The sequence below is a fragment of the Colletotrichum jinshuiense genome, chromosome 3 (genome assembly GCF_051148585.1).
Source record: "Colletotrichum jinshuiense chromosome 3, complete sequence".
Classification (NCBI taxonomy): Eukaryota; Fungi; Ascomycota; class Sordariomycetes; order Glomerellales; family Glomerellaceae; genus Colletotrichum; species Colletotrichum jinshuiense.
This window is the reverse complement of record NC_139310.1, coordinates 3937630-3994007: the sequence shown is the minus strand read 5'-3', so window position 1 is coordinate 3994007 and position 56378 is coordinate 3937630. Positions and strand designations below refer to the sequence as shown.

General features: G+C 54.6%; 12 protein-coding genes across 12 annotated transcripts; 6 read left to right on the top strand and 6 right to left on the bottom strand.

Moving 5' to 3' along the window:
* Nucleotides 1-1081: 1081 nt before the first annotated feature.
* On the top strand, nt 1082-3626 carry EsH8_III_001068 (uncharacterized protein; the record flags this gene model as incomplete). The annotated part of the gene is made up of 2 exons (XM_083262793.1): nt 1082-2899; nt 2958-3626. The coding sequence occupies 2 exons, from the start codon at nt 1082-1084 to the stop codon at nt 3624-3626; spliced, it is 2487 nt and encodes an 828-aa protein (XP_083123280.1).
* Nucleotides 3627-3819: 193 nt separating this feature from the next.
* On the bottom strand, nt 3820-4679 carry EsH8_III_001067 (H(+)-transporting V1 sector ATPase subunit E; the record flags this gene model as incomplete). Its single annotated transcript, XM_083262792.1, has 3 exons — nt 3820-3970; nt 4037-4545; nt 4650-4679. 3 exons carry the CDS (start codon nt 4677-4679, stop codon nt 3820-3822), a joined length of 690 nt encoding a protein of 229 aa, XP_083123279.1.
* Nucleotides 4680-5902: 1223 nt separating this feature from the next.
* EsH8_III_001066 (uncharacterized protein) lies at nt 5903-7706 on the top strand (the record flags this gene model as incomplete). Its single annotated transcript, XM_083262791.1, has 2 exons — nt 5903-5944; nt 6021-7706. 2 exons carry the CDS (start codon nt 5903-5905, stop codon nt 7704-7706), a joined length of 1728 nt encoding a protein of 575 aa, XP_083123278.1.
* A 2547-nt stretch (nt 7707-10253) lies between these two features.
* On the bottom strand, nt 10254-11070 carry EsH8_III_001065 (uncharacterized protein; the record flags this gene model as incomplete). Its single annotated transcript, XM_083262790.1, has 3 exons — nt 10254-10526; nt 10587-10819; nt 10902-11070. 3 exons carry the CDS (start codon nt 11068-11070, stop codon nt 10254-10256), a joined length of 675 nt encoding a protein of 224 aa, XP_083123277.1.
* A 3310-nt stretch (nt 11071-14380) lies between these two features.
* EsH8_III_001064 (FAS1 domain-containing protein) lies at nt 14381-15174 on the bottom strand (the record flags this gene model as incomplete). Its single annotated transcript, XM_083262789.1, has 3 exons — nt 14381-14506; nt 14570-14883; nt 14964-15174. The coding sequence occupies 3 exons, from the start codon at nt 15172-15174 to the stop codon at nt 14381-14383; spliced, it is 651 nt and encodes a 216-aa protein (XP_083123276.1).
* A 463-nt stretch (nt 15175-15637) lies between these two features.
* Nucleotides 15638-17079, top strand: EsH8_III_001063 (glycoside hydrolase superfamily; the record flags this gene model as incomplete). Its single annotated transcript, XM_083262788.1, has 3 exons — nt 15638-15731; nt 15792-16038; nt 16146-17079. The coding sequence occupies 3 exons, from the start codon at nt 15638-15640 to the stop codon at nt 17077-17079; spliced, it is 1275 nt and encodes a 424-aa protein (XP_083123275.1).
* A 1199-nt stretch (nt 17080-18278) lies between these two features.
* On the top strand, nt 18279-19849 carry EsH8_III_001062 (Six-hairpin glycosidase-like protein; the record flags this gene model as incomplete). The annotated part of the gene is made up of 4 exons (XM_083262787.1): nt 18279-18421; nt 18477-18683; nt 18746-19010; nt 19070-19849. 4 exons carry the CDS (start codon nt 18279-18281, stop codon nt 19847-19849), a joined length of 1395 nt encoding a protein of 464 aa, XP_083123274.1.
* A 165-nt stretch (nt 19850-20014) lies between these two features.
* On the bottom strand, nt 20015-22743 carry EsH8_III_001061 (uncharacterized protein; the record flags this gene model as incomplete). Its single annotated transcript, XM_083262786.1, has 7 exons — nt 20015-20963; nt 21015-21541; nt 21592-21621; nt 21677-22281; nt 22345-22425; nt 22480-22550; nt 22613-22743. The coding sequence occupies 7 exons, from the start codon at nt 22741-22743 to the stop codon at nt 20015-20017; spliced, it is 2394 nt and encodes a 797-aa protein (XP_083123273.1).
* A 1097-nt stretch (nt 22744-23840) lies between these two features.
* EsH8_III_001060 (major facilitator superfamily domain-containing protein) lies at nt 23841-25844 on the top strand (the record flags this gene model as incomplete). Its single annotated transcript, XM_083262785.1, has 8 exons — nt 23841-23903; nt 23990-24186; nt 24247-24468; nt 24531-24543; nt 24607-24672; nt 24732-25205; nt 25265-25275; nt 25331-25844. 8 exons carry the CDS (start codon nt 23841-23843, stop codon nt 25842-25844), a joined length of 1560 nt encoding a protein of 519 aa, XP_083123272.1.
* A 10566-nt stretch (nt 25845-36410) lies between these two features.
* EsH8_III_001059 (transcription factor MCM1) lies at nt 36411-37262 on the top strand (the record flags this gene model as incomplete). The annotated part of the gene is made up of 3 exons (XM_083262784.1): nt 36411-36656; nt 36774-36908; nt 36975-37262. The coding sequence occupies 3 exons, from the start codon at nt 36411-36413 to the stop codon at nt 37260-37262; spliced, it is 669 nt and encodes a 222-aa protein (XP_083123271.1).
* Nucleotides 37263-42321: 5059 nt separating this feature from the next.
* EsH8_III_001058 (Ctr copper transporter family-domain-containing protein) lies at nt 42322-43026 on the bottom strand (the record flags this gene model as incomplete). Its single annotated transcript, XM_083262783.1, has 2 exons — nt 42322-42430; nt 42485-43026. The coding sequence occupies 2 exons, from the start codon at nt 43024-43026 to the stop codon at nt 42322-42324; spliced, it is 651 nt and encodes a 216-aa protein (XP_083123270.1).
* Nucleotides 43027-51634: 8608 nt separating this feature from the next.
* EsH8_III_001057 (C2H2-type zinc finger protein) lies at nt 51635-53054 on the bottom strand (the record flags this gene model as incomplete). Its single annotated transcript, XM_083262782.1, has 3 exons — nt 51635-51751; nt 51822-52777; nt 52958-53054. 3 exons carry the CDS (start codon nt 53052-53054, stop codon nt 51635-51637), a joined length of 1170 nt encoding a protein of 389 aa, XP_083123269.1.
* Nucleotides 53055-56378: the final 3324 nt, after the last annotated feature.

Below are 56378 nucleotides of genomic sequence, written 5' to 3'. Positions count from 1 at the left end.
GCCATTCTTTCTGTCTCGATGTACGCAAAGAGAGGAGAAGAGTGGAGATGAGAGATGGGAACATTGCAAACTCCCAGGCAATCCATACCTTCCTTTCTAGTGTTGCCCAAGAAATTCTAAACCACGCTGTCATGCAACGCAATTATTGACCACGATGGCCCCTATTTCGGACACCTGTTCGGCCCCTGAAACCGAAGATTTTTTTTTTCTTCCTTCACCTAGAGTGAGAGACTCGGCCTCCAACGGTTCGCGGCCACTAGCGATGCTCGGGGTTTCCCTTGGCCGGTCTTTTAGGAGGCCGGGGTTGTGGACAGTTCAGCAGCCCGCTGGCCGTGTCTCTTTGCGCTGATGATCAATCCGTATTTGTCGCACCTCCGGAATCCTCCCACCGATTCCCGCAGCTCCCGTCGCTTTCCAAGTTATCTCCGCCGCCGCGGGTGCCGAACTTCTGTTCGTCCGACACTATCCCGAGCCAAGTCGTCTCCAGATCTTGCATGCAAGACAAACAAACGTATTTATGGTGTTTGTTGGATTAAGTAACAAACAGCCTTGTGAGCGTTTTGATGCCTTTTGGCAGGTGTCAGAAATGATTGCTGTTCAGTCGAGACCATTGCAATTGTCGTTTAACCTCACGTTGCGGCCTATATATGTGTTTGCATCTCGCTCTCATTGAACGCATCAAATATAAATGCCCCAAATATGCGTCTTGGTCTGGGAGATGCAAAGGATTCCCCTCACCATTCGCTCATTGTGTCCCGAGTGCAAAGTGATCATGGAATATTCAAGGCGAAGGACAATGAGCCCGATGACATAAGCAATGATAAGATAAAAGAATGCACACTTGAGCTTAAGTGGTTCCCCACTAAAACTCCCTCGTCATTTCGACGACCAACGCGAAACGGCGCCTTCTACGCGTCGGATCTTTGACGTCCCATTCCTAACTGCGGCGGGTCTATCCGTATTGACCATGTGACGAGGCCCAACCTCACGCCCTCCTTCATACGCTGTCTTGCTGCGGCCTGCGAGACTCTTAGTGCTGCGGTAACGGCGAGGCCATCTTTGTGCAAAGCTGCTCGCCGACATGGCTCGCAAACCAGACAACACCGCCAAGGCTGCAAGCGGAAATGGAAACCGGGATATTAGGAGTTTCTTCGCGGCTGGCCAGGCGGCAAAAGCTACTGAATCCACCTTACCATCCTCGCAAGCTTCTGAGGACTTCAATACCGAGAATTCCACATCGCCGTCGTCGACTCCAGGCCTGGAGCTCCCAAATGGTGCGCGTGCTCGCACACGCTCCCAGGATGTGAAGGTGCAAAGGCAAACAGGGAGCAAGGACGCCCATTCAAGAAAGGCGCAAGATGAGAGGTCGTATAAGAGTACCGAGAGTCAGGGAGGAATTCGTGGAACTCAGGCGGAACTCCAACCCAACTCTGCGCTGCGACGCCTGCTATATACCCCAGAACGAAAAAGATCACGATCACGACGATCACGATCACGGACACCCATGAAGAACTCTGCGACACCAAAACTAATACCCTCGGGGGCAGCTACTGGTTCATCACGCAAGGTGCGGTTTTCGTCTCTGCCCTTGTCGGCTAGGCAGTCCCCTGAGCCTGAGGAGGAGGCTACGACACCGAGACGACTGCTCTTTGAACGCACTCCGCCGGCTCATAAGGCAGCTACCGAGAGCCCACCGGGGTCACCTTCTGCTAATGCATTGCCTGAACTGCCCCCGTTGCTCAAGAACAAGCCGCTTGGCACGCCTAAGCGCATTATTTCGAGTGGTCCAACCGTCCACGGAACTCCTGATAGCTTGCCATCACTTCCAAGTCTGCCTAGCTCCCCAAGTATGCTACCATCACCGTCGACAACGAAGACGCGCCCTACCCTCACCAGAGATGCAGTCATCAAAGGATCCGATGATGAGGATGACGAGGACGACTCCTTCTCCGATTGCTCTCTCCCAGATCTAGATATGCTGATTCCAAGCAAGCCGAGAATAGACGGGACTCCAAAGGCCAAGAGACGGGCAAAAATGGTCCACAAATCACCCCTCACCATCCAGCCGAAGCACAAATTCGACTTCAAGACGCTGGATGCACACTCTAGAAGGCATGATGCACTGTTTGACAGCCCTAAGCGGCCGGCGCAGGTTGAGCTCAAAGACGAAGTGATGAACGACGCCGAGACAAGTCCTAGCAAAGCTCGTCAAAAGCTGATTGAGATCGCTGGCGTCAAGACTGAAGAAGATACGGATAAGGCGCTCAAGGCCATGGAGCGAACTGACGCAGGAGCCTCGAAAACCAAATGGTATTTCTTCAAGAAGGATGGCGGTGCTACGAACCAACCAGCCCCTTTTCCGAAGAAGTGTGCGAAGGGGCCTTGGTCGTTTCTGGGAAAGGCCGGGACAAGAGATCAACACATCCTGTCTGGGATGCCCACCAATCTGGCTGCATCTGTTAGCCTTCCAGACGACCTGTACCTCTGGATTTTGGACATGGTGTACATCGAAAAGGTCGGCATACTTCGCGAGGAATATCGCAAGCTGGCATCCGCCAATGCAAAGCAAATCAAGCGTCTTGTCACGCCTCGGCAACTCGAGGAGAGCCTTCGCAGATTGGGCGCCTCGGACCACATCGGAGACGAGACGCTGAAGCCGGTACGAGAAGTTCGAGATATTTACGCTGATCGAGACTGGAAGCCTCTCCAATCATTCCTAGAGTGGTTGTATTGCGTGGCCGACCACCTCAGCTACGAATCAGTTGTCTACGGCATCAAATTGCTTTTGCGCATGGCAACAGACAAGATCGTCCTCGAGAATCCGGACATCCTCGTGGTTTATCAGCATGCCCTGGCGGCCTTGGTGAATACTGTGGAGTACTCTGCATGGAATGATTTTGTGAGTCGAGAATCTTGCAACATGAATTAGCCATCGTGCTGACCTCGACTTCCTACAGTGCTCCGAGACCTGCGCGTCTCTCTACCACGGCTTTGATAAGAGCTCGTTGAGAGTGCTAACGCTCGTCTGCATGCCAGTCACCTCCCAAAAGCTCCATGAGTTGCGGAGACGCCTCGCGGTTGCATTCTTTCTCCGGGACTCAGCCTTGGCCAGTATGCATCCTGACGATGTAGTGTCTCTTCGCCTTATCATTGCGCGGGTCAAGGACAGTGACTTTCAGATCAATAACAGGACCGACTACACCGACCTGAAGGCTTTGGTGCAGCTTCTGGATATGGCAGTGGATGACGGCTCATTTATGCCTCTTAAAGATGACCGGGAACACGAGAAGGAGTTCAATGAAGAGATTGATGAGCTCGCTAAGCGTCTCAAGGCCATCTGGCGTAGCATAAATGACACCGGAGCTGCAAATCTGTCACGTACAGAGGCGAAGAGCGTCCTCGAATGGGTTGGGGAACGTCTGAGTTATTCAGTCCGGACCAAGCGTCCACCGACACAAAGCATATTTGGGGACCAGGGACCATCTTCAACCAAGAAGAAGCGGCAGCAAGACTTTATGCAAAAGTTCGTCCATTCAAGGAAGAACAAGCAGGCTCACGACACGATAGTCGTCCATGTCGACTCCTCGTCAGGCGAGGACGACACGTTTGTTTCGGCAATCGGTTAATGATAATGGACTTGTAGTATAACGATAACTACCTAATACGCCAAGGGTTGGCCACGATCATACAGCATCTAAGATACACCACAGGAAGGGTTCAAATAGGATGGCGCCGGGAGTCCTTCATGCAGCATTGGTATGTCCCAGCCCAGGGAAAGGAGGGCTATATAGGTTGCAGGGCGCGCTTGAGGAGGGTGGTTTAGTCGGTGAATCTGCGGTTGGGGTTCTTTCCAAACAGAGTCGCTCGGACAGCCGGCAGGGCGGTCTCCTGAAGGAGGTTTAGTCGCTCTTCAAATGTGTTGTTGATTTCAATCTTTCCCTTTCCGCCAACGATAAACACACCTCCGGCGCTGTCTCGTTGTTAGCTTGGCCGATGCGTGCATACAAACGTCCCCATCTAGTGCACAAATACATACCTCTCCGCGGGCAGGGGGTCCGACTCGTCAACCTTGGCCGTGCTCTCCTTGCCAATCTCCTTCTTGTACTCCTTGGAAGCCTCCTCGATGGCCTTCTTGACGACATCAAAGTCGGCTTTCCGCGCGCGGATGACAACCTCGGGCTCGCTGAGGGCGTACAGACCCTCCAGAATCAGGTTCTTGAGAGTGGTCTGATACTTGCCCTTATCCTTTGTGGCACCGGCGAGCTTCTTGTTGGCCTCCTCGAAGATGCCGTCGAGGAGCTCCTGGCGAGCGCCGAGGACCTTGAGTCGCGTCTTGTTGGAGACGGTAGAACGGGTGATTTGCTGCGACATCTGGGCCTGCTTGAACTTCTTCTCGTACTGGCTATCGATGGAGTCGGTCTCCTGGCGGACAAGCTTGGATTTTTCGATTGCGAACTCCTCGTTGGCCTTGATCTCGATCTCGCGGGCCTTTTCCATCGCCTCCTGCTTGATGAACGCCGTCATCTTGCGGAGCTCCTGACCGACCTGTTCCCCAACGAGAGTTACTTGTTAGCGCATGGTCTAAGCATATCGGGTTTCGGGTTCGTCGTGGATGGGTAGCTGGGACGGAGCGATGCGGGGAGGCTTACTTGGTCGTCGGTCAACGGTTGGTGCGACATGATGGCGGTTTGGGGGGTCGTGAGCGACTTTCTTCGATTCAATTAAGCTTATCGGGGACGAAGAGGATGGCGGGCGACGATGGACCGCGTAGGTTTTGGAGGGAAGCTGGTAGCCCGTCGGGGGTTGAGGAGGGCGCGATGGGGGCGGGTTGTGCGGTTGAATGAAGCTGTTGTTTGACGAGACTCTCTAAGCCGCAGCAGCAAGCATCACTGGACGTTCGGCCCAGCTTCAGGAACCACCACGGCGTACCCATCAGCCACACAGCTGGGCGGACGCCAGATGCAGACCCACTTGGACACTGTGCTGTGCCACAGATGACCCGTGCGTCCAGTTCCACCATATCAGGACACGCACGTCCGTCATTCTCCAGCCACGTCGCCCTCTGAACTAGTGACATCACGCAAGCATGAGCGCCGAACCCCCAAAGGAGGGAGCGATAAGATAATCCGGCATCCGGCTGGCTGTCGGTCGAGTGACACCAGCCTGCGACATAGCCGCACCGCCACACATGGTACTGAATAATGCGGTGCAGGATGATCTGAAGAGTGGAGAGTCCCTTGCTGCGTGCCTTGGATACTGGGGGTGTGGGCCGCTACCTCAGTCTCAGTCGGTGTGTTCCCCCTTGGCTGTTCCGCCAGGCCAGACCCTCTGACCGACGGGACAGCGGGCGGCCATTGCGTCGTGCATAGTGAACGTACGTCTGTCTGGTGTTTCGAGCTGAGCCATGATCTAACAGAGTGTTCACCGACTCCGGCGATGTGGAAACTCCGGAATTTATAACTTGCATTAAATTGTTTTACGCAAGCAACAACGGGGGACGACTTTTCTCTCTTTGATTGCCCTTCTCGTATCGATCGACAGTAGACGCGCCCGAACTTGAAACCTTGCCGAAAGCTCTCTCTTGGCGGCTATTGTAGGAAGCGCACCTTTCCCAGAGTGTGTCGGCATTTGGGCAACTTTCCCTAAACCTCTTTCCAACGTCGAAGCAATTCCCCAACGCCCATTTACCGACCGTATCCCACCGAAGCGTCTGATCCCGCCGGAGTCGATTTCGTCTGGTCCTTTCCGAAGAAAACACACACACACCCACACAAGAACGCTAAGATAGAGGGGAAATACGGTTGCGCGGACAAGGGACGACACGACGATAATCGATGAGACCGACGGCCGCTGCTTCAACTACGACCGCCACCAGATGACCGACAGCTAACCCGCGCGCGCAATGGGGTCCCTTGGCGGCATCTCCCCTGGGGGAACAATCGCCGTATGCATCACCCGTCCTTGCGCCCGATTGTTTGGATGGACATCCGCATCGCTAACACTTGCACGTCGCACCACAGATCGGAATCATCGTCGGTCTACTATCCACGAGCGTCCAGAGCCTGGGCCTCACTCTCCAACGCAAGTCCCATATCCTCGAAGACGAAAAGGGCCCGCACGAAATACGCCGTCCGCCGTACCGGAGGGGCAAATGGCAGCTGGGGATGGGCATGTTCATCGCCGCCAACCTGCTCGGTAGCTCCGTCCAGATCTCGACGCTCCCTCTCCCTGTTCTCTCGACCTTGCAGGCCTCGGGTCTCGTCTTCAACTCGATATGCGCCACCCTTATACTCAACGAACCCTTTACAAGATGGTCTCTATGGGGCACGCTGCTGGTCTGCGCCGGCGCCGTGCTGATTGCCATATTCGGCGCCATCCCCGCGCCAGCCCACAACCTACACGAACTGCTCGAGCTGCTCGGCCGGAAACCCTTCGTTGTGTGGATGATCATGCAGGCCCTGCTGGTCCTCTCCATTGCCATCTCCGTCGATTGCCTCGACCATTTCACAAGCATGTCGCTCAACTCGAAGTTCCGCTTCGCCCGCGGCCTTGCGTATGGCTGCATCAGCGGTATCCTCTCGGCGCATTCGCTGCTGGTTGCCAAGTCAGCCGTCGAGCTGATCATTAAGACGATTGTGGACAGCGACAACCAGTTCGTTCACTGGCAGGCGTGGATCCTCGTGCTGGCGCTGGTCACCCTGGCTCTGAGCCAGCTCTACTACCTACACCGCGGTCTGAAGCTCGTCTCGACGTCGGTCCTGTACCCCTTGGTATTCTGCATCTACAACATCATTGCTATCCTGGACGGCTTGATATACTTCAAGCAGACCGACATGATTAACCCTCTTCGCGCGTGCCTCATTGCCCTGGGAACTGTTATTCTGTTGTGCGGCGTGCTCGCATTATCATGGCGCCTCAGCGACGAACAACATACACCCGGCGTTGGCCAGTCATCTCTGGCCCCCGGTCTCGGTCTCGTGGAGGACACGGAGGACGAGGAAGAGTCTCTCCTCGGCGGCGACGATCTCTACAGTCTCGACGAAGAGGACGACCCTCTACCCGCGACGACCTACTCTACATTCAACGTGGCAAGCGGAGAAACAACACCGATGACGCCCAACCGCAAGAAGACTGGCAGGAGATGGCAGGAACGCGCCGAGATCTGGGGTGAGCTCGAGGACCGCGACAGGTCCAGCCCGCCCATATCGCGCAGGCGCTCCAGCACGATGCCCGACTTCAACGAATCCTCCTCCCTGTTGCCTCATCGCCGCGGAGTAAGCAACGGCAGCGGCAGCCTGCTCCCCCCTCCCCCTTCTTCCTCGTCGGAAGCAGGGCCCAGCAGCGAGTCCGCCTCACAACGCCGGCCATCAGGCCGCAGGAGACGTAAATCCACGGGCTTTCCTGGCTTCACGGCCCGCCGCCGACGCAAGAGTCAGAGCAGCCAGCCCACGCTGCAGGACGCGCTGGGCGGTATCTGGAAGCTGAAGTGGTGGCGGACCGACAAGGACAAGGGGGTGGCCACCGGGGCGGCGGACGAGGGCGGCAGCAACCCGCCGGGCAGTAGCGGGAGCGGCAGCGCGTGGCCCGTATTCCGAGACGACCCTCCACCGCCGGCGGGGCAAGGGGAAGGAGGAGGCGGCGGCGGTGCTGACGGGCTCCAAGATAGGGGGCGGGGCGGCCGGCCGAATGACGATTCGCTTGTATGAGTATTGGACCTTGTCATGTCTTTATTCCCTTTTTTTACACTTCGTTTATTGAGTCCCCCACACTTTTTTTCTTTCTTCTATGTATGTGTGTAATCGTTCATGGGACGGGAAAGCATTGGGATCACTAGCGTCATCTAGATATATATGTGGTTTGGCATTGGATAGGTAGACCCGTCTTGGGGTTTCCGCCTGCGGAAAGAGTCAAAATGCCAGGACTGTTGAAGAAAAACAAGGCGTGACTCCCGTCCCTAATTCGCATTGCCTTTGACACTGGGAGGGTTTTTGAGATATGCTGAGACGGGTTGCCGAAGCAAAGGGATCTCGGTGGCCAATCTCCTCAACGACGGATTACCGTGGCTGCAGGTTTACTGCAGGTTTACTGCGTGCCTTGCGTCTCTTTGACTGCGGTGGGACACCAACGCGTACACTAGTGTCCAACCATGGTCGATGGCTCGAGAATTCCCCAATTCTTTTATTCAAGAAAAAGGGAGAAGGGAACGTAATAACTTGGGGAAAAATTATTATTATTTAAAAAAAAATTGTGTTGGTTTCTTTTCCTTTCTATTTTCTGCTAAATGCGGATCACTATACTCACCACGCGGGAAGAGCGGGAGAGCAGCAGCGCAGAAAAACCTTGCCCTGCGTCTCTGACTAAGTCATGGACACCGTAGGGGGGTCGGGAGAAGGAGACTAGTTCCTCGAGTAAGGAAGGGGGCTTTAGTGTACACTGCATGTGTGGCTGACTCGTTGGGGGGACCCCGTCAGGCAGCCGACAACTCATGCGAACGAAGGGGGCACGTCAGCATACGAAACCACTAGGCCCATCCTCCGAACGGCAGCTGCGAGGGACATAGTATTGTAATTTCGGATGGTTACTACAGGCGCCTGGCGGTTCGAAAAGGCAAGAGGAGGGGTCTGGTTCCAAAGCCTCTGCTGGGATCTACATCCCCTCCCCTCCAGGAGCATTCTATTCGGTCTGCAAGAGTTTGAACGACACCGCACATTCACCGACGAATCGCCAACTACCTAGATTCCGTGGCTTGCTTGAACAATGATATCGAGTGGAGAGTAACCCGCTCTTCCCCGTTCAACTCGAAGTACTTCATGCACCGGCGCGGAAGGTACGGGAGGTGTGGAAGGTACGGAAAACCTGCATGATCTTGAGCCCCCTCCCTCCACCAGCACGCCTTCTTAAACCATCAGCTAGTCTAGTAGATACGTGTCTGGCAGATATTAGTTGGCCTTTGGTGCTTGTCTGGACCTTTGTATGCTTGGAACCCCCCTTTTTTTTCTTCTTTTTTTTTGGAGAGGGAGGAAGGGGGGAGGTTCTTTTTGGTTTTCCTTGCCCCCCGCGGTGATCCGGGTAGATTGCCTAGCTTGTCTATCTCGTTCTGTTTCTATGCGGGGAGCGGGGACACGTCAAGGCTGTCGGTGCCGCAAATACAGCACAATCAAATCAAACTGTCAAGACCAGACCGGCGTCTTTTGATTTCTCTCTCTCTCTCTTTCCCGGCTCGATTCGTCATCCATGGGGGCTCGATGGATGAATGGCCCAGGTCGTGCTAGGGTTTACTTGGCTTGTTTATCCCAGACGCCTGTCCACTCTATCCCAAGCCCTTTGATAGCCAGCGTACACGTGTGAAATGTTGGTGGCTAGGTCCCCGTGAACCTCCCTCTGAGATCGATTTACTTGGATCGCCGAGGTGTCATTGGGGGCCATTGGCAAGTAGATTGCCCCGGCCTTGGCTGCTCTGCGTCGTTCACGTCATGGTCGTCACAAATAGATCTGGCGCATAGCAGTATGCGCACACTAAGCTGACAACCGAGATTGTATATATATGCGCATCTTCCTCCTGGACTAGCCCACCCGACTAGACGGATCAGGAGATATGCCTCCCCTATCATCTACATTGTGACGCCTTCACAGCGTCAGGGTCTTACGGTACCAAGAACTCACGTACACACACACTAGCACTTACACTCATGCTCTCACGTGTACACGCACACAAACACACACACACACCATCGAGCAGAAGAAAGACGAGTTTAAGAAACAGGTTTGCTTTCAGGGCAAGTTCCCCCCTTTTTTACAGAACAGAGATAATCGACACTAAAATCTATATATGAGTCCGCACAACAAGAAAAGGGGGTTCGTTGAGAGGTAGAGGAGGGCGATGAAAGAGAGAAGAGACAATATGGCCGTCACACACAAAGACTTTCGCTCGAATATCTCCGTCCGAAATTTCATTCCATGCGTCAAGATTCGTGCCCTTCCCCTGCGGTCAGGGAGGGCTCTGCGGATACAAAAAAGGGGGTAAGATATTGATTTTGCCTGTCCACTTGTCTAACAAAGATTAAGGCCAATCAATGGCCATTGCGGAGGTGAGGCGTTTTCATTCTTCCCTTCCGGAAGTAAATAGGAGGCGCAAGTTGCTTGCTCGCTCCATTGCCATATCGAAAGAAGAAAGTTTCCGAGAAGGAGAGACAAGAAGATGTGCCCAGTTCGTCGGCCTGCGGCTTGCCCAAAAAAAGAATTAGGCCAGTGGCTTAGAAGCCGCGGTAGCCGGCCTTCTCGTCAATGTGGCGGTAGCGTTCGCGCTCCTTGCGATCCTTGAGCAGCATGGCGGTGCAGACAACGAAGAGGGCGTCGATACCGACCATGCCGAAGACGGCGGTAAAGATGTTGTCGACAAAAATGTTGGCAAAGCTCGTGATGGGGGTTGCGCAACCACGCTGGAGGGCGGCGGCGGCGGGACTCGGGCACTGCGCATCGGTGATGAAGGCGGGAGACGTGCTGTTGAAGTATCCGCAGCATTTGAACTGACGTAAGATATTAGCCAACGGAGGTAGTCATGAACCGTCAAGGGGAAAGCCACTTACCGCAGTCTGCATGAGCTCCTGAACCCTAGGGTCTTGGGCATTCCACGTCTTGCCAAAGTCGTTCTTGGTGGTGAGGGTGAGAACCCAAAGGTAGACACCGAGAATCAGACTGAACAGGCCGCAAAAAGTGGTGAAGTAGCCCGAGATCTTCAGCCAGCCGCGGGTCGGCGTGATCATACCGGGGATGGTGATGAGGAAAGTGACGAAAACGAAGACGGCGTTGACGGTACCGGCTGCTTAAAGTCAGTACCCGTGCCACTGTAGATGTGCCCTACGGGATGGCGACGGAGAGCTGCATCCTCCAATCCTACGCACCTGTCAATGGGAAATTGGCCGTGAGCAGGCGCATGACAGCCTGCGTTCCTTCTGTCGGGGCCTCAGTGATGAGGTTCTGGTTGATGAGAGTGAAGCCGAGAAGAATGGCTCCGGTGATGACGAAGAGGATGTCGGCGGCCACGAAGGCCATCAGCACTTTGTTCGCCATGGCGATTGCTGTCAAAATTCGAGCAGCCTAGAGACCCGAGAACCAAGATGTCGCCCCGAGAGACCTGGCTGCCCCTTCTCCTTTTGTCGGAACAGAAATCCTCCTCTTGAAAATAGTTTTTAGATTTTTTTGGTTTAGAAATTGGTGACGACCGGCGTCTTGCAGATGTTGTTGGTAAGGAATTCGGGTTTGGTGTGTCGTCGATGTCGGTGTCGGCGTCGGTGACTGGGTAGGGACTGTCTTCGACCAGCAAAAAATATAGGAACCTCCACGACCCAGCGGGGGACGAACACGACAGAGCTAATGGGGGGAAAGAGGGAATTCGACGAAGTCGTCGCGAGAACGAAAAATAGGTGGGTTTGAACGATAGTACAGAAGAACGTGAAGATGACAAAGTCTCCCTCCGAAAGGAACCCGGCTGCACGGAGTGGGAGAAGAGAAGAGGAGGTGCAAGGCGAGTCTGAGAATGAATGGGACGTGGGACGTGGACCGGGAGAGCTGCGGGTTATCCACACTCCTGTCTCGGACGAGAGCACCGCGGGCAAGGGAGACCCCAGAGAGAATCGCCAGATTCAATCAACTACGAGAGGGGCGCCGCATCGAGAAGGGGGAGAGAAGACGGTGGGTGGCAGAGGGCCCTGGTTCTGGTTCAAGGCGGACCTCTGTGTGGGCTGTTCTTGCGCGGGTGGGTTACGTAGGTATTGGCGGCAGGGGCCCCTCCTCGCAGCTCGCACGACGATGAGAAACGCACCAGAAACAGCTTGGGGACCTGCCCACGGGCTGCACACTGTGCCTGGGACGGAGGGCGCGGCGAAGGCAGGTGTGGCGAGGGCCTGCTGCGGCAACCAACGAACGGTGCGAGGAGTCCGGAAGCGTGGGCGGGGGAGGACTGTGGGAAGGTGAAGAGGGCTGAGGGAGGCCATGATGAATCCGATTCCCTGACGATGCGCGTTTCAGGACCGAGGGGCGACCTCATGCAGGCGGGAAGGCACGCGCTAACCCAAGAGCCGTGCAGGAGCCGGCGCCCAAGCTGTCGCCCAATCACGGTCCGGCATATGTCCAAGAGTCGCCTGATTGGGGTGGTCGTCCGTTTTGGCCTGGCCAGGGCTACCGTTGGCTGGCTGCCTTGGCCCTGCCGGAGCTCACCGCTGACCTAAACCCCGTTGAAGTACGTTGCTGCGCACCAGTCACCAGCCATAGTCATTGCTCGAGTGAGTCCCCGTAGTGCACATTGATGTCTTTCGCCGTCCCTCCCTCGTTCGGTGAGGCAGAGCAAGGGTTATGCCTGCCGCAATGAGGCTCACTCCAGTGCTTGATATTTGGTGGTTGTTACATTAGGAATGAGAGACACACCCAAGCCTCCTTGACTTACATCATCATTGTCTTGGTCACACAAAATAAGGGGCACAGGAGTCGAACGAACAAATTGCCCAGAGGGAGGACGCGACATCACGAGACATGTCACAAACTTGACAGGATACCACTCTACGCGCGTCCGTCGTTGGGCCCTCGTCCACCTCTGCTTTTCCTGAATCCTTCGCATCGCCAATGACCGACCGGGTCAGCCCTTCACTTGTTTTGTACTAAAGTCCCCGGAGCACTTTACGAATCCGGGCTTGGGCCTGTGGATGACAGGCCCCTCATCGCACGATCTAGCCCGACCCTCTCGCCTTTCTCGACTGCGGTGGCACGACCTTACCGCCTTCACGTCCAATTTCCAACCTCTTGGCTCCCCTAGGAGGACCATGTCGTCCTTCCCCACTACCTTACTCTGATAAGGTAATTCGGAGATACGCGACTAGAATAGAGGTTCTCTCGGGAACGTCGCCAGGGATTAAGACACTAGCGCTAACTGTGTCTCCCCCTTCCCTTTTATTTTTATTTTTATTTTTTTCCCTTCCTCGCTCTGTACGGGTTTTTCTTCTTTTCTGGCAGCTGGGTTCCCACTCATCAAATGAGGCTCTGTCCCGCTCAATCCCAGGATGCCATAATGCGCATGGAAGTCTCTTTGACCCTTTTCCCCTTCAGAATCCCAGCCGCTGGTTTGGACGCCCAGACCTGTCAAGTAATCCTCTCACGATTCCCTATGCAAGGCCGATGGAGGTTGTTGGCCCAATCTACTCTACTGGTCGTGTCTGCCCCACGCCGCCCATTGAGCGAGAAAACGCAGTAGCAGACTGGGACGAAGAAAGCACAGTCGTTCAATACCTAAAGAGCCCCGCCTCTGTTTCGTGCTTCCTGCATTCCCGTTCCCGTTCCGTGCCGTCTGGTAATGTCGATTCATGGGATCATGAGAAACGAGGCGCGAGCCTCTGGAACAGCTTAAACCCGGCAATCCAGAGCCGAGCCAGCCTGGCTTGCATCTTCACTCCTCATCGACTCAGATCTGTTGTGTTTTACTCCAACTTTTCTAGCACCAAGGGTTGCAACCCTGCGATCGGCTGCCCGGCGATTTTTAGGAAACATTGAACTCGTCTGGAATCGCCTTTGTTGTTGTCCGATTAGAGATGGCCGTACCCGGCCAATGTGAGTAAGTCTTGCTGCAAGTAATCTCGCTGCGGTAAGTACCAAACTTGGGGAAATAATCCCGAAGGATTATTACTCACAGCTCCCAAAGTCCAGGCGCCCCTAACTACAAAGTTGCCGCTTAAACGACTCACTCGGTCAACAAACGGAGCTAGGCGCATACTATTTGCCAAGAAACCCAATTGGACATGTTGCGACCTTGGCCTAGCTACTTACCAGTGCCGATTGTGCAGTGCAACGCAGTGATCGTCGTAATGGGTGGGTTTCAAAATACAATAAAAATAGAAGGGGTAACGGAATCTTTCCATGAGCAGGAAAAAGAGAAGGGCCCTAACCAGGGATCGAACCTGGGACCTCTCCCAGACTGAATTGTTATACACAACCCTAAGGGAGAATCATACCGCTAGACCATCAGGGCTGATTATTCCAGGTGATATCCTGGGATGGACGAGGTGAGCGAAAATTCTGTTCATGTCGGTATGGTGTGGGGGTTGTGGAACCTCGACAACGTACGACTAAGTAATGAGACAGGGATGTGACGAGAAACGGGCACCAGCGCAAGGATTGAGATATTCCAACATATTTTATACTTCAATCATCGCCAATTGCTAACAATCATGTTATAATTGTGCCCACCTCTGCCGCGTAAGTAATACTTGAACAGTGTCGCCTACTCAATCTCGAGTATCACGGTCATGGAAATGGAAATGGAAACGGCCTCGATGACCCCATCTCCTCAGGTTTCTCGCGACGCTGGGTGGACCTCCCTGCTTGCCGAACCGCCTCAGCAGTATGGCAAGGACGTGTCAGAGCAACTCCCGGCAATGAACTTCTGCCCTGCCTTGAGCCTGTCCGGCTCGAAAAGCTGCGCCGAGGGATCTAGGATACGGTCGATGATGTGAACAACCCCCTGGCATACATCCATCAGCCCACATTCTCGCCTTCTGTTGTTCACTGTGATAGAAAACATTACCTTGGTGACTCTCAAATTGCCCTCTGTGACCGTCGCCACGTCGTTGAGCCACAGCTTCCCGTCCTTGACCTGCGTCGCGACATACAGATACGACCCCGTCTGGATCCGCGTCGGTGTCTCGTTGAAGACGCTCGTGGTAAGCTGCGAGTTGGGGACGTAGTGGTGCTGCACAAGGTTGCCGAGCCACCACTTGCCCTTGGGTGTCGGGGTATACGTGTTAAAGTACTGGCCGGTGTTTCTCTCAAAGGCGGTGTTGGACGGGGCGAAGAAGGTGAAGTCCCAAGTCGGGGGTGTGCCAAATGCCTCCGGGAAGCCTGCAGTAATATGTTCAGCTGGGCTGCAATTTTTTAATTTTTTTTGCCTCTCGGGGTGAACATTGGAGCACTCGACGTACCTGCCGATTCGTTCAACACCTTGGCGAGCGTGGTGAGGTCACTTCTGGATTTGACGAAGTCCAGGAGAGTTGTCACATTTGGGGATGTGGGGAGGACGTATGTGCCGTCGGGCTTGGGCGCATACGAAAGCAGCCTCCTGTCCGAGGCGTCTACCACCGAAATCGCTCCGAGACTGAGAATGCAGACGATAGTGGGTATCTTCATCATCATCATGGAACAGGGCAATATCTGAGTGGCTACCAGCAGAACAATACAGGCGCATACAATAGAGTAATGGCGGAATGTCCGTCATGCAAACCGGCATGGGGCTCTTAGTGAGTATATGGAGGTGATATTCATTTCATCTATCACCAAGCTTGCGCCAAGCAATTTCTAGTCCCTAGTGGTGCACTCGTCGTACATAGAACGCCATCTCCCGGGCCGGGGCCGAGCCCCGACAGTCGTCCCGGAGTGCGGGGTATAGAGATAGCCGATAACACCCTCGCAGATCACCCTCCGATCGGGGTAGCTGCATCGGAAGATGCCCCGGAAATTTCTCTGGCAGACCAAGATCTTGTGGTTGTGTCTTTTATGCTGTCTGCATTGGTTCTGGCGGTCATGGCTTACAAGTAGGCATGTCCGCGGCCCGGGCCTGTTGGCACAACACTGTTCCTCTACCAGTAGACCCGGCACCATGTACGCCTACAGCGCGCTCTACCTCGTCCTTTCCGCCGTGCTCCCCGTGCTGGGGGCCGGCAATTCTAACAGGGCCTTGAAGCCGCAGATGGGTAATGTTCCAACAGTTACGGTGGGAATGGAGACATTGTACTCACACCAATCCTGAACAGGCTGGAACTCTTGGAACACGTTCAAGCAGAATATCAACCAGACCATAATTGAGAAGACGGCGACAGCAATAGTCGAAAAGGGCCTCGCCAAAGCGGGCTACACCTACGTCGTCATGGACGAGGGCTGGCAGGCCCTTGAGCGCGACGCAGAGGGCCAACAGCAAACCAACAACACGCGCTTCCCATCCGGTATACCGGCGCTCGTCGACCATGTTCACGGCTTGGGTCTCAAGATTGGGCTTTACAGGTAACCCCCCACCTCCCCCTTCCTTTCTCTAGTCTCTCTCTTCCCCCCTTTCTCTCTCTTTCTCTCATCTTCCCCCTCGTGATCAATATCTCACCAGTCATTTCCAGCGACTCTGGTATTTTCGGCTGCGGCTTCACCCCGGGAAGCTGGGGCTACGAGGAGCTCGACGCCCAGACCTACGCCGACTGGGGCATCGACTACCTCAAATACGACAACTGCGGCGGCTTCCACGCGGGGACGCACACCCAGCAAGAGCGCTTCCAGACCATGTCCAGCGCGCTGCGAAAAACCGGTCGCGACATCCTCTATTCGCTGTGCCAGTGGGGCCACCAGTTCCCCTGGTTCTGGGCCGACCAGGTCGGCGCGCACTCCTACCGGATGTCGGGGGACATCCATGCACGGTTCGCCGAGGACAAGGCCAGCATCTGCAAGACGGCGTACTGCCTGAACACGGGGTACGCGGGCGTCAGCGTCTTGACGATGATACGGAAGATGAGGGAGATCTCGCCGTTCCAGGGCAAGGCGAGGGGGTCGTGGGCGGACATGGACATGCTGGAGGTCGGCGTCGGGTACAGCGTCGGCGGTGAGGTGGTGATGATGTCGGAGGCCGAGGAGCAGACGCACTTCTCGTTCTGGGCCGCTCTCAAGTCGCCGCTGATCATCGGCGCTGACGTCACGAGGATTCGGGAGTCGTCTTTGCGGGTTCTGCTCAACAAGGACATCATTGCCATTTCGCAAGACGAGAGGGGCGAGGCGGTCCGGTACCTGCCGGGGCTGTCGACCGAGGATGAGGTGCAGATTTGGGCTGGCCCGATCGATGCGGGGTCGTTTCGTCACGTCATTCTTGCGCTCAACTATGGGAAGAACACGACGAGCATCGAGGTGCCGTGGGAGGGCGTGCAGGCTTTGGAGGAGTGTCCCGGTGGGGGGGTTAAGGTGAGGGATGTGTGGACGGAGAAGGATCTAGGGACTGTCAAGGATAAGATCGTTTTGGATAATGTGGAAGTTGGGCAGACTAAAGTTCTCTTGCTGTCTTGCTAGCTGTTGAAGGAGTCATCAGGATTGGGATAGGCAGTGCTATGGTATGGTATGTGAAAGTATTTGGTATTTAGCTCAGATTAAGTCATTCACCAGGTATCTTGCCCACAGAGCAGATACAGTGGAAAAATTTTGAACTTATTACAGAGGGTTTATTCCTCGATCATGGCATCGTGTGAGAAAGACGAACCTCATTGTCCAGAACCGGGCAGAGAACCATAGTAGCTTGATCTTGCTCATCCAGAATGGAATCTGCAACACACTTACATAGCTAAGAATGACAGCCGTGATCAACAAAAACTAGCAAACGAAGTAACGAAATCAACGCACATCCTCAGAAATCGGGCAGCCATTCTTTGAGAGAGGTTACTGAAATGGGGGCTATCAACGCCTTTCGCCAAGCCGCTTCGACCTTGCGACACCACCGGCGCTCGTTGACAGAGAACAACATATGATCCCGACCCGGGTAAAAAGCTCCCCTATAATCCCCAACTAAGACATAAACAATCCTACAACCCCGAGAACTGTCGCTCATTTCAGGCCGGGACTCTACTTTCCTCGCGGCGGGTGGGTGTTGTGCGGCAACCCCTGGCCGGACGGAGCCGGAGTAAGTGCCGGGCAACACTCCGGCAACGCCCATGCACCCAAATCAACCAACGCTGTAACGCAGACAACGTAATTTCCACAGGCTAGACGGCCCGAAAGCTCTGCCGCCGAGGTTTACGGATTGTCAGCCAACTTCCTTCCCGATGGAATCAGGCAGAGAGGTCTCCTCATGGGGTTTCTCATGACTAAGGGTTCCGCCCATGTAATACAGATCGCCACGGCCGAGAGATTACTTGAACAGCGTGCCCCAAATCCTAGTAATCTTGGTTTGTCCATAGAAACCTTCAGACACTTTGCTTGTGGAACGGGTGCCAAGTGCTCTTGGAGGCTTTGCTCCATCATTCAATTTCTGTGCGACTAGAATCAGCCGAAGCCTCCCGATCAAAATCGATAATATGGCACCTGAAGCGGTTAAAGTCGAGATAGAGTCGGCCACCAACGACCTAAAGAGAGCCGCTGACGGGCTTAACCCCAAGGTCAACGGGAGCCCTTGTGTAAGGAGATCTCTCCCTACGAAAATCATAAAGTTAAGAGTCCAGACGTTTTCTAACCTCAACAAACAAATATATAGAAACGCAGCAGGCACTCCCAAGATCATGTGCAACATACCGCTGGACTCACGACGCCGCCGCTATCCACAGCTGGGACAACCCAAGAGAGCAAGTCTCTGGCAGCCTCGCTCTTTTGTTCCAGAGCCACAGCAAAGATTTGGGGCGTCGCCCAACAGAGCTTCTCGTCGGTAAGTTGGAGGCTCCAAGACCCCACTGACAATGCAAAACCACTTTTGCTAACAGGTGTTCGAAGCCATCACCGCCTACTCTATTTCCAGAGTACACCAAACCGGGCGGCACAAAATATGTCTACCGCGAGCTGGACTTCTGGACTTCGGGCTTCTTCCCGGGATGCCTGTACCTCTTGCTCGAGCGGCGGCGCAAGTACTCGCACCTCCTGCGGCATCTTGGCTGGTTGGCGGATGAAGAACCTCATTCGCTGCACCTGGAGTGAGTTACCGGCCACCTCTTCCAGCTACTGGCCGTGCTTCTTGACTGATGCTGTCCCCAAGATTCGCCTGCAGGTGGTGGACAGAAGCCCTCCACCCTAACGCACGGCTCACCACTACCCATGACCTGGGCTTCATGATCTTCCCCTGGGCACGACCCGCATGGGAACTGCAAAATGACCGGAGATCATACGAGACGGCCATCGCGGCCGCGAAGTCGTTATACAGCCGGTACGACAGCGCCGTGGGATCTATCAGGTCGTGGGACGTCTGCGTCACAAAGCGATACAAATTCCTAGACCCTAGCAAGGACTTCCTCGTAATCATCGTTGGTACCCCCAAAGCCCTCCTACGTCGTTGACATGAACTTACTGGTCGGGGCTCCAGGATAACATGATGAACCTCGACATCATCTTCTGGGCGGCCGCGCAGCTCGGGGACGAAGACATGTACAGCGCGGCAGTCCACCACGCCGAGACGACCCGAAAGCACCACCTCCGACCAGACTCTTCCACATTCCACGTCGTCAACTTCGACCAGGCAACCGGTGTTCCGAAGGAGAAGATAACGAACCAGGGCTACTCCGACACGTCGTCCTGGTCTCGGGGGCAGGCGTGGGCCATCGCCGGATTCGCGCAGACGTACGGCTGGACTCGGGACACTTCCTTCCTCGACACGGCAGTCTCGTGCGCAGATTACTTCCTCAAGCAGCTTCCGCCCAGTGGCATTCCTCCTTGGGACTTCGCGGCTCCGAGAGACGGGCTACAGCCCCCAGATGTCAGCGCAGCCATGATTTCGGCGTATGGTATGTTGCTGATCCACGAGGCTCTAGAGGCACTCAGGAAGCCAACAGCATACTTGAAGCATGCCCTCGCACTTATCCGCGCAACTTGCAACAGCCACATTAACGGGGGTGGCAAATACCTGAAGTCCCAGAGATCTATTGACACCGTTGAGCACGGCACAGTTGATGAACAGATAGGCTGGGAGGTGGATATGGAGAACGAGTCGGAGACGATCTTGAACGGCGCAACCATTAATAACTACGAATTTGCACCGCGAAAATGGGCAGATCATGGTCTCGTGTATGCGGACTACTTCTTCCTACTGGTAGGAAACAAGCTCCTAGAAATGGGTGCCGGGGAGCTATTTGATGGGAGTGTTTAAAAACAGAGTATACAGTGCGTTACACGACATAGATTCGGAGAATATGTAGTGTTTATCTCCAATGAAATTCATACATGAATGTATAATTATCAAGCGTCCTTTTGGAACCAGCATCAAAGATGCAACATTTGACGCCGCTCTGCGAGCATCGGGGTTTACAGTTATTTACTCTTTCTCAGCTGCACCCGAGAACATACTGATTCTCTGATTTGGCAGGAACGAGTAATCCAGGTAAGCGTTGAGGTCCTCGAAACTCCCAACTTGATGAGAATCAACGCCAACGTCAAAGCTGTCGAAACCACCGACATGAGTTGGCTGTGCTGTGCCTGCCGCTGGGGAGGGCATGGCTGTTGGGCCCCTGCTCGTATTCTGTGCCTGAAACGAAATCGGAAGTGGCGGAAACGCCAGAGATATGCTGTCCGGGGATGCTTCTTGCTCAAAGTCCATATTTGAGCTACCCAAGTTGCCTAGAAATGTTGCATCTTGGTCTGGAGGACAGCTCGCGGAGAATCCGACGCTCTGACGATGAGGTTCAGTTCGAACCATGCCAGGAGTTCTTGGGTTGGTTTCGGAAATTGCGACAGCCGCCTCTGGACGGGTATCGTCTGAGTAGACTGCCTGCCTTATATCAAGCATGCCATGGCCTTGTCGGCGTGCTTGAACCAGCCGGCCAGCGAATTTGGAAGCTAGGTTATATGAGGTGTCGCCTAGTCCATTCCATCTCTTGGCTATGGTGTTGAGACTGCCTACCAATGATTCGAAGCCACTTGGTAATACGACGTTGTAGTATATTGAGTGGGCCAAGAACATGCGTCCGCAGATGAACAGACAAAATGCGAACTGCGGGCTGACGACCTGCTGAGAATCCTGCAGAAACTTTTCAGCAATAATGGCCACCTCTATGGCCGCTGCTAAGCACGTTTCCGAACTGGAAGCAGACGGTAGTCGTATTCGAGTGGTTTGCCATTCGGGCAGCGGGTAGGCGATGCCCTGGTGAAGCAAAACAACAGCCGTATTATGAATAATGTGGGCGACGGTCAGGTTTGGATCCATGATTCCGTCGGCATTGAGAACACATGCTTCACGCCACTGTTCAGGAAGAAATATCTTCCACCTGCAGAACTTCAGTATGGGCGGCAACCGAGGTGCTTGCAGCAGAACTTACTGTACAAGGCGTAAATCAAGTTGTTTGAATTTCATCAACCAGACTTGAATCTCATGAGGTTTGGAAACGTCAATAGCCTGCTGAAGAAAAAAAGACGTAACCAGGCTCAGACTCTCGGTTGCCTCGATGCAATACGCAAATCCCCCGAGCGAGTCCTGGGCCGCTTCTTCTGGCCGCGCGGCAGGAAGGGTTCCGCTCGCACCGCTGGACTGATCGGCCACACCAAAGTATGGCGTTGGCGTCTGAAGGGGTTCGCCGTTCTCCCAGAGGGCACCTTCGCATGGCAGGCGCCGTTTGACGTCTGCACTGGTCAGGGAAAAGTTCCAACCGGTGGCAATGCTACAAAAACGGTCCATCAAGAAGATGTTCCAGAAAACTCGTCGCCTCTCTTCTCTTTCACTCCAGCTTCGACAAGGCGGCAAAAACGCCATACGCTTGATCAGGTGTTTCGTGGCCGGTGGTTGGTCTTCGTCTTCAACGCTGAGTTGCAGCTGCTCAACAGTTCGGGTCATACTCCCCACGACAGACTAAAAACCATTCAGCTTTGATTCGGCGGGGACAGTGTCTGGCTACTCACCCATGCCGATGGCCCTCGGCCACTGCCAATCTGGATGCATTCTTTAGTTTCTTGTCCGCATTCAAAGATGGTGAGCTAAACCCACTGTATCAAAGGCAATAATGGTCAGAGCCTGCAGGTTTTCTACCGAGAAGGATTCCATGCTGTTCAAGATGACGAACTGGCGACATTTTTTGGCGTATTGTGTTTTTTCCTCGCCCGATCCAAGGCGTGGGTCTTGGGAGAATCTTGCACATAGAGATACCATAGCATGGAATATTGTGCTTAGTTGGAGTCGTTGTACAGGGTCTAGAAGCCGCTCGCGAAACTGGCGGACATGAAGCATGGGGATCCAAGGATGTATATTCGCGAAGTAAATCTCGACAAGCGTATCCATCAGGTCGGCCTCGGGGAGTAAAGCCCCGTCGGATATAGATTCAAGATTAGTCGCCAGTCGCGTGGTCTCCTCCGGCACCGTCTTCTGCGAGGTTGAATCCTTAACGCGGAATGCAGCCAAAGTTGCCATTGCAGCTTCTCCGCCCTCAGCTAGTGTGGCAAGGGTTGTCTTTAGCGAAGAAGCTCTTTCGTTGAGTGGCATGCTCGACGTGCCATCTTGACTTGGGCTTGAGGCACTGAGGGCAGCCGAGCTTAAGCAGTTGAAGACCTGTTGCCAGAGAACCCCTTGGCCAAGAAACATGTTTTCGAGTGTGGCTGCGACTGGTCATCAGTCACCGCGTCCAGCTTCAATTTTAGATGCGACGGAGTATCACGTACCGACTCTCTGGCTCAAGTTCTCGACAGCACCGGTGCGTAGTCCCGGTTTGGACCTTCTGTCGTCGTACACACATTCGAGATCTGCAAATTGGACTCAGGGGAAACTCGTTTAGAAGGCTCAAGATGAAAACTGACTGTATCGTACGCAGGCAGAGCAGGGTTGCCGTCTGGAGCAACGCGCTTTCTTTTTGCGACACGATTGACAGCTTTGGGCGTATCATTAGCAAGTTCGAACACCATAACAACGAGTGACGCAGGGATTACTCACGCAGGGCCCTCAGTATCGCATCCATTCGTGTTTGCACCTGAGTTAGCGCGCCTCTTCTTAGACCGAGGTTGGCTGTCTTCCTCGCCACCAGAGCGTCCCGATAGAGGCTCGTCGTCTTCATCAAAGGCCATTGTGTCTCTGCAGGAACCGACCGTGGGACCCAACGAGAGACTGTGGAGATGAACTGGAAGGTGTAGAGGTGAACATTTTCAGTACGCAACTAAGGCGTCCCTGATTGTCCAAGTAATTGACGACACCGCTGTTACAGGCCAAGTTAAGGATTACGTCGGGGTAAGAACTGAACGTGGAGGAGGCGCATGCGGGGAAACTGGACACCCTCATCACAATAACACGCCACTGGACCGCTAAAGAAATGCCACTGCGGGGGCGGAACCCTTGCGCTGAGTCTTGTGATCTGCGCTGTAACCCCTCCATTTCACCCGCCTCACCACCAGCCAAAGGTCATTATCACTGATTGCAACCCCATACGGACTTCACATTTATGCTGGTATGTCTCGTATTGGTTCGCATCATGGCATAAATGAAAAAAAGAAATGAAAAAAACACGAATGGGCTTCTTAGGACCGATTGCCTTGTTACCGATAGGAGAAGTAACATAAACGCTAAACACTATAATGACGCTGCTTCAAGCTTGCCGGCCAACCTAATGATGCCCGGCTAGTTAAGCCTTTCGATTTGACCTCATTGCCATATGTTCAGACCCCACTAGTGTATCTTGCAAAGTGCAGAGGATTTGTTCATCTGTAACCATGGTGGGCTCCAGTTACAACAAGCTCGCATATATACAAAGTCGAGAGAGAGAGGGAGTGGGTGGGTGGTTGGGGAATTTAGCGTAACCCCAAGTCCTGCTTCTTTCCAACCAAAGCAAGGTAGCCGACCAATGCATGCCAGCACCCCGGGCCTTGTGGGCGACGATCCATCCACCAACCCCAGCTCCGGGCTCGGGAGAGGTACCGGAGGTCCCTCCGAGGAAACCCTCCGCCCGCGTCGACACCCCGGCATCGCCATCAGCCCACGCTTTTCTTCTCAGGGAGCTTCTCTGACTCCGCCGCTCCGGAATCGTGGAACCCGGGGTCTCCAAGATCTCGACGTTGCTTGCATATAGAGGCTCACAATCCAGGGAAATCCGGGGTAATCATGAGATACGAAGCAGCAGCTCCTACCATCACAAGCCAACAGAGCCCATCGCACGAAGCAAGCCGTCACCATGACCCAAAAGACCTCGCTTCAGTTAACTGACGACAAGGTCACCACGCTTGTCCCTTCTAATGTTGTCGCGGCGCACCATGAAGGCGACAAGATGGCAAGTCCGCCTTCCAAGAGCACCGTAGGCACTGTTTGCTCACAATTACACAGACCAATGAGTATGCTGGCACAACGGCAATCTACGTCGATGACAAGACAAACAAAGAGTTGTTTTGGACTGTCAACCGCCGTATCCTTGCCTGCATGTTGGGCACCTACTTCTGCCAATCCCTCGACAAGGGGACTCTTGGTTTTGCCTCCGTCATGAACATCAGGCAAGACGCCCATCTAGTGGGCCAGCAGTTCAGGTAAGTTTCCCCTTACTTAATACGATGGAAGAACCAACTACTAATTGCGGGTGAATTCAGTTGGCTCGGCACTATTCTGTACATGGGGGTTCTCGTCGGAGAGTATCCGACCAATTTGCTCCTGCAAAAGCTTCCCGTTGCAAAGTACTTGGCCGCCAACGTCTTTTGCTGGGGCATCGTCATTGCCTGCTCTGCTGCGGCAAAGAACTTTGCTTCCCTGATGGTTGTCAGGTTTCTTCTCGGAGTGTTCGAGTCTTGCGTCCAACCAGCTTTCATTATCATGTTCGTGGCCCGCTTCCCCCCTGATTTGTGACAAAGGAGACACTGCTGACACGAATCCACAGGACTTCCATGTGGGTATGTTGAAGCATCAGTTCCAAACGGCCGAGAATGACATGATTCTGACGTGCTTTTGATCAGTACACAAAGAGGGAGCAGTCTGTCTTGACGTCTCTCTGGTACTGCATGACTGGAGTCCAGCTTATGGTACACTTCGCCTGTCTCGATACCCAGACTTTGTGGATATGGCTGATAGAAGCGTCTAGGTTGGCGGTATCATTGCTTGGGGAGCCTCGCACTACAATGGCCACGACATCAAGTCGTGGCAGCTTCTGTTCCTCGTCCTTGGCGCCGCGACCTGCGCCTGGGGTGCCTTCATCGGCTGGTGGCTGCCCGACTCGCCCATGGCGGCAAAGTGCTTCGACGAGGACCAAAAGCGCCTCATGATCGAGCGCGTGCGAGCAAACGAGACTGGTATCCAGAACAAGACGTACAAGCGCTACCAGATGATCGAGGCCGTCTCCGACCCCGTCATCTGGTGCTATGTCATGCTTCAGATCACTTCCACCCTCATCATCGGCGGTCTTGGCGTGTTCTCCAACTTGATTATTTCCTCGTTCGGGTTCACGTACCTGCAAACGCAGCTCTTAAACATTGCACAGGGTGCTGTCACAATCTTCGTAATGGTTGGCAGCGCGACCTTGGCCACCTGGTCTAAACAGACTGCCTGGGTCATGCATGTAAGTAGAGCTTCAGAACTTAACTCGCAGCATGAGAAGCTAATTATTTGTCTTCGCAGGGCTGCACAATGTCAGTATCTATAGTTACGTCGAGCTAAACAACCCCAAAGGCTAATCCTGAATAGTCCCGCCATCATCGGCACCGCCATCATTTACAGCATCCCGCCCTCCGCAAGCAACCGTGTCGGTCTCCTCATCGCCTTCTACTGCACCCAGTTCTACCTCGCCGAGGGCAACCTCATCTTTTCTCTCATATCACGCAATGTCGCTGGACAGACCAAGAAGTCAACGACGCTGGCCATGACATTCATTGGCTGGGCGGCCGGCAACATGACGGCGCCGCAGATCTTCCAGGCGAGCGACGCGCCTCGCTACCGCAAGGGGTTCACGGCCCATTTCTGCCTCTACGTCCTGTTCAACATCTTCCTCGTTGCCATGCGCTTCCTTCTCGTCCGCCGCAACCTGGGAAAGCGCAAGGCCGCCACCGCTTTGGACCCGGCTAACCTGGCAGCCGAGGAAGTTTCAGAGGATGGCAAGGAGAGGGTGGGACGCGGGGCTCACGACGAGAAGATTGAGCACTCGAATGCCTTTGCTGATATGACTGATAAGGAGAACCCCGATTTCAGATATGATTTCTAAAGGATTTCCCGGGGCACACCTGGCCTGTATGGGCATACGCGGAGGCTTGTTTACTCATGAGGAGGACAGACGACGATTTTCAAATCTGCCCTTGGTTACATACGATGATAATTAATGGTATCTACACTGCCCAAAAGTATGAAGAGAGATTGATAAATCGAGTTTGGGCGATCCTGAGAGATAGTGTCTCCTGACAACAGCATACTGGACGTTGCTGACGTGTGCCCCGGCAAGACTTGCAAGCCCATCAAACTTTATTGTGGCGATATCGGCACATAAAGTCTGCCACGACAGTAGAGGGACGTTGACGCGACGAGGTATCCTTTCTTGTCACCCGCCGCATGACAAGTCCCCCCTCCCCAGCGACTGAGATCGGACCCCTGGAATTGACGATCCCGGAGCCAAACAAGCTCTCGTCGAGGTGTCTTCTAACTCGCCCTCGGGTGTCGCTCCCGGGCTTTTCTCTGCCCACTTGACCTTGCTCTAGATATCGAGAGGGTGGGCATCTGGAGTCCATCCCAACATCCAGTTCCGCCCAGGACCCGGAACAGAACGACGCCGGGGTTCGCAATCGGATGCTCGCCCCAAGGAGATGCGATTCCATGCCTATCTAGAAAATGAGGCGAGTATTACTTGACGCGTCCTACTACGTTGTAAAGAAGTAAAACCTTGAACTTGGATGCATACGAGACCGTTAGGAAAGCGATTGGGTGGGCTTGGTTTGGTAGACGAGAGCCAAGACGCGCATGTGTTTCCCAGGGAGGGCGGCGGGGGTTGCTGTGCCGTCAACCAGGCCTTCAAGAGACTACGGGGATTCACAGAACACGTTGACGGACGGATGATTGATCTGTGACCAGGTAAAAAAATGCTGACGGCTACGCTTTCGTGCCCAAATTCGAGGCTATTGTCACGTCTCTCTCGGTCTCTATATACGGCCATGAGTCAAACTGTCCTCCCCCCCAGTCCAACAAACACAGAAAGCCTTAAAGCATTTGCTATGTTTTTTTCTTTTTCTTTGGGTTTGTAAAGCTGAGTCTATTGTCGTTCTTCTTCGCACCCTGGCAGGGCCCGAGGCGGCTCCCAGGAAGGGAAAAAGCCTGCCAAACTTATCCCATGTTCCATCAAACTCCATCAAACTCACGAAAGACTAGACACAACAGCCCGCGTACACTCCAAGTCGCAGGAACGTAACGCGTCGAGCGTGTGTGCGCGCCCCGCACTCAATATCATCACGGGAGACGTTTACCGCGTCTTCCCCCTCCCCCCAATAAATCCCCCAAGCTCTCCAAACACCACACCCGGGTTTGTCAGCATACTGGAGCTGCCTCCTCCTCTTCACTGCAATCCTAACCCCGTGGCCGGAAGCACGAGCCGAGCCAAGGCCTGCATACGTCGAGAGAATCTTGAACACACCGGGGCGGCGGAGTGAAAGTTTGGGTCCTGAGCTTGAGCTTGTGGAGCAAGCTTCAGGCGGGGCAAGAACAATCTTGCTGCTAGGAGCGCCTCCTTTTGGCCCTTGAAATAGCGTATCTGAATGGCGGCGATAGTCTTTGAGATGGTCATGGATTTCGCGCAAGGCTTTGTACGTAGCACAGCACTGAACCGTAGTTGAAGTAACAGCTGAAGCTCGTCGAGTCGACAAAAGCAGCCGTCAGGACAGACAAATGTCAAGCTAGGCTCCTCAGGTCTCAATTCAGGGGCATCATCTAAGGGAAAGGCGCTAGCAGCACGGTCACGTCGATGACAGCGCACACGCCACGCGAACTAAACTAGATCGTTCAACTTTGAGTCCCAGAACATATCTAGCTCGGGACCAAGACGTTAGGTAGGGCAGGCTGCCAAGGTTGATATGTTTAGACTCGCAGAACATGGTCCTGGCCGAATGACGTTGGCTTCGGGGCCCGGGTGACCAGCCATCTGCGACGTCGTTGACGACGTCCAGCAGCCAGTGTTAGCGAGAGCAAGAGACACGGCTGTCGAAGACTAGGAGAAGACCCTCATGAACAGTGCTCTACAACCCCCTGAAGACAGCTGAGTAGCGTCGTGTAGCAAAATTGGCGTCTCGGAAAGCTCTTCAACCACAGCCTCCGGAAAGAACGGCGTCAAACAGGGACGGAGGGCCCCTGTAGGCTACTACATAGTGTTCTCCCGCTAGCTGAAATCGCGGCACAAACGTATCCAGCTGTCCCAGCCACCGCATAACTGATGTTGGAGACCTACAGCTTGCTTCTGTGGCCGAGGATGGCATTTGATACGCCAGTATTTATTTCTTTGAGGTCCTTAAACCCTATGCCGCGTCGTCGTCACGGAAAGATACCTTGGAAGGAATGCTCCAGGCGGGACGGCTGATGTAGAGAGAGAAACGGTGCTTGTACTCGAAAGTGTTGCCCCGGGTTTTCAGCATAGAGCACGATGCTGCAGGGACATGCAGCTTGCTCAGCGCTCGAACAAAACTGTAGATCCCCGGCAGCGCAGGGCAGCCTTTGGTTTCCGACTGCGAATGCGCGGCTCAGACATCACCTGGATATCGCAGAAAGGATGCCCATGGAGCGATAGCTTGGCTATACAACCTGTCGCCTCTGGATAGAAGTATTCGTGTTGTGTTTCACAGACTGGAGAGGGCCGATGGACGAAGGCGTCATGAGAGGCCCAAGTGACATCTTCTGGATTGAGTGTGCGAACGCCTCGCAACGCAGGATTGCTGCCAGTCCGAGATCCTATGAGATTGAGTTCATGCAGCTCGCCCGACATGTAGCATGAATGTAGCCTCTCAGAGATTACGGGTCGCGTCAAATTGATAACCCAAGGGGTTTAGCATGCAGCTGCCCCCGTGTGTATTCGATCTCGAATGCGAGTATGATTAGGGCTCGGGGCAGTGTCTGAACCTGATCCGGGATGGGTAGTATACCTTGCCCCGTTCAGCTCGTTTGTCGCCCACGACCTTTGTTATCCTCCGGAGGTCGAACCAGCAGTCAGCCCATGCATACGAATGCTGCGAAGCGAAGACAACGAGGGTGTGAAGACTGGAAAAATTCGCTGCGAGCTGCGCGAACCCATCACGCACGGTCTCAGCCGTTGGACAGGCATGGCAGGATGCCACGTCCGAATACGTTTTCCGTCCACGAGCGTGTAAGGAGGGTAGACCGGGTGTATCCGACAGGCGCCAGCAACTCGGTAAAGACCGTTGAGTTCGGAGGTCAGATAACTTGTCGAACGAAACGAAACGCAGTGTCAGTTGCAGTCCGAAGTACACCGGGCAGAGCGGTTAGGAGGGGTGGGGCTGGAAGCACCGAAGGGCAGGGGGCGTTGGTGGTGAGTGAATCAGGTGCAGCATGGCTCACCGTTTTCTCTGACACGTTCGAGCCACCCTGGGCCGGGGATGTCGAGTCACGTGCACGGAAAAGGCCCGGTTTCGACCGGGTTCGCCAGCCTTTGACTGGGGAATTGCAGGGAAGGCGCGGTAGGGTAAGGGAAGGCGTTCTTCGATCGGCAAGACCTCGCGAGTCCTCCCCGGAACTTGGATCTGACACTGACACTGACACTGACGCCGCCGACGGCTGAGGTGACCGCTGTGCCCGACTAGTGGCTTATTTGCGCCCATCCACGCGCGCTGCTGCTCTTCATCCCATCTCCCTTTCAAGTTCATGCTCATGCCTTGCTCGTTGCTTGCCTTGTGTGAGGTTGCCTTGTGTGAGGTTGCCTTGTGTGTGAGGTTGAGAGCTGAACCGCAGCGCAGCGATATGCTGCAGAACAACATGCCCACCCCCACGGGCACAACGACAAGAAACGGAACTGACGACGAACGGGCCACAAAGCAGACCCTGCTGCGACTTGACACCAAACGTGCAGTTTCCGTCGCGCGCTCCGAAGTCCGAGTTCGTTTGATCGAGATTGTAACCTCGCTCGCGCTAGAGCTGAATAGCGTCCGGCCCTGATCCTGGAAAATGGAGTCGTGGACATGATGGTGCAAGTGAGGTGATCTGGCCATGCCTGGAGGCATCAGCATGCCATTTCTGGAGGTGTTGGTGGCCTCTGCTCACTGACAGGCAATGCTAGATGATGGAAGGCTCCAGCTGTTGGTGACGGTAAGTTCCATTGCTAAGGTAAATTGCCTGAGCCCACCTGCACCTGCAGTAGTCGAGAGATAGCTAGGTAGTGTAGACAGATACAGGCGGACCGGCACACGGACCCATAGGCAGATAGGTACGTACTTGTATGCTCTTATTACCCTGCATTTTTCATTCGACTCGGGTATCCGTACGGGTAGCGGATGAAGTACCCTGACGAATCGCTGGCACTGTGCGGGCTCGTCGAGTAACTTCCTGATGAGGAATGGTGTCCACCTTCCGTCCTTCTGCTCACTCATCAACAGCAGCCATACGATGTTAGTATGTAATCCGACGAGCAGCAATATCAACGATGGCCACGGCGGCGGCGGCGGCGGCGGCAGCAGCAGTTCTTCCCTGCCTGCCATCGTGTAGCTTAGACGGCGCCAATCTTGAGGCTTCATAACTCACGGCCATCATGGTTCATCAACGGGAACCTGCCCTCATCATAACCGACGTGGTGGCGGATACGTAGGTACTTCGTACCCTACTCACCCGTGGATGTTGCCCTCCTTTCGCTCAAACCCGTAGCATTGCCTGCCCAGTCAGGCAGGTTTGGATACGTACCTCCCCTGTTCCGCACCACGTCCATGTCCCCATGCCCCCCCCGTCCGTATCGATTTCTTTCCTCTTCCTGGAGGGTTTGGGCCAATCTCGGCCCCCTTGCTCCCCGCTTCGGTCCACTGTTCCACACCTCATGGCACATTCATCGAATTCTATCCGTAGGTACTACGTACCAGCAGAGGAGGATCGAGGAGGGCGAGTTCGCGGTGCACCCGCCATCTGTCGTGGGCCCCCAGTAAACTCGACCCGGCCCAGCTCAGCCCAGCCCAGCCCAGTCCATGTCCAGCATAGCACGCGCCGCAGAGCCTGTCAAGCCGAGTGATGCCCCCCCCAGGTCTGTGGCCCTTCCTCACGGCTGTCGCAAAAGCTGTCAAGGACGAATCGAGCATCGTCCAGATCTCTTTTTTCGGGAGCACAAAAGTCAAATCCAGCACGCCTTTCCTTGTCAGGCTTGACATCCTACCTTGTTGTTCGTCATCAACCCCTTCCCGCCTCAGCCTCCTCAACCTCCTCCACGTTTTGCAACGACTTCAACCATATAACACAGTCGGGTCTCTCCTTTTCTGCCCTCCAGCAAAGAGCCGACTCCCGTCCAGAAGCCGATCAGAATGTCCTTGGCACTCTGACCGGCACATGTCGCCCCTGCCCGAGGCCGACTAAGTCTTGGCTCGCCGTTTCTTTTTTTCCTTTTCTCCCACCGCTCTGTCGGTGGCCATCTGAGACCATTGCTTTTATGAGATCTCCTTTCCCTCCCAACCTGAGTTGGATTGCATGCTTTCCACGTGCGAGTGAGCAATCCGTCGTGTGCACACCGTGCCTGGCCACACGTTTCCCCCCTTCTGCTGCTCACCAGGTGCCATCGCTGCTTTTGCTTTCACCCATGTCCTGGCCGTCGCTCGCAGGTTCTCGGCGTAGCACAGCGCAACACACCTTGCAAGATTTCGATACTCCCCAGGCGCATGTCGCGGACTCGCCGTCCCTGAACGCGCCGGCTTGCACAGAGCACCGGTACTCCAAGTACCAGGTATCTCTTGCTCCTGTCCAATAGGCGCGGATGCACCGCGAAGAAACGCATCCGCGACCCGACATTTGCCTGCCCTGACCACCCCGTCCGCCCATCAAACATGTGCTCCTCCATGATCCGCTCCGAAGCCCCGAAATCTCTACCAGCATCGGCCCAGTGTTTTCCTGTCGCGAGTTGCATCCATCAGACAATCCCTGGAGTCTAGGACTGCAACATCTACCCACGACTCCACGCTCACGACATTTGCTCCGTGCCCTCGGCCGCTGCAATCACACGCTATCCATCCTTAGCTCGCCCTGTCTGTCCCCGCTCTGGGACCACGTTCTCGACAGCACGTCCCATGTCGAGCGCCGGCGTCTGGGGCACTGTGTGCTGTGCCGCAACGCGATGGCGCTTTTCCCCATCCCTCTCCCAGCAAGCCACCAACCAGACCCTTGTCCAGACTCCCATGCCCGCGCCGTGTCGTGTCGTTTGATTTCGGTCGGCGACGGCGTGGGGCATACAACTCGAACGAACGAACGAAAGAAAGAAAACACCCACCCGCCCACAGGCACAGAGGTGTCCCGTCTCCGTCCCCGTCAGGTCTGGCCTGCACTATCGATTCCCAAGAGAATGGATGCCCGCCGTCGAGGGACACACGCACATAAAACACACAATATTAATTCATTGCCAATTTCCGCCAATCATTGATTGGTCAGGTTGGCCCTGCACTGCCAGCTCCTGGTAGATTGATGAAAATCATCTAATCGCGCATCGCATGTCTTTGCGGCCCCTGTCCACAGACGCAGAGTCCAGTCTTGGTAGCAGTGGTTGACATTTGATATTCTTTGCAGCCATGCAAAATAAGATAAAAAAATGAACGATTGAGCTGCTGTGCGGTCCCGAGCAGGCCATGGCCTCTCTCGGCCGATGCATGAAGCTTCTGCTCCCGCCAGCTGTGGTGCATACACCGGTCCATGCCATGGCACTGCGTGCTGCGAAGGATGAGCTAGTTGCCTCATGCGGACGGCATGCCAGTGCTGATTGAGGCAGGCTTCTAGAGCGCTACGCAAGAATGGGCACAAATGAGCTTGATCGAGGAACAGCTCTCCAAACCAGGAAATCAGCTTCCAGTGGGCACCTAGGAACACCCCTACACCAAACCCAGAAAAAAGACGCTAGGCTAAAGCGCGTCGCAATGGTCCACACTCCCGCCTGCAAAGTCCAATGCAGTGCAAGTGCGCACCGCGATGCAGAGCGGTCCAAGAACTCCAAGGCCGTTGTGCTGTGAGTGGTGCCTCCAGCTGCACGAAGGGCCGCCCGGAAGCCTTACGCGCAGCTCACGATCCAACCGGCGGACTGGGGGGGGCATGGTAATTTGGCGTCAGAAGTCTACTAATTCTCGACCTAGTTTGTCTTTCGTCAGCTGAAAACAGCCAACCAAGCAGGCCTGGTCGAGGAATTGGAAGAGGCCGAAGACAGACCAAGACAGGCCGAGGTTCTTGATACCGCTAGTCGCGGTAAGCAGCAGGGATGCAATCTTGTACCTTGCACACTCGTCGCACTGGGCGCTTGTCCCCGATCACTCATTCTCCACGGCCCCAATCAGCAAGCCAGAGGGGGCCCCACCAGGCCCAGGAATCATTAATTATTCGTTGGCGCGCTCATTTGACATTGCGCGCGTGGTGGTTTCTCGTGTCTCGAGGCTTCGAAGTCAAGGTCAAGCAAGGTAAGAGTCGAGGTCGAAAGAGGGTCTCTCAACTGGTTCATTCGTTGCATTGTTTGGCCGGCGAATCCCTCCCCCCCCTTTTGCCCCCTCCCACGCTCTATCTTAGCAAAAGTGCAAACATTGCAGCCGCAAAGTAGCCTTGCCCATCGTTCCATCGCACACTGTATCACACTGTACCCATTATCATGATCGCTTATTTCCCATGGATGCCACTGGTAGCCTGCGCCTAGGATAAGGGAGCTAAAATTGAGGGGCACAGTGAGACGAAAAGATCGTGTGGTTGGGGTTCGTGTGTCGCTAGAGTGATTTTTTTTTCTTTCCTTCTTTCTTCTGCTGACATGATTTCCCTGGCCACAGGGACAGGGACTTACTTGCCTGGGCAGACGTGTATTGGCACAACACGGACAAGATGGGCGGCGACGGCAGCAGTGCCGTGCTGAAGGCTTGAAGCGCGTGGCGGTCATGGCCAAAGCTAAAAGCCACAAGGCAGCATTGAAAGCGAGAGAAGGTCGAAAAGAAGGCCTTGACAGCGACGGTGCGAATGTTCTAAGTTCTGACAGGACGTCGACGTCTGGGCTTTGGCTTGCGCTAGCTCGGTACCCGAGAGAACAGTTTCCCTCGAGCCATTTGGCAGGGAACAGGACCGGATCCCAAACCGGCCAAGTCAGGCACATCTCCTGCAGACGTGAAGAAGAGAATACCTATCCGTACATAGCCCAGACTCGTGAGCTTCAACACGCCGCCAATCAGGCCCTGCCTATTGAGATTTATGACGACCGCACTGCTTTTTCTCACCCCGACAATGCCCATTTCCCACTCTGCGTCGCAGTTGAAGATAGGAAGGTGATGTACGTGCCCGGCTCTGTGGCTCTGTACAGAGCCAAAGTACGTACCTTGGGGCGAACTAAACTTGGGGGGCAGTCCAGGTTCTCGCACTCCTCGCGCTCTCGCTGGTCTGGTCCAGTCGGCCGCGACCTGGCCGACAGGACCCACGGCCACGGCGGGACGCAACCTAGCAGTGTCAACTGCAGCCAGGGCCATCTCTTGGCACCCATCTGGCACTGGCACTTCCCAAGGGGCTTTTGCAGTGCTAGATAGATAGCGGGCGGGCAGTGGTCGTTCTTCACTAGCTCGACCTGATGATGCTGCTGCTTACATGTAGCCCCAAAAGAGTCCAATGGTGCGCAACATGATGATGCAAGTCGTGGGCGAGGCACCTTTACGAGCGGATGGATCATGGGAAGCGGGCTGTAAGGCGCCAAGGGGAAAGACGACAAAAGAAGGGCGAGGTAAGAAGGCATTGGGCACTGGGCACTGAAGACTGGACACTGGATATTGGACATTGGACATTGGACATGTACCTCTTGCGCTGGCGGTGGAAGGAAACCTTAGCTGCAGGTGGGTGCTTGCTAGTTCTCATTCTCATCTCTCGTACCTTGACCATCTGCTGGGGGGGCCGGGAGGGAGGAGGGATGCAACTCGCTGTGCAGTTTTGGGGTACCGTTTGTGAGGTAGGACTCGGAAACGAGAAGAGGGGAGAGAAAGTGAGGGCGAGGTGCCTCACTTCGAACGTAGCAACTCATGCTCATGTGAGCGATGGATAGAGAAGGAGGAGAGGGAGGGAGGAGAGAGCGAGAGAAGTCACTCTGGGTGGCCCCACTCTCCTCTTTGGACACCACCTCGCCCAACCCCGTCCATGCCTGTCGCTTCCTTCCTGCCTCTGTGCCTCTGGTCCTGCCTGCCCGCCCGAGATGCTGTCGTTCCTTGACACAGTTCCCGTCCAGTCTCGCCGTATGTTTCTTCTCTTCTTGTCTGTCCATTTTACTTGTCGCTTCCCCCCCCATAATACGAACGCGCACGCGCCCGCGCACACACACGCAGACGCGCACACCCCTCCTCCCTATGTCCGTCTCCTCGTTGCCCGACGTCCAACACTGCACATAGAGTGAGAGAGAGGGTCGCTGAAAGATCAAGAAGAATAATACGCACAACCCACTCGCTTACCTACCAAACATCCATCCGCCCACCCCCCTCCCATCCCCTCCCACCCATCCATCCATCCATCCATCCCCTCCCCCTCCCCCCTTCAAGGTCAGAGACAAGGTATCTAGTATCCCGCACTGTACGCTACAACCCAGCTAGCACTTGATACCCTTGTCGTTCCCCCAAGGGCCCCCGTCGCGACTCTGAGGTCTCCGTAGAGGCCCAGAGCCCAGGACCGCCACCCCCCGCCTTTCGTTTTTCCTTAAACTGTCTGGTTGTGGCCGCAGCCCGTGCTACCACCTCACTATCCTCTTTTCATTCACTCCGCAGTCCATTTTGCCTTATTCTCAATCGAGCTTCTTCCCCAACTGACACTTGTTGCTTGTTTCTGAACAGGGGAAATCGCTTGTCGACCAGAAGCGTTTTACCTTTATTCTGGGGCATCCAAAAACCCGTTCGTCGGCTCCGTGGATCCCATTGACCTCCGGACGAATCCCTTGGCTGCCTTGTTGACCTCGAACTTGGCCTTAGCTCATCATCGCCTCTCTCTCTCTGTCTCCATCAAAACCCCCCCAAACACCGAGCTACCTTCCCCAGGTCCCTCGAGTCGCGTTTTTCCTTTTTCTGCGCAGCCCGCCCACCACACTTCAACTCAAACCCGCTTGGCTTACGCTGCGAACAACCACCACCAAGACTATTTCTCGACCACACGGCGCACCGCCTGTCAAAAGATAGTCACCCTCGACCACCGATTGTTTGGGGAAAAAAATTCGTCCGTCCACTGATCCCGACAAGCCCCAGCGCATGCCAGGCACGGAAGCTCCAAAAGTCAAACAAAGCAAATAAAAATAAAACCAGCAAATTCCTCGCTTCCGTTGGTCGGCAAAAGGCACTAACTACCACGGCACTATCCATCGCCTGCGTAAACCTACCTTACCTGCCCTCTACCTCCTCCACCACCCACCCGCAAGGCACCGCCTCCGCTCCGCACCAGACTCAATACAGGCTACGTCCCGTTCCGACCTGCTTCCTTCTGCGACAGAACCCAAGCTACACGCAGCAGAACATCTTCCTCCCAGATCAAGTATAGGTCAATCGGCACCACGCTCAAAGCAGCATCTCCACCGTTTTTGCCTTTTTCTGCCTCGTGATACCATCTGGCAAATCTCTTCTTGATCACAATGGCCGACATCACCGATCAACACGACCAGACCTCGCCCACCGACCTCGACGAGTCGCAGGTTGGCAACGGCAACGTCGCCGAGAACAGAGGCGTCAAGCGCCAGCGTCCCAGCACCGCCGACGATGATGACGACGACGACGAGAAGGGCGGCCGCGAGCGTCGCAAGATTGAAATCAAGTTCATCAACGACAAGTCCCGTCGTCACATCACCTTCTCGAAGCGCAAAGCCGGTATCATGAAGAAGGTAAGAAAACAGTGCACAATCGCCCATGCATCACGACTGCCGCCGTAACAGCGCGCATCTTATTGCATGCGCATCACTCTTCTATGTATCGATTGCTGACACAAACTTTTAACCCAGGCTTATGAGCTTTCTGTCCTCACTGGCACCCAGGTCTTGCTCCTCGTCGTTTCCGAGACTGGTCTGGTCTACACATTCACGACGCCCAAGCTGCAGCCTCTCGTTACCAAGGCTGAGGGCAAGAACCTGATTCAGGTACGCTTCACCCCGTCGGCCATGACAACTTGACAGACTCTGAAGGTTAACTAACTCTTGATGCAGGCATGCCTGAACGCCCCCGAGCCCTCCCAAGGCGGCGAGAATGGTGTCGACGACTCGAACCAGGTTGACTCCCCCGAGGAGCCCCCCCAGCAACACCTCCCTCCCCAGGCCACTCGCCAGGGCATGCCGCAAAATCCTCACATGCCCCCCAACTACATGCCCAACGTCGGCATGGACCCTTCGCAGGCGCTCGCGTACCAGAGCTACGTGCAGCAACAACAACGGGGTGGTGGCTACGCCATGCCTCCGCAGTCTGGTCTTCCCCAGCACACGTCGCACCAGTCATGATAGCCACGCTATCAACGACTTTGTGCATTTCTTCCTGATACCAGACAAATCCTGCATCTTCCAGACCTCGCCCGACGGCACCCGTCATTCCTTCACTCGCCGCCGAGGCTCTGGTGATTGGCGTTACAGTTCGGTGTTATCACTTGCTGCATCTCGTTCCACTGCCTTTCTTGGTTTCCCTTTGCTAGTATGATCTCGCCGGCGTCAGCGACTTGGCTGTCCTCGGTCGCCGGCCATGGTCTACCATGGCTCGGTCTCGAGGATTACAGGGTTATGTTCGTCGCCGTTATCACGGAGCAATATTTAATGATGTCTAATGAGGCATACCTGGGAGACGTTACGAGAGACGTGGTAGCATGGAGGGCATCCAATGCAGAGACATGAGGGTCGGGAGGGTATTGCGGAAGCGGTCTCGTTGAACACAAAACGTCTTGCGCCATGGATCGGTTGCTAGGCCGAATCTCGACAAGAGATGATCTCTGTGGGCGCGAGTTTGTATGTCATCGTTGGCCAAGGTTTCCATCTTTCGTTTTTTTTTTCTCACTGGCGGGGAGAGTGGATGTTTGAGAAGTCTGCCTTGGGGATGGGTAGGGGACTTTGGCGCGGGAGGGGTTTTCAGCATGAGAGAGCATGATATCTCACGGCTGGGCAGGCTCATCTTTTGGAATGGACTTTGATGATTTTTTTCTCTCGAGGATCAATGGGGCCAGAGACGCGCGATTATTGTTTTTTCCCTCAATCTTTTTCCCGAGGATTTTCGTAGGACTCGGCTCGATACCCCCCCGGCCCTGGGCAAATCAACAAAACTACATTCACAGACACACACGCATGGCCGTCTCGGAAATTTCCACTCGGCGCCCAACTTGCTTTTGGAGTCAGGAAACAGAAAGGCTATGGACACGAGAGAGAGAGAGAGATAAGGGGGAAAGGGGACGCGAAGAAACCGCATGAGAAGAAGGGCCGGCTTGTATGATAGCATCTCGTTTACGTTTATTTTTCGTCTTCTCACTAGAAAGTCAGGGCCTATCAAACCGCTAATGTTTTTCAAACGCTTTCTACAATCACGGTCCCGACGCGGGGAAACCCCCCATCTCCCTTGTTGCAAATGACTTTACTCTTCACTCGGCGGCTCCCCGTTAAATTTGGGGGGGGGGTTCCTCCCCTCCCCCCCCTCTTCTCCGTCGTGCATTTGAATTTGTGATCAACAAATACTCAATTTAAACGACCAAGATTTTAAATTTCCTATTCCGTAAATCCCCGGACATACTTTTTCTTTCTTTCTTCCTTTCCCTACTTATTTTGTTCTCTTTTCTCGCTCTCTGCTTTTCTCAATGAGTGCCTGCCCTACTGCGCGACGGCACCTTTTTTCTTTTTACGTCTTGTTTTTCGGGCGGCAAGTGCCTGCCGCTGTGCCGTGCGGTCTGTCCTGCCGCGACGGGTTGTGGGTGTGCTCGTCATGGTGACATGACAAGTGACTGAACTCTAACGGCGAAATGCGAGACAATTCTTTTTTTATTCTTTTTTTTGTGCCCCCCCCCCCCCCCCCCCCCCCCCCTTCTCCCCTCCCCTTCTATGGAAAACGTCTCCAGCGTAGAGTTCCTGGGCGTGAAGGGAGGAGAGTAGAAAAATGTGGGCATTTGCTCAACGAACTGGTGTTTGGCTTCTCTGTGGAAATTCCCAATCAAATCCAAGCCCCAGTATGCGGGCTGCCGTCTGTGTGCAGCGCCCTCTTCGGGGTGTTTTGTCTTCATGGGCGAGTTTCCAGACCACCCACCACAATGAGGAACCCGTTTTGGGGGCGAGGGGAGGGGATGGGACGGACCGTTTTGGTTGGTATAAAAATAACTTTAAATAATAATAATAAACTCTACTTCTCACCACGCACCACACGCCCGTGGGCTTTTCAAAAGAAAGGGGTGGGACTATGTCGAGTTTTCTCTGTTAATGGGCAATGATGGATTTTGCTGCAGACATTCTCTGAAAAGGGTAAGTGAAAAGCAGCGGGCGTGTGCTACGAACAATTCGTATGCTGCTTTTGGCCGTCCGGCGGGCTGTGATTCGGCGGCTGTGAAGAGGCCCGCCCGTGCGCGCCCCCCGCCCCCCCTGGCCAGCGCAACCCAACCGCTGGGGCGCGTGGGTTTGACAGTGGTTTGTGGGACCCAAGAGCACACTGACTGCCTCTGCTGTCTCTGTTGTCGGCGTCCAAGATGCACGTCAGCGCGATGGCTTCGGGAAGAGCGCCGGTAGCGGGGGGCCGAGGGTGGCCCAACGGTCTGGGGCGTTTGGGGTGTGTATGCTCATAGCCGCCGTGCCGTGTCGTGCCATGTCGTCCTCGCATCTGTCAGTTTCGCTTGATGATTGACGATGCGATTCCCTCATGCTGTGGTTCGCGCCTTGGCAGGAGTTGAAACCAACATCAGGTTGTATCACATGCATATTTTGTGCTTCGCCCCCCCTTTTTCTTACCAAGTTTCTGCAGCGGGGTTAATTTTTTTTCGGGAGCATCTGAAGGGACGTGTTTCCAGCAGTTTCCATTTTGGCGAAGGTCCCGTCTGCTGCTTATGGTGGGGAAGGTCTTATCTGTATTCGGACATGATGCAGGGACAGCTTGTTGCCTTTTTGGGCCTGGTGGGCATTGGATCAGATTCGTGGCGGCGGCAGAATCTAAGGTGGTTTCCGGTCGACATCTCAACGGTAAGGTCGCAATCAAATTAAAACCAAGGGGTTGAGCTCCTTTAGGCAGCTGACTCGTCTGCAAGAGTCCGAGGCGAATATCCGTGCGGTTCGTCGCGATGGACCAGGAAACAATTGAAGCAGCACACAAGACTACATGCCGGGCAAAGTTGGATATCAGCGCAGCGGGCTAGTTTCTGCATCCCACGAGCAAGGATGGCCACGGATGAGGTCGACATTGAGTTAAGCGTTTGGCGAACCACCGGGCCTGAAGAAAGTGTATCTTGGGGGTGCTGCATTTCGGAGACTTATTTCTTCCACCGGACTTGGCTCCCGAGGATATTGTAGTGGCTCTGGGCCAGAAAGCAGTCCGGGCGGAGTGGTCCTCGGAGCATGTCCGCCGGCCACTATCTTGGACACTCGGATTGTATACCGACTCTTCGATTGAAAGGTCGACCAATACAAACAAGATGACGTATCATGCCTTTATGTCCTCCGGAGCCCGTCGGACTCTGCGTATCAGGTGCTGCCTCTTCTGATCTCTGAAATCGCGGCGTCCTGGCGTTCCTCCTGCCGGGCAAGAATTCTGGTTGATGTGGTCTTAGCATATGGCCTCACGCCTATGTCCCTGTCTGTCCGGACAAATGTGAACTCTGCCTCATCCCATCTGTTCCTGCTCCTCGAAGCGGACAGAGGAAAGGGACCCACGAAACCTCGAGGTCCGGAGATGGTGGCCTTGTACCACACAGTGCTCGGAGTTGGATCTGGCCAGTAAATATCCGTCGGGACTAGAAACAAGTTGTCATGGACCTGAAATAGGGCGAAAGCCCACCCATGCGTGCTCGAGCTCTCCTCGTCCGTCGTTGTCCCTCAAGTTGATTGGAGCACGATTGGAGACCGGCTGTAAAGGTGTGCCGGTTGTCGGCAGGGTTTGGCTTACCTAAACGCCGTGCTTGTTGCTGCCAGATTTGCGCCGCAAGGCGTTGGAGGAGTCCGTGATGCCTCTTGTCACCAGATTTGGCGTTGTGAACGTGTATCCCAGTTGCCTTTGGGGTTCCGACACCGATATCAACAACCTCCACAAACCCCACAGCCATCCGGCAACTTCATGGCTAGTCATTCGTTCATTCATTCGTGGCCCTTGGAAGGAAAGGATATCATCAAGATACGACACTAGTATCGTTTTCTCTAACCACGTGGAAGTGGCCGGCATCCTTCGCAAATTGGCCAATGGCGAGGTTTGGCTGAAAGGGAGCATCGGAGCAGTGAAACTTCAAAGCCTGTCTAGAGAGGGGCAGTTCAGATGAAACAGGCAGAAACAAGCTTTTCTGGAAAGACGGGTCCCTAAAAAGTGCGAGATTGGAGACCTCCCCTACACGTACCCAAGGCCTGAAGTCATACTGGGTGACGTTGTCTGAAGGAGTCCGACACGGTGTGGTCGGGGCCACGGAGGGAGGATGCTTGCTCATCGGCAGGATACCTGCGAATCAACCGTAGCGGCGTATCTCGTACTCGCCCGCACGTGATTGGGCGTGTTCTATTAGAAGGCACACATAGTGGCGTCCTCGAAGAAATGGAAAGGTGCCCGTCCTGCCTCCTAGCGTCGATCGTATCGTTCGTCCTGGGTCGTTGTCCCCGCGAATTAGTACGTCTGTGCAATATGTAGTATTTAGAGATGTGTTTTGGTAGGGACGAAGCCAAGGTCTCTGGCGGACTACGGCCTTCTTCGGCGGCAGTTCACGGCAACTGAGGACCTACTTCGGTGTACGGTTCAATCATAGCACGAGACGAAAGGTGTGTTTTGTTGTTAGACAAGAGAAAGCGGTTGGGCTTGGTAGGTCTCACTTTCTTTATTTTTTGGGGGAATGGAGGGGCCGGAACGGAAGGAATGGGCTGAGGGGGTTTGAGAAGGTTTCTGCACGGACCATCTGATGGCCCCTCCACACACATGTACTTGTACCAGCTTCACTATCACTAGCACAGCATGAACGACAGCGCAGTCCTGCTTGGGACCCAAACTCGCGACGGCTTCACTATATCGTCACAGCTTCGGGCTTGGCAGCCATCAGCCACCAGAGAAATGTACAAGAGCGCACTGTGCACCACAGCGAGGCGAGAGAAGTTGAACCCAGCTGATAGCAACCAGGGGGCTCTCTCCAATCAGGGCCCAAATTTATAAAAAAAAATGGCAAAGAAAAAGAAAAAAGGTAACTCAAAACGTGGACAGATTTGACTGTATTCGTTTTCTCATAATCGCGTTCTCCATTTCTGACTCCTTTTTCCCACCATGCACACGGCCGTCAGGATTGCCGCAGGGTACAGTCGCGAGATCGGGAGACGGGAATTGACAGTCGGTGTCTCCGTGGCCGCAACAACCTGAGGTGTTCTAGTGTTCGCCCATGGTGGCAAACCGACCGACGGCGAGACTGCCGAGGAAGACACCACCGAGAACCGAGAGGAGGTAGCCAACATTCATGGTCATGACAGCCAACATTCTGCAACCAAAGTTAGCACTATTATCCACGGATGCGTGGGAAGCGTAAACATACAGCAGATAGCCAACACCGGCAATGGCAGTATCGATCAGAGCGCGGATGGGGTCAACGGAGAACCTCCATGGTCGCCAAATACCGTGTTGCTGCTGGACGACGGTGACGTTTTCCTCGACACCGTTCTCCGAGAGTACCATCTGCTTTCCCATGCTGTCCGTGGACATCTTCGCAGCCATGCCCAGCTTCCCGTTGACGCTGACGTAGCGGCGCTTGAAATCCTTGTCCAACCATCGCTTTTCCTGGATGGACTTCAGGGCCAGCATGCTGCGAAGAGCAAAGGCGAGAAAGATAAGGAAGATGCAGGTGGCGGCATAGGTGCCAACGCTGTTCGGAGTCCATGTCTCGGTATAGAGGGGGGTCTTCATGCTGGTCTGGAAGATGGTCATCATCATCATGCTCATGCTCCCGCTGGCAGATTCGTGGCCGTCGTTCATTGTGCCGGTCCCCATGTCCATTCCTGGCATGGCCTCGGAGGAGGTCGTTGAGCCCATCGCGCCATGGTCTTCATCACCATGCCTGGCCATGAGAAAGCTGTCCATTATGGCGGTTCTAGTAGTGTAGCGATCGACGCTGTTATAAGAGGGATTGTTGAAGATGCGTAAAGTAAAATTAGGGAGCGACGATGCGAATTATGTTCAAAACCAGGCTCCAGTCCCGGCCGTGGAGTTAGTGATTAGTTCGGATTGAGAGTCGACACGAGAGAGAAAGAGCACCGTGATCCTTCAGATGGGAGCGCCAAGACTGGAGAGGACAAGGCGGCGAAGGACGGTATTATAGATTGGTAGCGAGAAGGTTTGCGAGGGATCTTCAGACGCTTCGAGTTCGAGCAGGGAAGACGTTACGAATTGGTTTTCGCGATACCGTGGCGAAACGAGAGCATGTTCTGCATGAACAGCAAGTGACTTGGCTCGTGCCAAGATGTCGGAGACGGGCAGCGGTGACTTTTTGTGACTCGTGCCAGACGCCCTGAAAAGCCAGCCTGGATAGACCCTGGTGACACGGACGGCTGGCTGTAGGTCAGCCTAAGACGCCGTTAGCAGAGCGCCACCGTATCATGCTCGACACCCTGATAAGGCATGGCGGGAGTGCTGATACTGCGCTCAAAGGGGTCTTTCACAAACCCGCGCATTTGGTGGAGCGTGCGACGTCGCCAAGGACGGATAGTAAGCGGGGAGCCCCTCTTCCGCACCATCTGATTGGCTTGTTGCCCCGCGTAGCTTCACTTGCCCAAATAAGCAGAAAGTATCGGTACCTCCTTTGGCTAACAATATTCTCCCCAAGTGACATCCAAACTCAACCTCATCCATTCTCGTCTCAAACAAACTGCTCACCTCGTGTATCAACATCAGCCTCTTTTCTCCATTGGCCAGCTCCCTGTCTATTCCCGCAAACTTCGAACAAATCGCAGACGAAAAAAGAAAGGCAAACGCTGAGTTGAATGTTATATTTGGCGACGATGTGGCCGATGTCTGTTTGAACAATCCACTCCGGCCTTCGGCAAAGTCGTCAATGACAAGGTCTCTGTCATGTCGGCGAGCCCCCTATTTCCAAATACAATACACGACCAGGGCGCCGGAATGACAGAAATGACGGTAAAGGCCACAAAAGCAGACAAATCAAGACAATCTTTTGCAACGGAACCAAAGTGTCGCAATCAAATATGGGATTATGAGTGTCTCCAGAACTCCGCCATAGCCCATCTTGACTGTGATGCTTGGAAAAATAAGGGACCTCAGTACAGAGCAACTCTATAGCTACGTGAAACGCCCCGTGAGCCCACTCTGGTCCAAAGGTGGTGGTCTACACTGTCTCATGTGTCGCTAACCAGCCCAGAGTATGGTATGTTGACCATTCGTCCGAAGTCGAGTCCGGCTCAACTTATTCTCGGCCGCCCTACCGCTTCAGAAAGGAGCTCGTCCCAAAGCCTCGCCCTGATCCCGCCAATCGCAACCGCAGTGTCTCGATCTCTGCCGGTACTTTCTTTCAGCCCATGGTTGATGCATCGATAAACGAGCAAGTTTTGTCGTGCAATCTGCACATCACCCCCCCCCCCCCCCCCCCCCCCCCCCCCGTGATACTACGTCACGATCCACTTGCCGCGTGCTACATACTTTTGTTTCTGGACCTCTTCGTAGAAAATGTTTTCCGGGTTGGGGTACATTTAGCTGAATGCTCAATGCTTCAATTTAAACTATACAACACGAGTATTTTGCCAGTCCGAAATCTCACTCGATTATTGAGATGGTATCACGATAACTATCCGACAGCAAACACTACAAGAGACGATGAATGTGGATAAGCTCGTCTGTATGAAAAGGTTCTGTGGTTCCCTACCGGCAGTGTTTCAAGCAGAGGCTTTTCTTGCCCTGTTATAGGTTCTCGGACTTTTTACCGGGCACTCTGTTGCCTTGCCTAGGCTTCACTGCTTGATACATCATCTTCTCGCCCGCAGACAGCATAATATGTTTGCACAGCACGCTCATAAAGGATCGAGAATTGTATACTCTCGGCCAATAATGATAGAATATGGAAGTGGGGAAAGTTATGTTCGAGGCACTAGGTGTATCGTGTGCATTTGACATTGACAGCTTCTAGCTTTGTCTCCCCACGCCGGCTCAAACTCGTTTTCAAAACTGCCATCGCCTTTTATGAGCCAGATGCGGTCAAAGAGCACGAACCGACGAACCAAGGCCTCTTCTGGTCATTTACTGTGTCTGGCACCTGCCAAAACACTACCTCTTAGCTTGAGACTCCATCCAAAACTTCGTCTCAGCGGCGAGGGTGTGATGCAAGTTTAGTTGCAAACCAAGCTCCAACCTCTGGATCATTGGCTTAGCAAGAACTGCACTATTGCCTTACAAGAGCACCAAAGCCCGTGAACGCATTATGGGTATGAAAGAAAACAAGCGCGGGAAACCCATTGTCAATACTTTGAGCACTTGACTCGTCGGTCATCTGCTTCCGAAGAAACAGTCGAGGACGGGATTAAACCTAATCACCACGAATACTGCGGTCCCGGTCCTTATCAGGACTGGTTGGCCATTGGCTGCCTCGACGGGTTATATGATATGCCAGGGAGCCCGCACCCTCCGGTTATATCCTCTCCGGAGCTCTCTATACCACATAAAAGGCTCATATGTTGGTTGCGATATTCCACAGCGGAAAGTATAACCAGAACCATTATAGAGATATATGTGGAGACCCAATCCACGATTACCTATGACGGCCGAACCACTCGACAGCCCGACAGCCCGACAGCCCGACAGCTGTCTGATCAACTGCCAAAGGGTTTTACGCATCAAAGTTGTCTTTCAAAGACATTGAATGAAACCTCAGCAGTACAGATCAATAAAAAACGGACGCGGGGTTTCGCTCCATAATGGTTTGGAATCGGGATGTAACTCCGAAAATGATCGAGATTGTTGTGACGCATGACTGTGGAAGCTCCAGATTGCAGGGATGCCTGGCGATCACGGATCCGAATCGAATGCAACCATAGCGGCACCCGACCCCGTCTATTTGAAATCCCCTCTCACTTCTCTTGGTGGTTCTCGACGGCACCGCGTCAGCTCTGCGTCCAATATTCGTTCATATGGGGAGGCCATCGTCTCACAGCCTGCTGCAACCTCCCGCGAGTGGCTTGAGGCGTCTGGTGTCTACCTCGCCCAAATCTACTGCCTCTGTCAACTCCGAGAACATACTGGTTCCCGCTCCAGCCGTCAATTGCTTGGGGGTCGGGGGTGTCTGTCTTGTATCCATCAGACATGGGGAATGATCTGCACCAAGCCGCAGCACTGCCCGCGGGAATTGGAGGGTTGAAGCCACGGTTAGTCGGGGGCGGGGACACAGGCCATCTCCTTCCCTGTCTGCATCCAACCTAAACCGCTGGGCCGGGATCAAGGGGCGGACAAGGCAGGTTGCCGAGTCTATTTTGACGACTCGCAACGAACTTTGCCACGTCCCTTTTGATTGATTTTATTACGGCCAGCCCGATTAACGGCGACCAGCATCTAAATCATGTCATTTGATTTGTCTGACAACCACCCCCCGGCGAATCTTGTTGTAGCGGGCCCGAATGCTACCTACGAGCATCCCACGCAATACTGTCGGGCGGCAACAACCTATTGCAATCGCCCCGATTGCTCGAACCAGGCTAGGATCTTGCAAGCATTTACCTCCTCCGAGGGTTTAAAGCCATGCATATGTTTACTACAATGCTACGTACTCACCCTCGGTTGCACATGCCTGGAATACGGTCGCAGAGCAATATATTTTACTGGCGAAGATAGCCTTGCTACTCAATATGGTTATCAGCAGTGCTCGAGTCCTCGCTGGTCAGGTATGTCTTACTTCGACATGGCCAACACTTCCAGCACATTATATAACGCGTGGCAGCGGTTCAATGTCCCGGCCGCCGAAATGAGATTTGGACGAGGCAATATCAATATACGGGGTGTTGCGTAACACCGGCGGCACTCCTGCGGAGAGCGCCACCTCTTCCACGAATCGGCCGCAGCTCATGAACAGGGATCTCAGCGCCGAAAAGAGGAATCCGTATATCTAGTTCATGACCCGTACAATTGTATCATCCTTGCCCGTCAGGTGGATTGGAGAAACGCGAACCCACTCGGCATCCGACAATATGTCATTGCTACGGGAGACGCCAGGCAGCAGCATGGCCGTTCGGTTGTCAACGCAAGACTGGATTTTTCTAATATGCTACGCTTAGCATTGAACCAGAATTGGTAAGAGAATAGCTGACGGATCATTACCACCATGAACAAAGCTGACCCAAACAGATATATGCTTCGGGGGCGTGTCAGCACGCTGACTTGGCATGCCACCCCGACGAGGATGGGCACCCCATCCGTCGGCAGAAGCGGGATCGGCTGACGGCAGGCTTTGGCCATGACGGTCACGATATGTACTCCATAGAGCTGTCGGGTTCTACTGGCGAAATGACAGGCTCTGGACTGTACGAGATTTTGACGAAGCGCTTCCGTTTCTTCAGGCGCAGGTTGGGGAATACTACGCACACCCAAAGCCCGATCCCGGGTCATGTAAAGATCTCTAGAGGAAGAGCATCGTCTCATAAACCCGCTCATAATACCGGCATTGAGGTAGCTTATTCTACCCGACTGCACAGCCCGGCTGACCACAAAGGAGGCGAAAAACGACAACAAGAAGGCCAGTCGGGAGGGGTGGACTGCATGATCGCCATGGGAATGGCCAATCCCGCATCCGGACGTTCAGCCGCTGCCGCTTCCAGGATGCCGCTAAACTTAAACTGGAATGTTAAGAGCACAACGAGGGCGTCCTCCATGGGCGTCCGTCGAGCTAGACACGCCCTCGAAAGGCAACCGGGTTGGGAGTGTTGGAAAGTGGATTGCCCTCTCATCAACCAATTCTCACCCGCCTACGTTCCTACCCCCCTCATCCGAACATCTTCTACGTGGCGCGGTACCCTTCCCTCATTGAAGGCTTACAACGCCTTGGCTTATCATCCTGCTCTCTTGTTCTCTTTTTTTTTTCTTTCGCTGCAGCCCGCGGCAGACAAGGCGTGTGCCATCCCACGTTTGATCGAAGAATGAGAGAAGAGAGCATTCGGGAACGTTCGCCCCCCAAAACGTCCGCCACGCTGCTGGGTTCGCGTCATGGGAAGGGAATTTTGGTGAAGGGGCCGCCATCCAAAACCCCTTCACCGCACCCGCTAAGATCCTTCTGCACATGCGAGTACTCGGGGAAGACTCCCTTCTCGCCAAGGACTGCGCAAATACCGGTATGGCACAATGTGGGCCGAGCCAGCCCCAGAGGAACAAATCATTGCAGGCCGGCGAGGAACGTTGTCCTCCTCCTCGGCCCGGCATTTGTCTTTCTGACAAACGTAGGACAAAACATGATAGGGAGTCAACGTGGTTGGTCATTGGGGGTTCTCGCCACACCCGATTCAACATTTTTTTTTCGTTGCCGGGGGAGGGGAGGGGAGGGGTCTGCCAAAAGTGTCGAATATGCAGTTTTCTCTACAGTAGTGTTGATGCGAGTCCCTTGTCAGACTTGCCTGTCATCATAGTGTCACTGCTTGGCGTGTTACCCGTCTGCAGCTGGGCAAGCCGACTCGTCGAGCCCGCGTGCTCAAGTGGGCGTGGCTTTCCTAGCCCATCTACTAGCGACACCGCCGGCTCCAAGGGAAGGGGGGGAAAGGGGGCTAGAAGGTCTCTACCCCCCAGGAGGGTATGTGTCTCGCCCATCTTTTCGCCAGCCCGTCTCTTGGGGGAGCGAGCAGGATAGGATGCTTGTTCTTGGACTGGCCTCATATGCCCCCCTCCCATTCTGTTCCCTCGCGTGCATGTCTCAGCTCACTTCAGGTTTTTTGTGGTTCAGCTCCGCAGACGGCTCGCCTTCCACTCTGCCCCGCCTCCCCTTAGCCTGCTCATCCTGTCTCGCTTTGTTCCTCCTCTGGACTGGGGCTGGCTGCCGCCTTTACCCAAAAGGCCACACGGCTAGGAGGCAGTAGTTGGAACGACGAGGGGGGGGCTCACTCTCTCAGCTTCGAAGCGGCAGGAATCCCTCTGAACACTTGGATTTCTTCCCTGCGCCCAAAACAACAGTCAGCCCCCGTCGCGGAGTCCCATATCTTCTCCGCTCAGGAAATCTATATGCAGGGAGGGAGAGGAGCCTGGGGGAGGAGGGGAGTATCCCAGACTCCCCATCGCATCTGGCTTTACTTCTTCGCGTATCTCGGTAATGGGGGGTTTAAAAATTCCCTATTTCCCTAATATGGTTAAAAATGGTAAACGCCGGCCATCCTCAGGAACGACGCCTGCCGTGTCCCCTCCCTGCCCCATCGACCGCCATGCCAGATGTAACAACAAGCTTTCTGAATACCTTGGAAACTGGTCCGCCCCCCCTCTCCTTCCTTCCCTTACCCCCCTCCCCTCCTCTTTGTCCCCTAATGATTGATTAACAAGACCAGAAGGAAAAAAGTGTAATACCTGGTACCCGGCCGGCCGCCCTCCCTTCACTCGGAGAGTTTCTAGCCAGAAGATGTCCAATAGAAAAAAATAAAGGATTGGAAGTAATCAAGCTGAGCGTAACTTTTTTGGTAAAAAGGAGATGGGGGAGAAGAAGAAAAAAAAAGGAACCCCCCACCTCCTAAACCTCATCTATCTCTCCGTATCTCTCCGTTAGAGCAAAGTACGCGCACCCGCGCGCGCACACACACACACAAGAGCAAAAAGGGCTAGGTTTAGCTCCATTGACCGATCTACTGCGCGGCCGCGGCTTTTCCTTTTTGGCCCCATTGCCATCCCGAGCGTTCCCTAACATTGGCGTGCCTGCTAGAGCTAACCAGCCCGCCCATCCCTTCCCTTGTGGATGCGCTTTTTCGTGTCTTGTTGTTGTTCATGATGATGTTGTGTGTTAGTTCATCCCCCTTTTCCTTTCCTCTCGACCTACTCCCCCCCCCCCCCCTCCAATACACACGTGCGCCAGTCTCGTTCATCCGTTCACGCTACCTTAGCCGACACGTAATGCCCCTACATCAGACGAGGGGAAGAGGAGGCGGAAGGCGGATATGACGGATGAGGAGGTTCGGCCCTATGGTGCGAGGGGTACATGTGGACCTTTAATTCGTCGGCGCGGGAGGCCATCGTCACCTTTAGGTCTGGGCCGATTTTCGATCCTTTTGAGCCGCTTCAGGAAAATGGGTTCAGATAGACAGACAGACAGACAGGCAGGCAGGCAGGCAGAGAGAGTGTGCGTGTGTGAGTGCGTAGCATGCGATGCCCCTCCCCACGCTGGAGGGAGTCGATGCACGGTAGCACCTTGAATCACCTGGGCCTAATCTCGTATTCAATTTATGTTTTCTTGCCCTTATCGTCTCTCTGCCCCGTCACCCTTCCAAGCAAAGTCTCGTGGTCGAAACGTACTTCTACAACGCCGGCCTTTGTCAAGGCGGCGAATGTGGTCGAGCTACATCCAACTCATTTGAATAGCAACAGCCGGAGCAGATTGCTCCCGTCACATGTCAATCCCGCTTTTGCTGCCGCGTCACGCAAGTCAGTCACGGATCAAACTATCGTACACATCCATACCCGCCTACGACAGCATTTCAATAAAACCTGTGAATAGCAAGTTTGGTATTTTTCTTGTCTTTTGTTCACCCCTGCTTTCATCGGCATGGCTCAGAATTACTTCGGTCATTCCGACCTGCCTCCATTCGCGTGTGATATAGTACATGAGGGTTCCTTTCCCCGATAACTTGGTATCTTCCAAAGCAGTTCCGTGAAATCCCAACTCCGCCATACCTTGAGATCTTGTCCTACAATCTCTGCATTCAAACTCCATGTCCATCCGAGATGCTCGTCGAAACTTTGTCAAGCCCATGACTCGATTCTGGCCTTGCATGGCCCCCCGCCTCCCCGCCGTCGTGACCCATCCGATTCGTCACAGGTCATGCTCTTGTTTCCCTTTCCCAATATATAGGTGAACCATGAATCCGTAACCAGTTTGTGATTGCCCATGTCGCGCGTCCACCGCAACAAGGGTCAATGCCGCAACCTTTCGCCGTGAAAACCAGTGTCCAGTTCCGACCGAGTCCTCGTAACCGTTCTAGGCGAAGAAATTTCACCAAACAAATAGTAGTAAGAAACCTTGAAAAAGCGCGACAACAGTACCCAGCGTCCCCCATCTATGACCCTGATAGTCCCGTCCCATTAGTGTGATGTGATGCCGGTAATAATCCAGACTAGCCCGTGCCTGGCCAAGCGTACGGAGAGAAAGAAAAACGATGAGATCCATGATCAATTTGAAAGAAAGTTGGAAAGCTTTTCTGAACCGTCCGGAATCAGTCACTTTTCCGGAAACGCCCAAACTGCCTATTGTTGTGCCCCCCCGGTTGGTAATCGACCACATCGTGCGTGATTGTCGTAATTCTACTGCCGAAGCACGTCCTTGCCCCCTGATCGTCGATGCCAAGGTTGTGGGTCCTAAGCAAAGCTGAGCACCTTGAGCAAAGCTCGTGCTGTGACAAGGTCCAGAGGCGCGGTTTATCTCGAGCGTTCGTAATGTCGGCCGCTCGATTCCCGTCATTCGATCGTGATTGTATCGAGGTTGCCGAGGCCTTGAGAGCCATTCCGCAACTCCTCTTCACTCTCGCTTGAGCGGAGGAGTTCCGTCGTCGGAGTGCTCCTGCGAGGAGCGGCGGTTGTTGTCGTTCTGGCCATCCCCCTCCTTGGTACCACAGCCTTTAACGAGACGGTGTCGCTATCAAACTGGTTAGCTGCGCTTCTTTCACAGCGTGGAGGTTGATGCTATTTTCTGTCTCCGGACTTACCTTCAGTGCGTCCTTGCGGGAGAAACTCTTATCGCAGTAGTTGCAGGGGAACGGCTTGACGGCGAGGTGGATTCGCTTGTGTCTCTTCAAGTCGTGGTTCCGGTTGAAGGACTGCGGGCACTGATCACACTTGAACGGACGCTCTGTCTGGGGGTTCGGTTGCCCAGCGTGGCCATGGCCGTACATGGAGGGTGCGAGGTGGTGTGCCCCGTAGCCGCCGGGGACGCCCATCCCGGGGACAAGTGACATTTGGTGGCCCGGTGCGGTGAGGTTGGACATGATCGGCCCCCCCATCGATGGAACGTGATACGGATAGCGGTAAGACCCAGGAGGAGCCATTGCAGAGGGATGCTGAAGAGAGGCAAGGCCGCGTCCAGGACCGGCCGAAGTCGTTGGGGATGGAGCATTAGGCGAGGCGTGTGATTGCTGAAAGCCGGAGAATGCGGATTGCTGGGGAGCCGAAGAGGTGGAATAATAGCCTGGTGTAGCTGGTGGTCGTGACTGTGCATAAGGGTCAACATGCGAAGGCACACCGGCGGGCGTTGGAGGCTGGGATGAGACTGGAGCCTGGGACCCGAGAATTGCGGCTTGGGGAGTTGGGGGCCCCTGGGAAGGCAAACTAACTGGAGTAGACCCCGCTCCTCCGTGGGAGTAAGCCGTCTGAAAGGACTGATGGTGGGTTTGCCCGTAGGGCGGCGCGGGGAGGCCTTCGCCTCCAGTCGCCGGAGACTGAGAAGTGCGGGAGTAGGACATGGGAGATTGCTGCTCGTATGTGCTTGCGCGGGAGGCGTATTGCGACGGCTGGGCGAGGGCTTGCGGGGTCCCAGAGCTGAGCTGATAGGAGCTGGAGGGCGTCGGCCATGATCCGTGGACGTTGCCCTGGTAGTACTGGGAGCTTTGGGAGCTCGTGGTGTTGACGCCGGAGGAGAGCGGGCTTAGCCCTTCACCTGGTACTCCTGAAGGCGATGTTAGACCAGAGCTGGCGGTGTTGGGAGAATGTTGGGTATTTGAAGTGGCGGAGGAGGATGAGGGAGGAGCCGACGACGTGATCATTGCCGGGGCTTGCCAAGATGATGGCGATTGGAGAGGCTGGTTGTGATAACTGAAAGGGTATTGGTGATGGTGTCTACTCATACTGGGTATATCTTGGTTTGCCGACGGTAGATGGAAAGGCGGCAGGGCTTGGGTCGCCTGTCTCCGAGCCGCAAAGCTCGACGAAGTTTCCATGGCCATGGTGGGCTTGTGTTCTTGTGGTTCGTTCTTTCTCGTTCCTGTCGCTCTTGCTCTCTCTGCTCTCTTTTTCACTGCCAGGCTGCGGAGCCAGCAGTCGCCCTGTACTTGTGCCTTACGGGAGGATCGGTGGAGCACAAGAGCTGATATGACTGACAACCTTGAAGGAAGGGGTAGAGGATGCTGTGGTCTCTATTCCAGGCAGGGGACAGCCGGGTCTCAGGGATGCGGGTTCGGAGCTGAAAAAAGCTGGAACTCCAACGCGATGTTCAGGAATGTGGACGTCAGTCAGAGCTGCTGCCGCCACTGCTTCTTCGACGCTGACTGGTGTCTTCCAACCACGCACAATCAGATGTCGGGACCAGGTGGAGGAGGAATGCCGTGGCCTTTGGGGATGGAATGGGGGGAGGGGGACAAGACAAGGTAATCAGGAAGGCAGGCGATGCAGTGGTGTTGGCCGGCGGGTTTTCAAGTAGTAGTCGGACCAAGCAGATGGGAAAGGTTGTAGGTGTGCAGATGTGTTGACGGGGGTATGGGGTAGATGATATGTCAATGGACGGGATCGAAAGGAGGCTTTGTGTGCAGGTTTTAAGCTATCCTGGAGACGAGATGTCGAAAGGAGTTATCGTGCGTCGATCTCTTTAGGGCGCCAGTCCAGTCCGTCTATCCATTCAAGTGTGGAGGCGGCTGTCGAATATATGTAGCTCGCTGATGGTGCGGGACTTGGACTTGGGGACTAATCCGGGATCTGTTAGGCCAAAGCCAGCCAGGCTCTAGCTCGGGAGGGCTGAGGGGGAGGGCTTGTGAATGGGTAGTTGGTCACCAAAAGCTACGAGAGGACCCTGGGCGCCTCAGCTCCAAGTACCGGGGGTGGGTTGTGTCTGACAATGAAGGGGACGGTGAATAAGGTAGTGTCTGCCCTACGAGACGAGAGGGGACAGCAGAAACACACTCTTGACCTGTATCGGTCTGCTGTGCTGTGCCGTGCCGTGCTGTACCGTACTCCGCTGGCGGCAGCGAGAGTTTGTTGGAATGTCTGGCGAGGCAATAGGAAGCGGGGAGAAAGAAGCAGGATGGGAGATGTGACCAAAAGTAGTGCTTTTCTCTCCCGGTCAGTGTCTCTCTACCAAGCCTGTCTCTGTCTGTCTCTCTGTCCCATCCCCGCCTGACACTCATCAAGACCCAGCCGGAACGGGTACCAGGATGCAGCCGAGTAGCCTCAGCAGTCGAGGTACTCTGTGAGCTGCTCCGTACCTGGGAGATGGGCGAGGGTGGCGTATTGACTGACCCTTGGCTTGGGACAACAGGGTCTGGGCGTTGGGGGGTTCGAAGGTGGACTACAAGCAGGCTGCCGGGACGGTGGGTTTGAAGAAGGGGGTGGGTTGCTCAAAGGTAGCCGCTGGTGTGTCTGGAGATTAAAGGTTAATATTTCATTGACGGACGAGCAAGACCGAAGACAGCCTTTGGCCGGCGTGGATCAAAAGTAGCTATCAAGAGCGGGCGAGGCTCCTTGCCTTGGGGAAACACACGAACGACGGGGGAGGGTGAGGGCAAGGAGGGGAGGGTGTGGGAGGAGATTGGCGGGCAGAGAAGGAGAGACGTCGACTAGGGGGCGTGGGCGTGGGTGTAGGAGCAGGAGTCGGGAATGGATTGGATTCTGATTGGGGATAGGGGAGTGGGAGTGAGAGTTGGTGTTGGAGTGGGAGTGGGAGAAGTCATGTTCCAGCCAGGTCTGTCATCATCCAGTGGGCATTGCAAGGAGGCTAGGAAGGGGGGGGCCAACCTGCCAGCCGGAAAAGAAACGATGAAAGAAGAAACCGGCGGCGTGTGCGGGTGAAAGAGAAGAGGACGGGTGTGCCGCATGTAGCGTAGGCACTGGAGAGCTGGGACAAGAGACAGGAGACAGAAACAGAGACACAGAGACGGAGAGACAGCAAGTGAGAGAAAGCGATGGAGAAACGGGGATGCTAGAGGCAAGAGGCTTGAACCCTGTCCGTCTGGCTTTTTTTTATTTTATTTTTTTTACTTCTGTACTGGCTGCGCAGGTGAGAGTCCCCCAAACCCCAGGGAAACCCCCCCCCCCCCCCCATGCACCAGCACCAGACACTTGGATCCCATCTCCCTTGTCCCCTGAGATTGGCTTTCCCAAGTCAAGCAACGAGACGCATGTGCCCGCTTGCTGCCATGCCACCTGCGCCTGGGCCTTGCTCCTCGTACCGGGGCCCAGAATAAGAACGTTCGGGTGTTCGTAACTTTTTACGACGAGGCGACGACGTAATGAACCGGTTCGCGGGCGATGAGATGGTCCAGCCAACCTTCTTTTTCTTTTCCCCCGAACTGCGAGACTTGGGACGATCTGGAGATTGGCATTGGCGCTGACTTTTGGGCGCGACCCACGGTACGGACACGGATGACCCGCAACACCATGCCCGATGGCCGGCCGGGACGGACAGAATCAACACCGTCCGCACGCTTCGATGCGTGGACGTGGACGAATACCATGAGCGACTTGTGTGTCCATACCGCGACTCTATGCGCGCACGCAATGAGCAAGTCCTGTGTCTCCCTCCTTGGGGTTGCTGAGTGAGCAGGGATCCTACAGCACACCCTGTCCCGGTGCCTCAGCTTATTCGCGCTTTGGTCCGTATCGTTCATTACAGGGCCCACTCCGAGCTGTTGTCCTCGGGCGCGACCGTCCCAGAACAGTGAACCGGAGTGCCTGCGTGGGTGTCCACTGTGCCTTTCTCGTCCAGGGTGGTGGGCTCAGCTCAGAGCTGGGCCGGGTCGGGGGTGCGTCCTTGGATCGAAGCTTACACTGCACACCCCTGAGGGGTGTAGGGTGGCTCAAAGACGGACGTCGAAACTGTACATACAAAAGTAGTAGCAGTGGTGGCAGTATGCGCATGTTCTTGGCTTAGCTCAAACCCTGGTCCTGCATCATCAGCTCAACCCTTTTTATTCCTTTCGTGAGGTCACTGGTTGGTTTTCGCACCAGAGCGTCATCTTTTTTTGCTGCGCGGTGTTGCTCTCCCGCTAGCCCATCTCCAGAAATCATGCAATCAATCAATGCTGGCTGGCTGTGTTCCGACTGAGCGAGATTGTTGTGTCTATAGTGCGTCCCGTCGAGTTCCCTTCTTTTGGTGCCCCATGCCCGAACCCAGATGTTCCGTCCGCAACAGCGATATTCGGCGTTGCCCATCCATGGTCGACGTCCAATTCCAATGTGTCGTGGCCCTCTGCACGAAAAAAATCGGAAATGATGCGGCTGACGGTCGCCACGTCCCGCCTGGCATGGGAGACGGCCTAGTCAGTTGAGAGTATCATCCG